At 38.1% G+C, this 72,089-nt stretch overlaps 2 protein-coding genes across 2 annotated transcripts; both read left to right on the forward strand.

The window, feature by feature from the left end:
• The first annotated feature begins 10,534 nt into the window (after nucleotides 1–10,534).
• On the forward strand, nucleotides 10,535–18,257 carry LSM8 (LSM8 homolog, U6 small nuclear RNA associated). The gene is made up of 4 exons (XM_006058836.3): nucleotides 10,535–10,667; nucleotides 11,842–11,882; nucleotides 15,220–15,347; nucleotides 17,999–18,257. The coding sequence occupies exons 1-4, from the start codon at nucleotides 10,637–10,639 to the stop codon at nucleotides 18,087–18,089; spliced, it is 291 nt and encodes a 96-aa protein (XP_006058898.2). The 5' UTR covers nucleotides 10,535–10,636; the 3' UTR covers nucleotides 18,090–18,257.
• A 150-nt stretch (nucleotides 18,258–18,407) lies between these two features.
• Nucleotides 18,408–38,545, forward strand: ANKRD7 (ankyrin repeat domain 7). Its single transcript, XM_044946825.2, is given in 8 exon segments — nucleotides 18,408–20,669; nucleotides 26,039–27,542; nucleotides 34,655–34,769; nucleotides 34,928–35,101; nucleotides 36,322–36,334; nucleotides 36,337–36,451; nucleotides 37,996–38,062; nucleotides 38,064–38,545. Coding segments are annotated over 7 exon segments (771 nt in total). The 5' UTR covers nucleotides 18,408–20,669; nucleotides 26,039–27,309; the 3' UTR covers nucleotides 38,118–38,545.
• The last annotated feature ends 33,544 nt before the right edge of the window (nucleotides 38,546–72,089 follow it).

Genomic DNA, 72,089 nt, shown 5'->3' on the forward strand with positions numbered 1-72,089 from the left:
CCAAGCAAGAGTACTGGAGTGGGGTGCCATTGCCTTCTCCATTGTATAATGAGGTTTTGGTTTAAATTTTTTTTTTAAGTGTTTGAAGATCATTGTAGCTCACTTCTAACACAACACTTCCAGAAGCTTTCTGGATTCAGAATTCCTAGTTGCCAACTTGACACCAGAAACCAACTTGAACTGATCCAAATAAGAAGGGAAATAACTGATAGATATGCAGGAACTCACATAATTGTGGGACAGGCTGGAGGACAAGATCCAGAAGCTACATAACCATGTAGCATATCCCAAACACATAGCAAAGCTGGGTTAGTACCTGTGGACAGAACTGAAAAACAATACAGACTCGGGCTTGCACATCAAAATACTGCGGGTGTGACCACATGTCCTGGATGCCACCAGGAACATCAACGGCATGGCTCCTTTATGAATTTGCTCTTGCTGAAGGTGTATGACCACAAGAGGGTGCTCTCCTTAGGTCAGGTAGTCATAAACCTGAGTCTAGGTCTCTCTTGCTATAAGAAACAGCAAAAAAAAAAAAGTACTGATATAATGAGTTATATGCCCCACTCAAACTCACAAAGAAGGAAATTCTCAAGAAATAAGAGAGCTCTGCTGTTGAACAGCTGGAAAACAAAGATAAATACCCCTTAAAAATGGTTGTTTTTCATTTGAATTACTACCTTCTGCTTTCCAAAACAACTGTCTGCTTAGAATTTCTTTTAATCCACTGTGCTATGACATGTCTGTGGTTTTTAATTGAATTTCTGATGCATATGTTAAAAAGCATATCATTATTTTCTATCATTATTTTTATGCATGAAAAAATCCCATTACAGGAGTTATTATCACATGGGGTAATGACTTGGAAAACATTTCTCCGATTCCAGAGTGACAATTTAACAATAGGAAGAAAGGGAGAGAGGGAGGAGACACCATAGACAATCTTCTGAAGTCTTATATCTGAGTTTTGGTTTGTTTGTTATTCGTGATGTGAATTGTTAAATTCAGAAAAATGGAGGGACCATATCTCAAAGCTGGTCAAAATGGGCATTAGGGTCATAACTGAGGCTGACCAGGATGATGAATTAGCTTACTTCCCTGGTGGGAGAATGAGTGTGCCAACTTTGTAGAGGACAATTTGGCAATATGGCTATAAATGGTAATATGGATATTTAGAAATCTCATTTGCTGAAATTAGAGAACAGAGGTGTGCAAATTTTCTGTTAAGAACCAGATACTCATTATTTTGTGGACCATATGGTTTCTGTCACAGCCACCCACTGTCAGCCCAAAGCAGCCAGCATACACAACACATACACTAACAAGTGTGACTGTGTTCCAATAAAACTTTCTAAAAAAATTTGGTCTGTGGGCTGGTTAGAGATGTTTAACATTAACAACGCAGATGCCTACTACTGAAGAAAAATAAATGTACCAGAGGCATTTATTACTGAATTAAATATTTAAAATTGTTGAATTTGTCTCTTTGTGATAGTCCTCAACAAGCATCTGAAGGAAAACTCACAGTGCCCACATCTGGGCCAGTAACTTCACATGACCTCTTGTTTACATCATGGTCTTCATTTTGTCATTCTATTGGGCATATCTCTGGGACAACAGTGTTAAGATTGCAGTGCAGTGCTTGACCACTTAGGTTCAAAAACTGGCTTTGTCATTTACTAACAAAATGACTTTGAAGAAGATAAAATCCAGAATAGAAACCAGCAGAACCACGGACACCTTCGTAAGTGAGATGGAGGCTAAGAAGAATACAACTGAGTAATTCATCAAGACTTAAGATTTCAGTGCAGGTTGAACACATACCACTCCTCCTTACCCTGGCAGTGGAGCCTAAACCTTATAACACCAGCATAATGAGTAAGAAACACACATGAAGTAAATGGCAATCTAGGCTGAAGAAACCAATGCTTACACCTAAAAATTCTGGGGAGAGGTTTAGAATTTAGAAGGACTCTGTGCCTCAGAGAAAGATGGTCATGAGCAATAGTACTTACATTGTTTATAAAGGGTCAAATATGCTCCAATTCACCTTCTATCTGATAGTACAGTTACTTTTCTCAATGAGTTTCTTTAGTCAAAATCCACAAAGATAATAAATTAAGTGGTTGTGCATCTCCATTAATTTTTTATTGCTGCCATAACAAATTATCTCAAATTTCATGGCTTCAACAAAAAAACTTTATCACTTTAAACACTGTAAGGTCAGAAGTCTGGTATGGGTCTGACTGGACTAAAATCCAAGGTGTTAGCAGAATGTCTTCCTTTCTGGAGGCTCTAAAGGAGAATGCATTTCCTGTTTACTTGTTTTTTGGGCAGAATCAGGTATGCTTCTCTTCCTGGGACCAAGATGCTTGTTTTCTTCCTGGCTGAACACTAAGGGCTGTTCTCAGCAAGAAACCAGCATAGTCCTTGGCTCCCGGCTGCCTCCTTCTTCTCCAATTTCAAAGCCACCAGCAGCAGAACCAGATCTCATGTAGGACTCTCAGACCCACTCTCTTGCCTCCCTCTTCCAGTTTTAAGGATTCAAGTGATTAGAGTCAGGCCCACTCAGATAATTCAGAATATTCTCTGCACCAAACATCCTTAATGATAACTACATTAGCAAAACCCATTTTTGCCATATAAGGTAGTAGTCACAGGTTCCAGGACATCCCTGGGTGGGTAGGGGGGCATGCATTATTCTGGCTACCACAATACATATCTGCTTCTCCTATTTTTCCCAGTGGGATTGATATCTGAAAAATGTTGAGCTGCCTTTGTTTATTCTTGGATATCAATTCCTTCTGATCTCTGAAAAAGTCTACCTTACAAGGGCACACAGTGATATATCCATGGATGTGCTGCTGATCATCTGTAGGAACAGACTCAAATTTTGTCTTGTGAGTAAAAGTTACTTTATTTCTAATTACTGTAAAGAGTACTGAACTAGAATCAAGAAGGTGTTCACTGTTGGCTCTGCTATGTGACCCTCAGAGACTCTCTCAGCTTCTCTGGGACTCAGTTTCCTATCTACCAAAAGAGAGAAGTGAACTTGGAAATTCCTAGATTTCCTTCTAGCTCTTAAAGTCTAAATGCATGGTTTTGGGGGGAAAAAGGCAGCAGAGGTGGGAGAGCAATTATATTATAGGTAAAAAATCAAACAACTACAGCAAAACTTTTAAAATGAAAAATTTTCCAGAAAAGCATCTTGCAGAAAAACCCAAATGAACTTTTTGACCAATCCAATAGTAAGGTAAAGCTTTGACTTTTTCACTCCATACATATTTTAATGTAATTTTAGGCATTTGCTTTCCATTAGTGACTCAAGGTAACTTGGTTTTGTCAAGACAATTCTTATATGCTTCCTGCTACCACTGCATTTTCAAGAGCTCTCCCTTGTGGCTCAGAGGGTAAAGAATCTGCCTACAATGTGGGAGACCCAGGCTCAATCCCTGGGTTGGGAAGATCCCCTGGAGAAGGGAATGGTAATCCACTCCAGTGTTTTTGCCTAGAGAATTCCATGGACAGATGAACCTGGTGGGCTACAGTCCATGGGGTCCCAAAGAGTTGAACACGACTCAGCAACTACACTTTCTTTCTTTTACCACTCCATTTATCTTTCTATACTTTCTCACATTATTCATACCTCATAGGCTAACCTCAGTATATCAATAAATTAGCTTTGATCTCTCTCACAACATTATGTCTGCAACAAATCTAAATCAATCTATGCTTTCAGTGTGGATTATAACATCAGAAGCAAGTTTAGGTTGAAGATCGTAGATGTAAGTCAAGTAGTTTCTGCCATCAACATCATTTTTCAAGTCCATCATGCTAAAATCACAGTGAAAAGATAGGATAATTTTATCTGTACTGCAATCCAAGCTGCTAAAGACAGTTATCTTTAAAAGACAAGCAAAAATTACAAAAAGCACTCAGCTTAAAAGAATGTTCCTTAATCTGCCTTGCAATAGTGATTACACAAAAACAGTTGTTTACACATGCAAACAAAGGATACTGAAAAAGTGCAAGTCTGGGTGCTCCATTTAGATTAGTCGCACTCTTGACTTGCTATTTAAATCAAGTTACCCCAAGCTGTATGAATCAAGCACCCTTTCAGGCCAAGGTCAGAGGAGGCATAAGACCAACCTGCCTGGTGGCTCAGTGGTAAAGAATCTGCCTGCAATATAGAACATGTGGGTTTGATCCCTGGATCGGGAAGATCCCCTGGAGAAGGAAATGGCAGCCCATTCCAGAATTTTTGCTTGGAAAATTCCACGGACAGAGGAGTGTGGCAGGCTATGGTCTAAAGAGTCAGACATGACTAAAGAGACTGAGCACACGGCCCCAGCCACAGGAGATAAGTAAAATAAGGGCAGGTTAACCAAAGTCAACGACCAGATATGCAGTGGAATAGTAGTAGTCTGCTGTGCTGGAACACTGTTTTGTGTGGTATAAATCAGCTCACATGAGATTGTTAAGTAGGGGAGTGATGTTAGAATAGTGCAGAAAGCAGGTTGGTATCCAGGTAATTTTTCCTAGCACTTTAATGTCCCGTGCTACCAAGAACCAACAGCTAAAAGTCACATGGCTGACTGATGGATTACTCCTGGCCTGGAAGAACATGGTACCCAAATAACACTTTTTCACCCTGTGGCATCCCGCTGTCCCCTCAGCTTAGCTCAGCCATGTACTCCATTTTGATAGTGCTTATTTTGCATTTCTCCTAGATCTGTACAAAAGCAACAACAGACAACAGGTCAGAGCCATCTGTCTCTGGCATCTCTAATTTTGTGCAAAGTCTGCAACTTCTGAGGGTGATACTCTTCTGCCCTTGCTTCCATCACTTAGCAGTGACCTCACCACTGGCTGGTGCACAGTGTGTGTCACACCTACACAGGTCTACAACTTGGCTCCCCTCTACTTTATTTACAAGCAGCCCTGTCTTTTCCTGGGTCTCCCTACTCTTGCCATTCTTCCAATTCACCAACACTATCATTATGCTGCTCTTGATTTGCTGGCTGCCTCTCCGCCTGTCTTAACCATTATCTTTTAATCACATGTTTTCGGCCTTTCTACTCCTGCTGCTACAAATCAGAAACTCATATCTGGAGTCTTGCTAGTCTTCTAATCCTCACTTTCTACCTCCACTAAATAATGAAAGTCAGGTTAATTTTCCTAAAGTGCATCTGTACTTTTCCTCAAGCTACAACTTAACTCTTGACTTTTTCATAAAATGGTCCAAGATTCTAACACATATCCACCTTCTTCTTCCTGAATCAATTAAAATGCATACTGCTTTATTTGTCCAATCAGAAAAAAAGAGACAGTGAGCAAAATACTTTAGTAGTACAAGCCCTGGGACTCAGTAAAAGGTTACCTGTGATATAATCTATGTCCATGAGCAGTAAGAACTGACATTAATAGAGTGCTTATTACATCTTAGGTTTTACAAGAATTACTTTTAATCCACCAACAATTTGATAAAGTAAGTACCATCATTTCTCCATTTTACAGATAAGAAAACTGAGGTAAGAAGGTTAAGTAATCCACTCAGAGCCTCACTGGATCCAAATCCAAACAGGCTAGCTCCTGAGGTAGTGTTCTTAATCAAAACCCTATACTGCTTCTCAAGTAGCAAGTTAGTTAAATGTAATTCTTCCCAAATCTTAAAAAATGGCATAAAAAATGCCTGCTCTAATACCTAAAAGGAAAAAACCCATAATATATGAAAAACACTTTGTAATTTACACTATTAAATGAACTAATGTTTTCACATCAATTATCTTTCTTTATAATTTGGGATATTTATTATTTTTCCATACACTAATTATTTCATGCTTATAATTAAAGCTCTGTACCTATTCGGGAATTTCTTTGTAAGGAGAAATCAGGGTTTATTTATGTCCTTTTCAGCCTTGGAAAATCCTAAAAAGATCTATTTAATACACATTGCTATTTGGTTGACACTTTCAGAACTTGTAGGAATACAAATTGATATAAATAAAAGCTACATAATATTAGATTAAAAGTAATATTTTAATTTTCTATTATTGTCATTTTTTTCCTATGAACCATTCAAATTCAGTTTCCTCAGAATCTACCATGAGTCTTATTCTTTGGGTTAACGAAGGAGAACAGGATACAAAGGGAAATGAGTTATGTCCTGCCTCTCAAGGGAATTAACCAGAGAGAGACTGATTTTATATACTTTGGTTTCTACTAATAGAAAGTAAGTTCAGGAAAGTCAGATATCTAGCAAACTCCTTTCTACCCTTTCCCCTTTCTTTTCTGCCCTATTCTTGATAAATCTTGATTGCAGTTCTAGATACATGTAGTTGGATTACTAGTGAGAGATTCATGAATGGGTTGGCAGAGATAAAATATTGAGCCAATCTTAACTGAACTAAATATAAAAGAAAAAGCTTTCTGATCAAAGTTTGAATTCAGACCTAATGGACTAAAACGAGTGCTCTTAGTAAAATAAAAGACATTCCAGCATACTTTGATGTTTTAACAGTGACAGAGTTTCATTCAAATGAGTAGCACTTTGAGATATTTAAGTTCAAAATTTCATTGTGCCCCTTGGTAAAGAAACCACCTGCCAAAACAGGAGATGTAAAAGACATGGGATTGACCCCTGGGTCAGGAAGATCCCCTGGAGAAGGGCATGGCAACGCACTCCAGTATCCTTGCCTGGAGAATCCCATGGACAGGGAGTCGGATACAACTTGGAGACTGAACTTGTAGTTTAGGTATGTAGTTTATGATGAAATTAGTTCTGTAAGTTACTATACAATGTTAATAAACATTGTCACATATAAATACACTCTAAGAGATGAAACACTACACGGGTTATCTATTTTAAATACTTAGTATAATTTGCTGCTGTTGTTCAGTCGCTCAGTCCTGAAGGACCCCATGGACTGCAGCATGCCAGGCTTCCCTGGCCTTCACTATCTCCAGGAGTTTGCTCAAACTTAGCACAATACTTTTTAAAAACTCCTTACTAATGATACTACATTTATCACTAGATAGTACTTTGGTTTTCTTTTAGTTCAGTATCTAACATCTGCACATCACATGATAGCTTCATTTTTCTTTTAATTTACGGAAGATATTGCACTTGCATTTACCACCACCACCACCACCACCATCCTCCCAAACAAACAAGAAACTGGGACATGCACCACCTAATTCCTGACTACATGTGGTTCAAACAGGTCAAAGTAAGTTTCAGTATATAAAATACTAAACATTTGGGAATGATCTGTAGGTAATTTTGTGAGTATGCTGTAATGAAAACAGATGCTTTTCAGAAGAAAATTGCTGACATTGCAAGAGTTTTTAAACCTTCTTCAGTTAAGAAACAGCACACCTGTGAAAATGACTATATACTACCAAACGCAATCTATAAATTCAATATGATCCCTATCAAATTACCAATGGCATTTTTCATAGAACTAGAACAAAAAATTTCACAATTCATATGGAAACACAAAAGACCCTGAATAGCTAAAGACAGCCTTGAGAAAAAAGAATGCAGCTGGAGGAATCAACCTTTCTGACTTCAGAGTATACTACAAAGCTACAGTCATCAAGACAGTATGGAACCAGCACAAAAACATAAATATAGACCAGTGGAACAAGACAGAAAGCCCAGAAATAAACCCATGCACCTATGGGTACCTTATTTTTGACAAAGGAAGCAAGAATATACAATGGGGCAAAGCAGCCTCTTCAATAAATAGTGCTGGGAAAATTGGACAACTACATGTAATAGAATGAAATTACACTTCCTAACACTACACAAAGACAAACTCAAAATGAATTAAAGACCTAAATGTAAGACCAGAAACTATAAATCTCTTAGAGGAAAACATGGCAGAACAATTGATGACATAGATCAAAGCAAGATCCTCTATGACCAACCTCCTAGAGTAATGGGAATAAAAACAAAAGTAACAAGTGGGACCTGATTAAAATTCAAAGCTTTTGCTCAGCGAAGGAAAATAGAAGCAAGGTAAAAAGACAACCCTCAGAATGGGAGAAAATAGCAAATGAAACAAATGACAAAGGATTAATTTCCAAAATATACAAGCAGCTCATACAACTCATTGCCAGAAAAACAATCAATCTAATCAGAAAGTGGGAAAAAGACCTAAACAGACATTTCTCCAAAGAAGACATACAGATGGCTAAAAAACACATGAAAAGATGCTCAACACTACTCATTATTATAGAAATACAAATCAAAACTACAATGAGCTATCCTCACACTGGTCAGAATGGCCATCATCAAAAAGTCAACAAACAATAAGTGCTGGAGAGGGTGTGGAGAAAAGGGAACACTCTTGCACTGTTTGTTAGTGGGAATGTAAATTGATATAGCCACTATGGAAGATAGTGGCCTTAAAAAACTAGGAATAAAACCACCATATGACCCAGCAATCCCACTCCTAGGCATATACCCCGAAGAAACCAAAATTGAAAAAGACACATATATACTATTGTTCATTGCAGCACTATTAACAATAGCTAGAACATGGAAGCAACCTAGATGTCCACTGACAGATGAATGCATAAAGTTGTGGTACATATACACTATGGAATATTATTCAGCCATAAAAGGAACACATTTGAGTCAGTGCTAATGAGGTAGATGAACCTAGACCCTATTACACAGAGTGAAGTAAGTCAGAAAAAGATACATATCATATACTAATGCACATATACAGAATCTAGAAACCAGGTACTGAAGAATTTATTTGCAGGGCAGCAATGGAAAAACAGACATAGAGAATAGACTTATGGACATGGGGAGAGGGGAGGAGAGGGTGAGATGTATGAAGAGAGTAACATGTAAACTTACATTACCATATGTAAAATAGATAGCCAACAAGGAATTTGCTGTATGTCTCAGGAAACTCAAACATGTGCTCTGTATCAACCTAGAGGGGTGGGATGGTGAGGGAGATGGGTGGGAGGAAAAAAAAGGAACAGCACCGTTAACTGACATCATAAGGCAATTTTGTACAAAGGAAAAATAACGCTGGTATTTTGTACATGCATTTTTTCCCCCTAACTTCAAGTCCTTTAAATCTAAATACCACAGTAAAATAAATACGTTTTGTAGTAACACACATAAATATCCAAAATGATAAATGGGGTAGAATTTAAGGAAACTGCGGCCCAGATGAGCTGATGTCATTTGTGCAAGGATACACAATTTCATTAGCACAGCAGGACTAGAATCCAGTCTGCTGCTTATTTAGCAAGCTCTTCCAGAATCAGTCCTTTCCAGGAATAAGCAGCGGACCTGCCAGACTTTTAAAAGTAACTGATTTTATATTTCTGGCTTACTTCACTCTGTATAATAGGCTCCAGTTTCAGAGGGATGGAATGGGGAGGGAGGAGGGAGGAGGGTTCAGGATGGGGAACACATGTATACCTGTGGCGGATTCATTTTGATATTTGGCAAAACTAATACAGTTATGTAAAGTTTAAAAATAAAATAAAATTAAAAAAATAAAATAAAATTAAAAAAAAATAATAATAAAAAAAAAATAAAAGTAACTGATTTTATAACCTGAGGGGAGGGAGACTTTGTGGTGGGGTAAAAGACTGTTTCCTAAGGGAGACTCACATTCTACCATTTGAATTCAGTCCCTGGTAGCTCAGATGGTCAAGCGTCTGACTACAACGTGGGAAACGCGGTTTTCATCCCTGGGTCCGGAAGATCCTCTGGAGAAGGAAACGGCAACCCATTCCAGAACTCTTGCCTGGAAAATCCCATGGACGGAGGAGCGTGGTAGGCTACAGTCCAGGGGGTCGCAAAGACTCGGACACGAACGAGCGACAAAATAAATGAGTGACAACGCGGCCGCGATGCAGCATTTTTTTTTTTTTTAAACAACAAAAACATTTGTATTGGGGTATAGCCCATTAACAATGATAAACAATGTTTGATAGTTGCAGGTGAACACGATGCAGCACTTTTAGAAGCAAATGCAAACTGCGAACATGCTTTTAACTACTGACTTCTCCAGATATGCATACCATACGGCTACAACTTGTGGAATTTTGTTCGGGGTCGTTTAGCTTCTAAAAGTTAATTTGCGGCCCCTGTAGCACAAAATTAGGGATTCCACCTCCCAGCGTCTACACTTCGTACCAAAACAGCACTCATCTCTCTACTTCACTTGTGACAAAAACACCTTATTCGGTTTTCTCCTGCCTTCCCCATCTTCTCTCAACATTTCCCCTTAGTAACTTCTGCCACTAAAGTCTTCCATTCAGCTTTGAAGCGCGCTCGCCCACCTTCTCCCCATCTTCAGGGAGCGTCTTTCTTTCTTCCACTGCCCACTCTCTTCAGCTCTCTCCGGCTTCCAAAACCACCCTCAAGAAACACTGCAGAAATATATTGCGCACGCGCATTAAGGTCGTCGTCGCTTTGCATCTCGGGAATGCTTGGCCGGGTTCTTTCAGTCTCTGATTCGTGGAGCCTCCCTGCGGTAGTTCTCGCGGTATTTGCTGCCGCCAGTCGGCGGGAGAGGCTGCTGTTTCCTGGCGGTCCTTTCTAGCTCATCTGGTGGCCGGGGCTGTTGTGTTTTCAGTCGCCAGGTCGCGTATCATGACGTCCGCCTTGGAGAACTACATCAACCGTATCCTTCAGCCGGCTCCCGCGGGCATTAGCCAAGGCCTTGGTGAGCCCACGTCTGCTCGGAGTGGACCAGTGCTGGAAAGGCCAGGGTTCGGGATCGGCGGGCGGTTGGGGTACCGGGCCACTGACGGGCTTGGAGCCCGGGGTGGGGATACAGAGGTTAAGGATCTGGGACCCATCAGGCTCACCCCTGGGACTGGAACTCTCAGCTCCTGCGGGCCCAAGGCGTCTTTTAACTTGAGAGAAAAACTGAGCAAAACCGACATGATTATTCTGAACTTTTCCGTGTCTCTAGAAATCAATTATTGATTCACCCTTTCCATTTCCCTCGGGCCTATACGTTCACGTTTGGGAATAAGATAAACAGTTTTACCAGTTGCGACGGTGAACTCGTAAATCTATGTGTTTGTTTTATTCATAGGCTTTGCTCAGTCTTCGAGGATAGCAAAAACTTTACAGATGATGCAAAAGTGGAATATCTGCCCTTTTACCAGTTGAAATCTCAACTTTATTGTTGATGGAATTAAACTAATGCTTACCGTTGTAATAGTTCGCCTTATGGGGCAAATAACTTTAAAAAGCCCCTGTAATTGTACCCTATGCACCATTTTAAAGTCTCGGGACAGAAACATTACGTTGTGCTCTCATGTACAAATTTGGGGCAAAAGTGGAACGTTAAAGGTTTTTCTTTTTAAATGATGCAAGCATATTGGTACTTCTGACATTGATTATAATTTCTTTTGAATTCCAGAAGGCAGGTCCTGGAAGACAGTGTCTTAACGTACATTAAATCATTTGACATTGAATAGTTTAGCACTGACCCAATTTTCGTTTCAGAGATGAAGAAACAGGATTAAGAAAAGGAAAAATATCTTCAGTTTTCATATTTGCAATATTCCCCCATTAAAAATGAGTACCAAACATCCCAGCTGTTTTAAGATAGAATACACTGATCTCATAAAAAGGATGTTCTTTTTCTATTTTTCCTTTTTTCGATTGTGTAGTTGTCACAGAGAGTTAAGAACATACAGTTTTATGTTGTAAATGTGGCTGTGTTAAATAGTTGTATCTTAATTCTGTCACTTTTTTCCCTAGTAATTTAAACCATTTCCTTGCCAGATTTAAGTTTTCAGTTTGCATTCCTTCAGAAATGCTTTCCTTGATTCGGTTATCAGGAACTGTTGCTGTCATTACTTCTGATGGGAGAATGATTGTGGTAAGTATTTGGTGTATTCATTCTCTGCTTTCTTTTAGGCTTTTCTGCCTGCAATGTTCAGTTTTCCCAGACTCTTTGTGACCTCATGCAGTGTAGCCTGCCAGGCTCCTCTGTCCATGAACTTTTCCAGGCAAGAATACTGGAGTGGGTTGCCATTTCCTACTCCAGAGGATTGTCCCAACTCAGAGATCAAACCCGGATCTCCTGCGTCTCTTGCATTGGCAGGTGGATTCTTTACTGTGGTGCCACCTGGGTAAGCCCACTCTTGTAGGCTTATTGGTTGTAAATTTTTATGTACAACCTCTGATCTCCAGTGCCTAGGCACCAGAATACACCTGCATTGCAGTTTTCTTGTGATTCAACTCTTTATCTCTTTGATAAATAGCTGCCAATTCGTTTTTTGTTTTGTTTTGTTTTTTTTCATTAATAAACATTGACTGTAAGTTACATACAAGGCTTCTTCTAGAAGCTGGGATGAATAACAGAATCTGCCCTCAGAGAACTTCTGGTCTAGTCTGCAGATATCTGTCTATATTTTGTATTTATCTTCCTTCATCTTTTATTTCCTTCCCCATTCAGTGCTCTGACATCTACTACATGAATCATACAGTTTGTTTGTTTTTTTTTAATTGTGTGTGTGTGCTTCTTGGAAACTTTTTTTAAAGATTTAGATACTACCTCTATAAAATGGACATTTAAGACATGTATGGTGTTAATCTTCAGATATTCTTAGGTTGTAGTATCTTGTGCTTCTGTAGAATAAATTATGATGAATATCTAAGTTTATTCATCTCATTTTTCCTTTTATCACTGTATCCCATTTTAATTCCAGAAAAGTCTTAGATTCTCTGAGGAATTTATTCCATGATTTTTGGCCACTTAATTTCATTTATAATTCATGATTGTTAACTTTCAAAAAAGTTTTAAAGCTGCTAAACTTTATTGTCTTATGTAATTCATAGAATTTGTTCTATCTTCCCACTCTGCAATTGCTGTTTTTGTTTTCTTTTTAATCCTTGGGATTTTTCTCAGTGGGTCCTTAAGTGGCAATTACCAAGTGTCAGACTTTGCCATTTATTAAACATATGTCATGTACCAGGCATGTCACGTGTGTTAGATCACTTAATCCTAGTACAACTCTGTGAAGAAGAACTAGCCCTGCATTATAAGCTAAGTACCTGGATCAGAAAAAGAGTCACTTTCTCAGAATCATGTGAATGTATGTGGCAGAACCAAACTGGGATTTAAACTGGATTTGACTCCAAAGCCTAAGGCCAGTGGCCTTGCTTCCTTCTTAATCAAGAGAGTAGTCATGGTTTTGTTTTAATTTTTTTAAGGTACCTCACATTGTATTTCGGAGAAGGCGACGGCACCCTACTCTAATACTCTTGCCTGGAAAATCCCATGGATGGAGGAGCCTGGTTGGCTGCAGTCCATGGGGTCTCGAAGAGTCGGACACGACTGAGCGACTTCACTTTCACTTTTCACTTTCATGCGCTGGAGAAGGAAATGGCAACCCACTCCAGTGTTCTTGCCTGGAGAATCCCAGGGATGGGGGAGCCTGGTGGGCTGCCGTCTATGGGGTCGCACAGGGTCAGACACGACTGAAGCGACTTAGCAGCAGCAGCAGCAGCACATTGTATTTTGTCAAATTAAGAGAGTTTGAAATATTTTAATCTCATCTTAACTTTGAAAAGCCTACTGCTATTAAGAAATATTTGCAAATAGTTTTTTAGTTTGTGGAAACCTCGAGTTTAAATTTTTTTTTAACAGGATAGATGATAAATTGGAAACTTGTTTTAACTTTATAGAAGGAAAGCCATTTAAAAAGAACATTTTGAGAACTAAAGTTCAGCAGTTCTGTATTCCTTTGACACATAGTTCACTTGATAGAATTTGTTGAGTCCCTAAGTTATGTCCGACTCTTTGTGACCCCATGGACTGTAGCCCACCAGGCTCCTCTGTCCATGGGATTTCCCAGGCAAGGATACTGGAGTGGGTTGCCATTTCCTTCTCCAGGGGATCTTCCCAACCCAGGAATTGAACCCACATATACTGCATTGGCAGGCAAATTCTTTGATGCTGAGCCACTGGGAGAGCCCACTTGATAGAATGTGTGTGTCTACTCAGTTGTGTCCAATTTTTTGCAACCCCGTGGATTGTAGTCTACCAGACTTCTCTGTCCATTGAAACTTGATTAAATAGTTACTTGTAAGATGAAGCCAAGAAGCTATGTATGAGTGTGGTAACAACTATTTTCTAACTAGTTTAGTATAGTAAATACTCCACATTTTGCTTCTTTTCCAAATTTTAAGTTAACATTTTCTCTTTATCTTGGTCTAGTTTTACATATTTTGAGTTTTAAAACATGAAACTGTAATAAGAGATTTAACCAACCAAAGCCATCAGTATAAGTTGATGTTCTTCAGAAACTGAAATAGCATCTGAGATACTGTGTTGTAATATGCCCATGTCTTCCTTTATTAGGAGCCATGATTCTTCTGTAAAACTCTGAATATTTCCTTCAAGTTGTAGAACTTTCCTTCAAGTTGTTGTGATCATATTTGTGTCTACTCTTACTGAGTTATTAGGGGGATTAAATAAGTAAATCCATATGCAGCCCATAGAACACTTTGGCAAGTACTAAGTACTCATCTAGCCTTAGCTATTACTACTACCAGTTGAAGCTTGTGTATATTTAGGGGATTGATTTGAGTCTCTGAAAAGTGGTAAATTATATTTGTTTGTTCATAGTAGTGTAACATAGAAGTTCAGTGGTCTGGCTTTGAAGCTAGCCTTTCATGGTTTGATTCTAGCTCTGCTAATTTCCACCCATGAAACCGTGAGAGATTACTTCTCTGTGCCTCAGTTTTTCTTCTCTGAAGTGGGAATACATATAATATCTACTACAAAGGGTAGAGATTGGTTGAGATAATGTGTGTAGCATGTTTACTGGCATGTAACATGTATGATACTGTTACATTACTATAGCTGCTGTGTATAGGAGTATTTCCCTTAAGTTTTCCTTGTTTTAGTTTGTATCTTTAGAATATTCGCTTCTGGACAGCCTGAAGTTTTATGCTACTTCCTTGGAAGTGAACTAGTACATGGGGTCCTTTGTAATTCTCAACAGCTCTGTGCACTAGCAGAAGCTTGGTGCCCCCCTCCCCCTTAAAAAACCAAGAGTACTCTTGGTCATAAAGAGATATTTTATAGTAAACTTGTATGTATATTTAAAATAGGTCCTCCTGTTGGAATACCTGGCAGCTAAAATGGTGTGGTTGAATTTACACATTTAGATAATTTGTCTTTTTTCTCTTGAATATTTTCTTTACAGGGAACACTGAAAGGTTTTGACCAGACCATTAATTTGATACTGGATGAAAGCCATGAACGAGTGTTCAGCTCTTCACAGGGAGTAGAACAAGTGGTACTAGGGTTATACATTGTAAGAGGCGACAATGTGTAAGTAAAATGTCTTTTTTAAGGCAAGTAGCTCAGACTGTAAAAGCATCCACCTGCAATGCAAGAGACCTGGGGTCAATCCCTGGGTCAGGAAGATCCCCTGGAGAAGGAAATGGGAACCCACTCCAGTATTCTTGCCATGGAGAATTCCATGGATAGAGGAGCTTGGTGGGCTATAGCCCATGGGGTCTCAAAGAAGTGGACATGACTAAGTGACTAACACACAGCAGTATACAATAGGTGCACTGCTTTGCTGAATGGAAAAGAGGTTTCTATTTACTGAGATTTGTCCATATTTCTCATAGTTAAATAGCCTGAATAGGGTCCAGAAAGAGCCCTGCCTAACACTGGATACTTCTCTGGAGGAGGTTCTTAAAATGTTCTCCCAAAATATCCCTAATTTCAGAGGAACATAAATACACTTCCGGGCTAGAGTTTGAAAATGTCTCTGGAATCTCTTGTGTGAACAGTTTTAAATAATGCTTTATAACATAGCTGAATTTATCCATTTTTTCTTTTAATTGTTAGTGTAATTGGCACACTTAAGCTGTCCCATGTTTATGTCGTGGCCTCAGTTAATTTGTGACACTGATACGGCAGTTTGAGAAGATATGTTTTAGTGGTAACAGTATAAGAAAAGTGTAACAGTGTAGAGCAGTACTGTCCAATACAGTTTTAGGGGATGATGGAGTGTTACATATCTGTTGTATATCTGCATTGTCCACTGTAGTAGGTACTAACCAATTGTGTGGCCACTGGGTACTTGAAAAGTAGCTGGTGTGACTGAAGAAATGAATTTTAGATTTTACTTATTGTACTTAATTTTAATAGTCACATGTGGCTAGAAGCTGCTGTATTTGTACAGTTATAGAGACTGGAAGATTGTTGAATCACTTTACTAGTGAGTACTGTTAAAAATTAAAACATGGCTGGAAGGCAGCGAAAGATATATTAGCATCTCAGATTACTTTGTTGGACAAGTAGAATATGGAAGAAAATCACCTCTGGATGGATAAATTATTTGATCTTTAATCAAAACCAGAGGTTTATAAAATATCCTATAGAGATAATATTTAGGTGACGTGAGCTGTAAAGAACGGCAGGTAGAGCCCAGATCTCCTGACCAGGACACACTGATTGTATTGGGACACTGCATAATAATTGAGTTTAAGACGATTTCTTCTACTTTAATTTAAAAAATTTTTCTCTTTTTTTGAACTTCATTTTAAAAAAATTTAAAACATTGCTGTAGACTCACATGGTATGCTGGAGCCATCTTATACTACTCACCAAAGTAGATTTTTATATTTTGGGAAATTTTGCAAGCTGATTGATTGACGTCTTGTTGGTAGCTTAAAATTGGCTGTAGTAGGATTATTTTGCACTATGGCTATCAGTCAACACTGCGAATCAGCCTACCCCTTTTCCTTGGAGAACTGGTTTTAAAACATTTTTCAGCACTCTACTCTCCATAAGGATTTTAAACGACACTAGATGTCACTTAAATGACATTTTAAATGACACTCTCCATAAGGATTTTAAATGACACTAGATGGAACTGAGGTCTTGATTTGTTTCATATTGAGGAAACTGAACATATTCTTCTACAGTTTGGTATTTCTCATTTATTAAAGAATTGAAGACTTTATATAGTTTAAAGCAAAATCAAGCAAATTCTGTGTAACATATTTATCTGTAGAATTTACTTTCAGTAAAGCCAGACAAATTTGAACAACCAGTCTCTTATGAAATAATGTTTCAAATATGTCCCATGGTCTGAATGTAATAATACCTATATCCAGCTAGAGATTTTGGTTACCTAGCATGGCATTAATGAAATTAATGTTATACGTATTATGTTAGTGTTGAATCAAGGAAAAAATTTGCTGACTTTTAACCCTAGTCAGTCACAAGTCATTCACATCAAAAATCATTTGTTAGATACCTGAATATCTGTTTTGTCATCTTTGTGTGAAAGAATTGCACTTCTTTTTGTTGTTGGGTTTACACTGAGTAAATTGAGAAACCATGAAAGGGAAACTAATAGATATATTGATGGATTTAGTTCATTGAAGTTACTCAAATAATAGATACTTTTATTTGCTTGTTTAATAGTGATTTTTTGATCCTGCCCCAACCCCACCGTACCTCGCCCATTCCCAGAATAGTCCTTCAGTTCAGTTCAGTCACTCAGTTGTGTCTGACTCTTTGCGACCACATGAACTGCAGCACGCCAGGCTTCCCTGTCCATCACCAACTCCTGGAGCTTGCTCAAACTCATGTCCATTGAGTCGGTGATGCCATCTAGCCATCTCATCCTCTGTCATCCCTTTCTCCAATAGTCCCTGGATTCAGTGAAAATCAGGATTGAAACTCTGGGGTTTTATACCATTATCTATCCGATATGTGTTTTTTTTTTCCTTTAAAGACTTGTGACTTTCCTTTAGAGAGTAGTCACACTATGCAGTTCATCCTTTAATGTTCGTTCCTGTAACAGTGTTGCCTTCAATTTGAGTTTTGTGACTTAAATGTACAATTCACTACCTTATGAAAATGATTTTCACTTAACTAGTAATTCTCTTTATTATCTCCTTTCAGTTTTAGTCAGAAATGAGATTGTTCTGATTTTTTTTTTTTTTCCCCCTTAACAGTGCAGTCATTGGAGAAATTGATGAAGAGACAGATTCTGCACTTGATTTGGGGAATATTCGAGCAGAACCTTTGAACTCTGTAGCACACTGAGGAAAAACTACATATATCACACATCTGTAAATCTTTGTACAGAAACTGATTATTCTGAGATTGATGGTCTGAATTTTTAGGAATGTGTAATTGTGGATTTTGACTCCATGTTGATTCATTGTAATATGATATGTAAATTAAAGTATTTCTACATTTTCTTGAAAAAAACCTTTTTTTTTGGCCTAAATAATATACTTGGTAGCTTGGTTTTATTTTTCTATTAAATATTAATAGTAAAGAAATCTAATGATTATTTTGAGAACTTTTAGAAAAGATATTCTACTATTTTAATATTTATGGAAAATTAGTTGAAAAGAGAAATTCATGTACTATATAAATTAAACATACAAATCAGTAGTGCAGGATACATTTTTTTTTTTCCCCCAGATTTTTTAAGTCATGGAAAGGTAAATCTTGTCTTGTGCAGCTATCTGAACCATCCCCATTTATCACACTGCCCTGCTGGTTGCTCAGTAGCACTTTAGAAATGTGGATAAAAGTGTATTTGGTTGAGAAAAGGAAAAATGCTAACACAGTTGTGTATATTACCTGACAAAAATTTATTCTATATAGTCTTAAAACCTATCTTACCTTTTAAGAATTGGGGAATTTCTAGTATTAAAGGAAATTTTTTGTTATTTTTAAATGTGAGTAAATATATTTTGAGGCAGTGCTTGCTATTATTGTCAACAGCTTTTCATGATTCCCTCGTTCCATAAACCTATTTAAAAAAGATGTAAACATGTTTTCTCCAAGCTTGTCAGGCCTATTCTTTGGTTGATTCTTGGAGTAAGTCAATTAAATAGATTAAATGTTCCTTCTTTGCTTGACTGGTTGTGTATACTTTTTAAAGGATCCCTAGAAGCAGAGCTATAAGCAGTGTTTAGATACCCAAGCTAGTCCACAAAAATTCTCAAGTCATATGTAGGCCAAAGTGCATAACTTTGTGGTAAGAATAGAAAAATATTTATTTTCTTGTAATTCAAAATTTCAGTAGTTTATTTTTAATGAAAGTATTTAAAGTAGACGTTGCCAAGCCTTTTTTGTTAAGATGCAGGTAATATTTTAAGCTTTGAGGGCCATATGGTCTCTGTCACAGTTACTTAAGTCTGTTGTTACAGCAATGAAGATAGCCAAAGATAATACCTAATAGATGATAGTTGCAGCTGTGTTCCAGTGTTTCAACAGAACTTTATTTACGATAACAGGTGGCAAGCTGGATTTGGCCTGTAGGCCACAGTTGTTGACCTTTGGCTCAAAATGAAAATTACAGGCTCAATAGGAAGAGATGATGACTGATTTGTATAAATTCTGGAAAGCGTTTCTGGAATGGATCCTTTCAGATTTCAGAGGTGGATTTTATTGTATTTTTTTTTTTTTTTTTTGTAATATTGAAATCCCTACTTGTTAAACATGGTAGTTCTTTTGGTTCACAAATAAAACATTTTCCAGAGGAAAATATCTTCACATTTTCACAAAACCAAGACCTGTAAGGAGGGACCTGTTAGATAGTTTTCTCCCTTGGTCATGAGGCACCAATACCCAGAATAACTTCGTTGATGTTCCGATGTTCAGGGCTGTCTCTGGGAGGATTAGAGGAAGGTTAGGTAGTATTGGCTATCCATAGATATTTGGCTTTTGTAGTATAAGGTTTTATAATCAATTTAGTTATAAAATGAAAACAATGCAAAGTGGGTAAAGCAAATAGGCCACTTTAATTAGGGATTGTAAACCAGATGTTCTGTTTAAATAAATAATGTATTTTAAATTGGTCAACTAATTCCAAAAGGAAGGAATACAGCTCATTCAATTGCTAAGTAAAATATATTCTAAGTATAAATGATGTCCAGAATCTGATGCTTTCTCCACAAACTTGACCTAACAAAAATAACACACATACCATAATCCCTTTCCCTCATAGTAACAATTTTCCTCTATATGTGTCCTGGGGGCAGCAGGGGATAAGATGGTTAGATAGCATCACCGACTCAACATGAATTTGAGCAAACTCTGGGAGATAGTGAAGTATAGAGGAGTCTGGTGTGCTGCAGTCTATGGGGTCACAAAGAGTCGGACACAGTGACTGAACAACAACCTTTTGAAATCTAGAATGCCTCATAAAGATGTATTTTCCTAATTGATGCCAGAATAATCATTCCCAAAATATAAATTGAATGTCTTTATTAATGGTTGGTAGGGGAAGTGAATGAAAACACAAAAGGGTAATTCTTCATTCCTGGGTGCACATGGTGGGCCTTTTATGCTCAACAAATTCAAGTTGGATTTCATATTGCATGAACATTGTAAGGGAGCCACAATTATGAGTGCCAACTTGATTAATATGCAGTGTCAAGTCTTATATTCTTAAATAAGACTTTATAATTTCTTTATAAAAAGGCTCAAATCAATTTAACCTGCAATTATCTCTGTGCTTTGATTCAGACTGTCTAAGCTGAGCTTAATGAAACAAGCAAGATATTCAGGCAAGATATTTTCACTGAAGTTTTTTGTAAAGGGCAATTAACTGCAAAAAGAACTTGTTTTTTAACTGAAAAGATACCAACAGTTTAAAGCATAAAGGTAATCTTTTAGTAATACTTGCTTTACTTAAACATGTGTTTAGTACCTTTATAAAATTCTGGATTTTTAATGTGAAGTAGAAGTATGACAAAAACAGCTTATAAGTAGTATTCACTATACAAATGTTGGCTGTCTTTGTCAACATTTTTCTCAGATGTGTAACATGGAATGTTCACCATGTAGATGAGAGAGTATAGTGTCCCTTTATAATGTGAATGTACTTGTAGTCACAGTTAAGAAGCAATCTGTAACTGGCAATATAGTGTATTCTGGGCCTTCACTTTTGAAAGTAGTAGGGAGCATTTACTGAGTGCATAGCATGGACTAGGCATGATACCAAGTGCTTACGGATCATTTTACATGTGGGGAAACAGACTCAACAGGGTTAAGTGTAATTGAAGCAGGTTTTTTGTATTCCTTATATAGCCTCTCAGCAGCAAGTATAATCTCAAAATCTCTGCTGTCTAGTATCTCTCAGAAGCCTGGAGGAAATAGAACTAAGGCAGTTCGCAGCACCATTTTCATTTGGTTACGTGAGATGCTTTAAGTACTCTTGGGTCCTACTCTTGCTGATTGTGGCTCAGTAGATCTGAAATGGGGCAAAAAGGAATACTTACTAAAAAATTAAATCATGAAATTGTGGTGGAATTAAAAGACCTAGCACTTGTCATATGCCAGGTGAATCCCCAGTTATACCTCAGAACCCTTACCTTGAAGACAGTGGTAATACCTATCTTCCAGGATTGTGACAAGTGAAATTAGACTGCATTTGAAACAATTGGTATGATTTGCTAGCCACAACAGTACACTATTCTAGGTATCCAAAGACCAATGTGGAAAAGTTATAAACATGGGTCATATCACCTTAGTTTTTCAGAGTCCCACTGGCTATCATTTCTATAAGAGTTCTCAGTATATAAATTAGGAGGATTTCAGGTTGAATAATAATAATGTATAATAAATTTACATTATTTTAACAAATATATAGGAAGATTGATTTGTTTTATGAGGAGCTCTATGCCAAAGGGCAAAGAAAACCTTTTCCATTTAATTGTATTTTTTGTTAGTTTGTTTTTCAAGCCCTTTAAAAAGCTATCCATTGATCTTTTATTATAGAATGTTGTAGCGTGACTTAACAGCCTTGAAAATTTAACAGAGGTTAAAGTAAGACAATACAGACATTACTCCCAAAGTAGAAGCATATGAAAATACAGAACACAATTTTAAATGTATATTTAGGTAAGAAAAAGACTTTTTAAATACTCCAATATTAGAGCATATCAGTACACCTAAAAGGCACAAGAATTATTTGTTGAGTGAATAAGTTAGCAAATGAAAACTATGTTTTTCTTAGGAAAGGATTTTTGAGGAACCACAGAAATTAACTCTATAGTGAGTACCTTGATGACTAAAACTACATTTATTCCATGCTTCTATTTTTGAAATCTAATAAAATGCTTCATTTATGTAAGGGCATTTTATAAATTTATAAATTTTTAACTACTATAAATTTTAAACTAATGGTGGCCTCATAGTCGTTCAGGTCATGCACTACACAAGTTATCACCTTTAAGGGGAACCGTTTTCATTGCAGCATTTTTGCTTTTGTGACATATTTTTCTACTTCTATCAAAACTCTGAATTAGGTTCAGAGATGGGCTATTTATAAACTATTATACAAACATAATTCCTCTGCTTGATGGCAATTAAGTGTCTTGTTCTAACAAAATTAGTAAACATTGTGGACTGGATCAGACATGACTGAGTGACTGAACCACCACCATGGACCAAATGGTGTGTCCCTCCAAAATTCATGTGTTGAAACCCTAATTTCAATGTGATGGTATTTGGAGGTGGGAACTTTGGGAAGTAATTAAATCATAGGAGCCCTCATGAATGGGTTTAGTGCTCTTATATGAAAAGGCCAGAGATAGCTTCCTCTTTGAGCCACATACGGACACAGAGAGTAAACCAGAAAGGGCTCTCACCAAGAACTCGCTCATGCAGGTGCTCTGATCTTAGACTTCCAGTCTCTGGAATTGTTCTAACAAATGTTTGTTGTTTGAGCTACCTAGTCTATAGTAGTTTGTTACAGCAGTCTAAACTGATTAAGTAAATCATGATGATTAGCCAACAAACAGAAGAAAAGTATTTTCTTCTAAGAGGAGCAAAACATTCTCTTCAAATTATGAAAGATCGATAATAGATTGTTAATACAACCACATATAAAATAACTTGTGATTCTCAATAAAGAATTGCTTTAATAACATCTATACTGATTTGCAAAAGTAAATTAAAATGTAATATCTTATTAGTATACACCATCTAAACCTGACATTTCTTTTGCAGTTCATATAATTTTGTTGAAAGTCCCAGTTTAAAGAGGTGTTTTTCTTACAAATAAATCACTCTGTAAATTATTATAAATGATTATCATATAATAATCATTTATTAGAAATAATGTTATAAAAATAGTGAACTCATTTTATAATAAATCCAAATTGTAATTATAGAGAAACAAATGACATACTTCCTAATTTGTACAAAGGAACCATATGGGTTTAATGAACTTAGTGAACTTTTGAAACTAAATATAACTCTCTCTTCAGACATTATTATTTCACAATTTCAGTTACCTTCTTAAAGAATCATAAATTGTAGAATTTCAAGAAAGAAATGCTAATGACAAAATTTATATATTGATCTTTAGACAGGTCTTTTGTTATCAAAACTTTCATAAGCCCATTCTCTGTATCTTTGGCAGGACCACCAAAAGAAAATCCACTATGAAAAGTCTTTAACTTGATAGGTGCATTTGAGATCAAGGATATTTGGATGTCTTTTATTATTTTTCCTAGGAAATTACATGGGGGTTGTTATGTAGAAAATATGATAAATAACATTGCTATTTTAATACTGATATAGGTACCAACCATGTTACATAATACTCATGTGTCTGATAATAGAAGAGACAGCAGCTCATAACCTATTGATAAAAATTATATAAAATTAGCATACAATTATCCATACACTTCAAATTTCTGAGCTCTATTAGCTTTATCTTAGCATTTAAGGGAAAAATTGTTCTTAAGTCATCCTGAATTCAAGGGGACTCAGCTCATTAAATTAACCAGAGATAGCGTGATATGAGAAGTGTACTGAAGCTTATCAGTTCCTATCCCAGTTCTAACACAAAGCTTTTTCCCTTGGTCAAGTAATGAAAATGAGAGAGACGATGTTGGCCTGGACTACAGTGATAGCTGTGGTCAAATTCTGCATGTATTTGGAAGCACTTCATACAGGTTTTGCTAACTGATCATATGTAGCCTTTGAAAAAGAAGGAAGTCAAGGATGATAGTAAAATTTTTGACCTGAGCAACATGGAGAATGGAATTCAGTTCAGTTCAGTTCAGTCGCTCAGTCGTGTCTGACTCTTTGCGACCCCATGAATCGCAGCATGCCAGGCCTCCCTGTCCATCACCAACTCCTGGAGTTCACTCAGACTCACGTCCATCGAGTCAGTGATGCCATCCAGCCATCTCATCCTCTGTCGTCCCCTTTTCCTCCTGCTCCCAATCCCTCCCAGCATCAGGGTCTTTTCCAATGAGTCAGCTCTTCGCATGAGGTGGCCAAAGTTTCAGCTTTAGCATCATTCCTTCAATGGAATCCCAGGGCTGATCTCCTTCAGAATGGACTGGTTGGATCTCCTTGCAGTCCAAGGGACTCTCAAGAGTCTTCTCCAACACCACAGTTCAAAAGCATCAATTCTTCGGTGCTCAGCTTTCTTCACAGTCCAACTCTCACATCCATACATGACCACTGGAAAAACCATAGCCTTGACTAGATGGACCTTTGTTGGCAAAGTAATGTCTGCTTTTGAATATGCTATCTAGGTTGGTCATAACTTTCCTTCCAAGGAGTAAGAGTCTTTTAATTTCATGGCTGCAGTCACCATCTGCAGTGATTTTGGAGCCCAGAAAAATAAAGTCTGACACTGTTTCCACTGTTTCCCCATCTATTTCCCATGAAGTGATGGGACCGGATGCCATGATCTTCATTTTCTGAATGTTGAGCTTTAAGCCAACTTTTTTACTCTCCTCTTTCACTTTCATCAAGAGGCTTTTGCCTGCCCTTAAGTAAGAAAGACAGTGACAGATTGGAATGAGAGGAGAACACTTGAAACATGTTAAGTTTGAGATGCCTATAGAAGCTATAGACAACTGGATATACCAGTCTGGAGTTTAGCAGAGGGAACCAGACTAGAACTCCCAAATTTGGCATTGACAGTGTATAGATATGTTAAAGTTTTGGAACTGAATGAGATCAACCCAGAAGGGCATATAGCTGATGGAAGAAATCAAATGGATTCTGGACATATTGTATAGTTAGACTTGACAGAATTTGTTGTTAGTTAAATGTAGGTGTAAAAGGTAAGATTCAAGAATGGCTCCAAGGGTTTGGAGGAAAAAAATGAAGCTATGGATTGACTGATCCTGAGACTCCATTATTGGCAATAAAGAGGAATCAGGGAACTAAACAGTAGGACTGGTTAGAAAGGAAGGAATGAAACCAGAGAAGGAAAATGTCTTGGAAACCAAGTGAAGTGTGTTTTGAGGAATAAGCAGCGAATTGACTTGGATTTACATGAAAAGTGAGAAATGACCTTTGGGTTTCATGTGATGGAGATCACAGTCAATCATATTTAAAGTAGTGCGGATTGAGCAAAATTGGAAAACAGGGTAACTATGGCAATTGCCTTTAAGTGAGAACAGAGGAAGAAAAATTACAGACAGAGATTACAAGATTATAGATAATTCTAAGGCTTTTGCTGTAAATGAGAGAAATGAGGCAATGATTGCAGGAGGAGGTGTGGTCAGTTTTTTGTTTTTAGGATAGATACTAGCATGTATTTATGTCAATAATGTCATCAGAGACAGAAACTAAAGACATGAGAAAGCAGGGGAAAGGTTGATGAAGCAATACAGAGGATGGGGTTCTAGAAAATAAGAGAAGTGCTGGCCTTTGCTAGAAACATGGACATATTATATGAATAGAAGAGAAGGTAAAATATTTGTTTGGCAAGGTGTAGATAAGTGGACGGGCTTCCCAGGTGACTCAGTGCGAAAAGAATCTGCCTGCCAATGCAGGAACCCCAGGAGACACGGGTTTGATCCCTGAGTCAGGAAGATCCCCTGGAGTAGGAAATGGCAACCCACTCCAGTGTTCTTGCCAGGATAATTCCATGGACAAAAGAGCTTGGTGGACCACAGTTCACAGCATCACAAAGAGTCAGACATGACTGAGCAACACAGCACAGTGGAGAGATGTCTTGGTAGCCTATAGAATTGCTTTTCTGATTCTTTTCTCAGTGAATCAAGAAGCCACGTCATCAACCAAGAAGTTTGAAGACAGAGAAGATATGAAATATTCAAGGAGAGTGTAAGTATGAATGGATGAAGAAAACACCTAAGAATTGCTGGGAAGTATAATCCATTTCAAGTGAAATCCATTTCAGGGTTTTCATGAACTGAAAATGAGAAAAGACATCACAAATGTGTATTTTCCTTTAGTCACATAGGAACTCAGGGCTAGACAAATTTAGATAAGAATTTTATTATTTATTTATGCATGTATTTATGTATTTGACATTAAATTTATGTATTTATTTATGTATGTATTTATGTATTTATTTATTGTTGCAGCATGTGGGATCTTTAGTTGCAGCATGCAGGATTTAATTACATAACCAGGTGTCCAGCCTCAGCTGCTTTCATTGGGAATGCAGAGTCTTAGCCACTGAACCACCAAAGAAGTCCCTAGATGGGAGTTTTAAATGTAACTAAGTCTATGGTTTAGGCAGACAAGTAAGAAAAGGAATAGGGGCCAACTTATTGTAGGTGTATGCATGGGAGTGATAATCATTAACTGTGGAATTTAATCTAGTTATGTAGGGAAGTGAGAACACAGAGTGGGGTGGTCAATGTCACTGAAAGGTGGCAGAATTAATGGACTGTAGGTGTAAAGAATTAGAAGGATTTTTGGAGTTTTGTGATGAATAAGTTAAAATATGAGAGATGGTGTTCAAAAGTATGTTTGAAATTGATATTAGGAAGGGATTTCAGTTATTATTAAAGGCTAGTTGTATCATGTGAATCATGTTGGTGAGAGGCAGGATGTAGGCTGGAGGCAAGGTCACTGGAGGAGGTTCATCTCCACCAGGAAGAAAATAAATCTTGGTTTGTAAGAGTTGAAACCATTAAGTCTATCTTTGAAGGAAAAGGGATTATTTGTAAGGAAGTTGGTAGATTTCTACCCAAAGGCTCTCGATCTAATAGGAAGACTGAGAGTGTTTCAGTTAATCTAAGATCTTGGGGGAAGAATCTGGATTTGGGCAACACTGGTGCCAAGGCCCTGCGTGTTGCTGGGCAACTGAGAAAAGCTGCCCAGCCTAGTTCTGGTCTTTGGCTCACTTCCTGTCTGCGACCCACTTCGGGTCTCTGGTCGCTTTGACTCCAGCGTTGTGGGGGAGGATCTGGCCAGAGGGGTCTGTGAGCCAGAGCCTCAGGGCCCAGAGGTAGGTGGGGCAGTTAGGAGTTCCAGGACTTCCTGGTCACACTTAAGGGCTGCCTCCTGCACCGCCATGAAGAAGCTTTTCACCTTACCGAGAAGGAAGGATAAGCCCCGCTGTTCCTGCTCACCCCTGCTTGTAGGCAGATGGGCCAGTATTGGTCTCCTCGCCCAATCAGGCTACACCCTTCGAGATAAGAATTTAAAGAAACTTCACAGAGCTGCCTCAGTCCGGGATTTAGAGACGGTGAAGGAGTATCTTCAGCTCAAGAAGCATGATGTGAACATATGGGACAGAGAACTCAGGTGACCAGAGTGACTGAAGGGCAGCACAGTGGGGAAGCTGGGGCCACTGGGTCCTCTAACCAGAATCATGACTTGTCTGGGCCCACCTCTGCTTGTCACTCCATGTTTCCCACAGCAGAGAGGTCTGGTAACCATTGGCAGAGGGTCACACCTCCAACTTTCAGCTTCTTCCCTTTAGAAAGGCTCTTCTGGATATCTGAGGGCATTTGCCTTAATCTCCACTGCTTACTCCACCCTCTTCCCGATCTACAGTTTGTCCCTGTGGCAAATCTTGTCCCTAGCCACTAAGATTTTCCATGTTCCTAACGTACTGATAGAAAAAGAGTAGAGGCAACTTTTCAGAAGAGTAGTTGTTAAGATTTTAAGACTCTAAAAGAGCAAAACTTTTTAATGTAGATATCCTATGAAAAAACTTTTTTTTTTTTTTGAGTTATAGAGGATCTTCAAAAAGCTCATCAGCAACCACTTACTGCAAAAACAAAACTAATTTTATAAAGAAATGAAAAAGTTATGTATTTGGCATTAATAACAGAAAATGTGTTCTATATGTGCCTCCCTTAAATCTTGTGGGGAGTTTTCAGGTCATTGAGTGTGTAAAATGTCATGTTTCATCACTATGGTTAGAGGATTTGTGTTAACTTATGGATAGGTTTATCTCCTCTTTTAATAAAATCAGAGTTATCTAATTTATCTGACTTTTATCCTGTACCACTGCTTTGAATTTCTTTACAAGGTCATGAATAACCTCAGCATGACTTTATTCAGTGGTCAATTCTCAGTCTTATCTGGTAGGCATCTCAGCCAAGTCTCCTACTTCCTTATCAATAGTATTTAAAATACTGTATTGTCTTGCGGGACAACTGGTTCACCTGGCATTTGTCCTACTTTTGTGTACAGTTCTTTTTAGACTCTTTTTCTGGTTTCACTTCATCTTCCTGACTGGTAAATATTTGAAGCCTCAGACCTTGAAATGATTCTGTTTCTCTTAATCTTCACTTGACTGGTGAAGAGAGATCGTCTGTATCTGATTTCCACTGCTTCCCAACTTTTTAATCTCCAGCTAGACTTCTCCCTGAACTCTAGACTCACATATACAAATGCCTACAGTATCACTTGGATATCTAATAGACTGTGGTGTGCTTGTAAATGTTAAATAACAGGGTTTTGAGTTGGGGTAGGGGTGAGGAGAAGGGAAGAGAAGCCCTGATTTCAAGCTACAAATGTGATATCAATTGGCTTGAGTAATTCCTGAGAATTTAACAATCAGCTTGTGAGAGCCACTAGCTCCACTCCATCACTGCTTTGGGATCTCACATATCCCCATACTGCACTCCTGTTACTTCTCAGATCTGCTCTGCTCTTCCTATAAATGCCAAATCCTTTCTTTAAGTTGTTTAGACCAGAACGCCTAGAGTCATTCTTGACTAATCTCATTCTTTCACATCCTCCATTTCTTTCAACAGGAAATCTTGGTTTTACCTTCAAAATAGATCTAAAATCTAGCCGTTTCTTGCCACCTTCACAGTTACCACCCTAATCAAAGCCACTGTCATACTTTAATGAGACTTACCACAGTGGCCTCCCAGGTAGTTTTCTGTCTTCTAACATTTTCAGTTTATTCTCCACACATTAGCCAGAATGATCCTCTAAAGTGTAAGTGAAGTGATGCTTACCTTGCCTAAACAACATCCATTGGCTTTTCTTCTCATTAGGGGTTAAAGCCAAAGTCCTTCCAAGGCTCATAAGCCCTACACAACAGTCACCCCCACTTCTTGGTATCTCTGTGATCTTGCCTCCCACAACTCTCCCTTTCATTCATCTCCAGTTCCCACTTGCCTTTTTAGTGTTCCACAGAAATGCCAGACATGTAGTTAGAGCCTTTGGACTTGCTGGTTCCTTTACCTGGGGTACTTTTCCCTCCCAGATAGTCACATGGCTTGGTCTCACTTCCTTCGGGTTGTCACCATATCAGTGAAGGCTTCCTGGGCTACACTACCTGCAATTGAACCCCCTCTCCATGCTGACATTTTCTGTTCCTCTTCCCTGCCTGATTTTTCCCTTTAGCACTTAATACTGTCTGTTGTACCTTGTATTTTTTTTTTGTTGACCTCTTCCGCTAGCCAGGTATGATTCATAAGGTCAGGTATTTTTGTTTTGTTTGCTGCTGTGTCTTCATCACCTACAACCTTGCCTAAGCCATAGTAAGTATTTAATAAATATTTTTGATGAATGAATACATACATATATATATCTATGCAGATAAATATAATTTAAAGATATTACTCAGCAATGAAATGATATCTCATTAATATAAGAAATGAAATTACTGATACATGCAGCAACATGGATGAATCTCAAAAGTGTCATGCTAAGTCAAAGAAATCAGATAATAAAGACTATATATCAAGTGACTCCTTTTCTATGAAATTCTCAAAAGGCAAAAGTATAGCCAAGGAAAGCAAATCAGTAGTTACCAGGTGCTTCATACAGGGACTGGAGGAATGAGATTGATTATAAAGGGATATGAGTGATAAAAATGTTCTTTATCATGTTTATGGTGGCAGTTATATGACTATATATTGGTCAAAACTCATAAAATTGTACATTTAAACTTTTTGTATATTATACCTGAATAAAGCTGAATAAAAAAGTTTCAAACTATATATTCTATTTGAATATTTGTGTGTGTGTAGAAAGACTGAGAATGGGATAAAGTATGAGTGGATACATGCTAAACTTAAAATCACTATTTCTGAAGAGTAGATGAGATTTGGATAGGGGAAGTAGAGAGAGTAAGAATGGTTATGGGAGACATGCCTTGTGCTGTTTAATTTTTTTAAGTGATTTATAGATATTTATATAATGCTGCATGAACTCATTTTAGAAGCATTATTCTAAAGGTCTCTGATGCCTCATGTAGGTATATGTACATATAAATAATGGCCTTAGGAAGTAATATTCTATATATGTTTTATAGTAAACATAATGATACTAAAAGTGGAAGTTTCTGGTTAGGAGAGAACAAGAGAAACACCATGACAGTTAATGAGCAGGTTGTTCTGAAGGCCATAGTAACCCAGTAGGAAGAACATTGTTTTGGGAATAAAATTCTGAATTTGCAGCCTGTCCTGCATTTGTATGACCTTGACCCTAAATCTCATATTGTCAAATCAGAATTATTACTAGATAAGACTGATCTCTGATCTGAAGTGTTTTTTAAACCAAGATCTGCAAGCCCTGTTGCAAACTATTTCTTATTAAACCAGAAGAGCTCCTTATTAATGTCCTTTGTTTATTTGGCTTATATTTATGTTTTTATTTTAAAAGCAATGTACCTAATAAGTATAAAAATGAATGGAAGATGTCTAATAACTCTACCAGCAATAAAATTAAATTACCTTCTGTGTGTGTGTGTGTTTTTTTTTTTTAATAAAAAGTCCCTCAGATCTGTAGATAGCCCAGTCAGTGCAGGCTCAATTCCAAATGAACACTTTCTACCATACTACTCAAACCCAGATTAGATCTAAAGTGCTGGTTTACAGTTGAAAGTAGTGATCTAGTGTGAGGTAGCTTCCTTGGTTACTTCTTCACTCACCCTGAATTCTAAGTTATCATCAAGAGCCCAAGTCAGTTGATAAGGGGGGTGTTCTCACGATGACCTAATTTAAGAGGGCAGCTGTGTTCTGGTCTTGCACCCTGTGCAGCAGGTAGCACTTCTCTTCAGTTTCCGGAATAGTGACTCTTCATATCCACCTGAGTCACTCCTTTTGCTAAACTTCAGTTAAAGATTTCTGGGATCTGATAATTCTTCATTTGGCCACAATCTCTGCTGACAGTTCTTTCACTGGTATATGAGAGATGAGAGACTGGGAGGAAACAAAACTTGAATCAAACAGTAGGATACCAGCTTGCCTAAAACCCTAGAAACCAGCACTAGGCCTTGCAGGGATTTAAGTTTCTTGTAAGTACCATGAGTTAAAAGGTAACAATATAAATCAGAGTCTTCACTTTGCAATATGGTACACTAATAAAAGTTGTGTATTTTTGAGAAATGGAATAATACACTTGGTTTTAAACTGTGTTGCTAAGATATTTGTAAATACATGTTTTGCATTCAGCTATTTAAAAAAATAGGATGGTTTTTGACATTAGGTGAAAAAGCATTGATATTGTAGAAGCTCTTGTATGTGTACACATTTGGTAAATGATTATAACAAAGGCATTACTTGCTGCATATTTCAATATTCCATATTCTTAATTCTCTGAAATTAAGACTAGTTAATCTAAAACTTGAAATGGAGGCAATCTGTATATTCTTGAGACTTTTTGTCTTTTCAAGCCAGGATGACTCATTTGAAAGGATGCCAAATATTCTGAGAAAAAAATCTTTTTAAGACTATTTTGAAGGTTGATGAATATTATAACCTTTGTAAGGTTTCATGCCTACTCAGGATAGATTAGTCTTGTTTTCAAATTTTGTGTAAAAGACCATAGGACTATATATCGCTCAATGCTTCCTTAAGAAACTGAAGCTTTCATAGCTATTTTATTTTATTGACTCTGTGGTTGATTTCCTGTGTTCCTTGGGGCATATAGATGTGCTCTGTGATCTTTATAAAAGTTTCATTGTCATGTAGGGTTTAGACTTAAATTGGAAGAGTGAAATATTCAGCAGGCATGCATCAGCTACTTTTGGAAAACCTCCTGGGAATTACCCAAATGCCATTTACTTTCTCTCAGAGAAAGAGAAATTGGCATTGTTTTTGCTTGTTTTCATGGAAAAAGGAAATTAGAGCTGGAGAGAGAGGTAGATCTAAAGACTGAGTAAAAACCACCTAAGTTCCTTGAGACTAAATTTTTGAGATAGGTGTAACAGTAGGTGAAAGAGACAGATCAATATATCTGTTAAGATTTGCTATGCTATCACAAGGAGTTATTTTAGGTCAGCTTAAAGCCTTTTGGCCCTATATATTTGGGTTGAAGACTGGAGAAATTTCCTATTACATAAGAAAGTTTACCTTTAAGCCAAATTATGGATGTCAACAAAAAGGCTGATCAGTGCTTTTCCTGTTTTGTAATTTCTGAGAAATCAAATTAGTTATCAGAAGTTTGTTTGGTAAGGATGGAATCACAGCAAACAAGGAAGATCATTTTGAGGGATATTTTCATCTAGATCACGATGTCTGAGGAATCATTTTTGTTCTACACAAAAATAAAGTAATCCTTTCCAATGACTGGGAAATGTGTGTTCCTTAAATTCACATTTTCTTTACCATGGAGGATGTTAATCACGAATAACTTCTGGTTTCAGTCTATTACCTAGCTGACTATCCTCTTTCTGATTATAGTCTTTCTTCAGATAGGATAATATAATTGGTTAGGTTTCTGTTCTTTTGTATTATACTTAGTCTTGTCTTCCAGAGATTATATTCAGATAACTTTGATTGGAGTTTGTGTATTTCCAAATTGTTCAAAATTATTTTTACATTTTTTAATTTTCTCCCATAAATGGTAAATTATAACATCATCTATAGATTTTATGTCTAACTCTTTGGAAGTTACCTTATTTGAAAGTCCTTATGGGCTACCTTTTGCTCCTCTTAGTATAAATACCAGTACTGTTTAGGTACGTACCCATAAAGTACTTTTGAGAATCTAAAATAAAATGGAAAATGGCATCTAAAATCTTTTGTTTAGGACCTGAGCTATCTATATATAGATTTTATATTATAAAATTATCTTTGCTGCTTCTGCTGCCAAGTCGCTTCAGTTGTGTCAGACTCTGTGCGACCCCATAGACGGCAGCCCACCAGGCTCCCCGATCCCTGGGATTCTCCAGGCAAGAACACGAGTGGGTTGCCATTTCCTTCTCCAATGCATGAAAGTGGAAAGTGAAGTCGCTCAGTCATGTTTGACTCTTGGCGACCCCATGGACTATAGCCTACCAGGCTCCTCTGTCCATGGGATTTTCCAGGCAAGAGTACTGGAGTGGGGTGCCATTGCCTTCTCCGAAAGGTACCTTTAGTAAGAATATAATGATATCACCTTCACAAATAAATAAAAGATTATTGAGGTCCAGTTCAGGCTAAAAACTACAAATTTTAAAAGGAGTCATTAGTACCTGTTATGTTATACTTCATGAATATGTGCTTGATTTCTTGGAGGCCACATAGAATATGGCTCTTTGAGAAGAAAAAAATATTTTAATAATTAAAAATTAGGCTGAGGTCTACAACTGAAAGAGAGCCCTTAGGCTTTTCACCTTTGTGTTCACTTCTTAGAGCAAATATCAACTTTAATAGCTAAGCAAAGAGAAATACACACAACTTAGGTGTAGCATGCTGTGGAACAGGGGTTCCAAGCATAGGCAATGTCCCTTCTTTCTATTAGCTGGAACAAATATCTTAGGTTTTGGAGATCATTTCTAGATTTTTTTTTGGATATCTAATTTTATCATTCATTCCAAGGCTTAGACTCACTTTGGTGTTTGAAAAAAGCTATTTTTTTTTAACATAAATAAATTCTCTTGGAAGTGAAACCAGTTAAATAAGTATCTTCAGGGCATTTACATAGGCCTTTTAATTCAGTAAAAATTAATTATAATTAATATGAATTTTATGTAAATATAAGTAAGCATATGAAACAAATACCTTAACAATATATGATCCAGCATGTTCTTGGGCATAGTAGGTAACTTATCAAACTAAGACTTATCTCTATTTCTGTAAAAAGTAATTATAATTAATATGAATTTGGTGTAAATATAAGTAAGCATATGAAGCAAATCAGTCAGCTCAATTGCTAAGTCATGTCCAATTCTTTGCGACCTCATGGACCTCTCACTAGGCCTCCTTGTCAATCACCAACTCCTGGAGCTTGCCCAAGCTCATGTCCATCAAGTTGGTGATGCCATTGAACCACCTCATTCTCTGTAGTTCCCTTCTTCTCCTGCCTTCAGTCTTTCCCAGCATCAGGGTATTTTCTAGTGAGTCATCTGAACGTATATGAAGCAAATACCTTAACGATATATGATACGGCATGTTCTTTGGCATAGTAGGTAACTTCTCAGACTAAGCCTTATCTTTAACTTGTGCTTCATTATGTCGATACAGAACACCTTTGCACCTGGTCTGTGCTAATGGATATTCAAATATTGTCTCTCTTTTAACTGAGAAACAGTGCAAAATAAATGCCTGGGATGGTGAAAACAGATCTCCATTGACTAGGGTGTGTTGATTTTTCCTTTTTGATTGAATTGCATTTGAGTTCTTCTCCTAGTTAACCTTTGTTATATGTCATATTTTAAAACAGTATTAAATATTAGTTTAATATATCAGATCCTAAGTAGTAAATTGGTTGGCCATCTATTGCTTTTGTGTTGACAGGCAGTACCATGTGACAAGGAGAGTTGTGCTACTGTTCTTCTAGAACACAGTGCAGACCCCAATCTGGTGGATTTAGATGGTACCACTGCTCTTCATTATGCTGCCTGTTGTCAAAGTGTCTCATTAGCTGCAAAACTGCTGAAACACAAAGCTAACCTTAAGGCTCAACATAAGGTAGCCTTCTATTAAAAATGATACCTGGTATTTTAGGAAGCAGTGAAAGAAGATATTCATTGCAGATAATTTATATCGGTTGAGACATATGTTATATAAAGCATGAGTTTTACAAAATGAATTTAGGGAGAAGGAGAGGAGATTATCAAATACTGATAAGTTTTCTTTTTATAAAAAACTTTCTCTATTTCATTTTATATTATAATCCTGACCTCCAAAGCAACATAATGTTTAACAATTAAAATTGTTCAAAGGACCACATCAAATGAGAAATACTTGATTTCACTATAAATGAACATTGATTAGAAATCATTAAGACTGTATATTTTTCTATTTTATTTATATACTCATGAATAATTATAAGAATAGAGTAAAATTAGAAAGGCACCTGTTATACTAAAAGTAATCCAAGTCCCCTATTAAGATATTATGCATAATTGATAAGCATACCTTTTTAAGCTTCCTAATACTTTAGTTCACTGATATTTTATCCTCATGACAGGCCAAAATAAGTGCCAGCCTTGGAAGTTTAAATGAAACCCTAGGAAACCAACTGTGTATTGTGAATTAATGTTTTGTAATATTTGTATATATTCTAGGTGCTCATTAATTAAATGTTCCATACTGCTCTTGCCCACAATTTGAATTAAGCCTGAAGTAGAAACTTTAATTTTATTTTTTAACTGGTTAGCCATATTTTATGTTTTTATTATTTTATTTATTTGTGTGTGTATGTGTTAGTAGCTCAGTTGTGTCTGACTCTTTGCGACCCCATAGACTGTAGCCCACCAGGCTCCTCTGTCCATGGAATTCTCCAGGCAAGAATACTAGAGTGGGTTGCCATGCCCTCTTCCAGGGGATCTTTCCAACCCAGGGATCAAACCCACATATTTTACATCTCCTGCATTGGCAGGCAGGTTTTTTAGTACTAGTGCTTCTTGAGAAGCCCTGGCATATATATTTATAAATATATACAAGTATGTGTGTGTTATTCCCTCAGTTGTTTCTGACTCTTTGCAACCCATACACTGTAGCCCACCAGACTCCTCTGTCCATGTATATATTCTTTTCTAGATTCTTTTTCATTTTAAGCTTTTCATTATAAGATATGACAGAGGTTTCTTATAAGCACACTAATTTTTTAAAATTGAACTTAAATCTAAAAAGCATGTAATCTTGGTATAGTATTTAAAGTAATCATTTTGAAATATTTTTCCCAGGATGGGTTTACTCCACTCTACTTGCTGTTACTGAAAATAATGCAGAAATGGTAGAATTTCTTTTGAAGAGTGGGGCAGATGTGAATGCTTCAGATAAGAATCGAAGGTATCAGATCAGATCAGTCGCTCAGTTGTGTCCGACTCTTTGCGACCCCATGAATCGCAGCACACCAGGCCTCCCTGTCCATCACCAACTCCCGGAGTTCACCCAGACTCACGTCCATCGAGTCAGTGATGCCATCCAGTCATCTCATCCTCTGTCGTCCCCTTCTCCTCCTGCCCCCAATCCCTCCCAGCATCAGAGTCTTTTCCAATGAGTCAGCTCTTCGCATGAGGTGGCCAAAGTACTGGAGTTTCAGCTTTAGCATCATTCCTTCCAAAGAAATCCCAGGGCTGATCTCCTTCAGAATGGACTGGTTGGATCTCCTTGCAGTCCAAGGGACCCTCAAGAGTCTTCTCCAACACCACATTTCAAAAGCATCAATTCTTCGGCATTCAGCCTTCTTCACAGTCCAACTCTCACATCCATACATGACCACAGGAAAAACCATAGCCTTGACTAGACGAACCTTTGTTGGCAAAGTAATGTCTCTGCTTTTCAATATGCTATCTAGGTTGGTCATAACTTTCCTTCCAAGGAGTAAACATCTTTTAATTTCATGGCTACAGTCACCATCTGCAGTGATTTTGGAGCCCAGAAAAATAAAGTCTGACACTGTTTCCCCATCTATTTCCCATGAAGTGATGGGACCAGATGCCATGATCTTCGTTTTCTGAATGTTGAGCTTTAAGCCAACTTTTTCACTCTCCACTTTCACCTTCATCAAGAGGCTTTTGAGTTCCTCTTCACTTTCTGCCATAAGGGTGGTGTCATCTCCATATCTGAGGTTATTGATATTTCTCCTGGCAATCTTGATTCCAGCTTGTGTTTCTTCCAGTCCAGCGTTTCTCATGATGTACTCTGCATATAAATAAACAGGGTGACAATATACTATTATCTAATAGGAATACACACACACACACACACACGTGTGTGTGTGTTAAATGCTAGGTGTTCATTTCTTAAATATACCAGGCTGCTCTTGCCCACAATTTGAATTAAGCCTATATATATATACACACACACACATATATATGACATATATCTGATATTGAAAAAATTTGGCCATATGATTTTGGACAAATTATCTAGATTCTAGGATCTATCTTTCCATCTGTAAAATCAAACAGTTGGGCCAGATTTTTAGGTTATTGTTACTCTTTTAAAAAAAAAATAATGTTAGAATCTTCTACAGAAACCCAATCTATAAATCCCATATGCTGTAGTTAAATGTAGATGGGGACTCAGAGTCCCAGACACTCCTCTCCATAGAATTTTTGACACATTTCCTGGAAAACATTATGGTTCTCTGGAGCAGGGATTGAAAACCACTAAACTAGTTGCTTCTAGGGACTCTTATTTTCAGACTCCATAATATATATGATCTGTGATTACTGCACCTTTTTGAGAAGATTTGCCCCACATTTTACATTCTTGCCTTCTTTTCCTGATCATACATTTGAACAGGAAATTCAGAAGACTAACTTTTTAAAAAATAAAAGATATTGTTAAGATTCATAAATGGACATATATTTCTATCTCTTGCTCCAGAACAACCCTTATGATAGCTCCAGTGATGAACCCACAAGTTTAGTTACTCTTCTTCTTCAGCAAGAAGTGGACCTATCTTGCTAAGATATTTATGGATTCACAGCTGAGGAATATGTGTCTTTCAATGGTTTTACTATGTAAGTGATATTGTGTATCTTTTAACAATTGTGTGGAATTTGAGCATAAGGAAAGAAACAGTAGCCCCAAAGTACAAAGCCCACAGTAGGGGTAAACACATGATGAACTCTGGACACAAGCATCCAGAGAAGCTTGATTTCCCCATCAGTATAAGAACCACAGGTTCTTCTACTGAGGGGAATAGAGACTTCTCTCTTAAAGGGCACACACAAAATCTCACACTCTCCAGGACCCAGGGCAGAAGCCGTAACTTGAAAAGAAGCTTAAGTCAGACCAACTGCTGTTCTTGGAGAACCTCCAGGAGAGGCAGGAGGCAATCAGAGGTCACCTTGGGGACACAGACACTGGGGCAACCATTTTGGGGAGCTCATTCTATCACCTGGACACTGGTGCTGGCAAGCACCATTTTGGAATTCTCCCTCTGGCTTATTAGCCCCCAGGACCAGCCCTGGCCCAGTGGTCTGCAGGCACCAGTGCTGGATGCCTCAGGTCAAGCAACTAACTGGGCTGGGACACAGCCCCACCCACGCCAGACAAGCTACTTTAAGGCCTCCAGATATATAGAGGCAGATATACCATATCTTATACAGTGTATAAGCAAACTCTTCTTTCTTGAGATTTTAACAAAATAATTTATTCATATATTCCTTATGGAATAAATAATTAAAATGAACAAGAAAAAAAAAAAAAAAAAAACAGACACCCCTGAGCCCACAGCTGCCCCTAGACAGGGCCATGCCCACAGAAAGCACAGACTCAGACCCACACTCCAGTGCATAGGTACTAGACCTGGGATTCTCCAGAGCCCTCCAGCCAGAGATCCTGGGACCCAGCTCCACCCACCAGTGGGTAGACACCAGCTGCAAGACAGCACCAGCCCTGCAGCCTGCAGCCCAGGTCCACCTACTAGCCAGCATGCTCTAGCTTCGGGACAGACCTCACCCATCAGCATGCAGACAACAGCCATAAGACAACCTCAGCCCTGCAGCCTGTCAATCTGGCCCCTCTATCTGCAGGTTAACAGAAGCCTGAGGACAACCTGGGCCCTGTGGCCAACTATGTCAGGAAGTGGCCCCACCCACCACCCATCATGAGCCGAGTGATTTAATACCAGCTCTGGGACTCCTGGACCCTGCAACCAGGCCCCAGGATCCAACTCTGCCCACCAGTAGACTGGCACTTGCCCCAGGATCTGGCTTTACCCACCAGCAGGCAGGCAAGAGCCCTGGGGTCTTCTGAACCCTGACTTTACCCACAGGGCCCCCAGAGTTCATTAGTCAGCTACCTCATAGCATGGCCCTGCCAACTAATGAGGCAGGGCCTGGCGACTAACCAGGCCAGGAGCCAACCAAGCCCACCAGACTGCCCATAGTAATCAGTCTGCCACAATAGAAGGACCCATACACTCCACATTGGGGGAGGGGCTACCCCTAGAGCATAAGCACCTCTGGTGCTAAGAGGGGAGTGCACTGCTGGGGTGCACAGGCCTACGAAAGGCCACTTATCAAAAGAAATGTAACCAAGCTACCAAATACATAAAAATAAAAACAGCAAGTTATGCAAAATGAGGTAAAGAAACATATTCCAAGTGAAGGAACAGGATAAAACCTCAGAAGAGGAACTACGTGAAGTAGACGAGGAATCTACCTGAGAAAGAGTTCAGGGTAGTGATCATAACAGTGATCCAAGAACCTAGGAGAAGGATGCATGGACTAGGCAGTTAGAAGTTTTTAACAAGGAGTTAGAAAATACAGAACAACCAAACAGAGCTGAAGAATACAGTGACTAAATTTAAAAATCCAGTAGAAGGAAATAATAGTAGACTAAATTTTGCAGGTTGGTGAGCTGGAAAATAGAGTTGAAGAAATCACTGATTCTGAACAGGAAAAAAGAGAGAGAGAGAGAAAAGGAATGACAATTTTAAGAGATCTCTGGGAGAATATTAAGCACACTAATATTCACACTAAAGGGGTGCCAGAAAGAGAAGAGAGAGAGACCAAGAGGCTGAGAACATATTTGAAGATATAATAGCTTAAAACTTACCTAACCTGCGAAGGGAAACAGCATCCAAGTCAAGGAAGGGCAGAGTGTCCCATACAGGATTAACCCAAAGAGGAACATACCGAAACAGCTTAGTGAAAGTTGTTTAGTTGTGTCTGATTCTTTGCAACCCCATGGACTATACAGTCCATGGAATTCTCCAGGCCAGAATACTGGAGTGGGTAGCCTTTCCCTTCTTCAGGGGATCTTCCCAACGCATGGATCGAACCCAGATCTTCCACATTGCAGGCGGATTCTTTACCAGCTGAGCCACAAGGGAAGCTCCAAGACAGACTATAATTAAAATGGCAAAAACTAAAGATAAAGGATAGTGGTGGTTGTTTAGTTGCTAAGTCGTGACTGACTTTTGTGAACCCATAGACTGTAGCCTGCCAGGCTCCTCTGTCCATGGGATTCTCCAGGCAAGAACACTGGAGTGGAACCCAGGGATTGAACCTGCATCTCCTGCATTGCAGGTAGACTCTACCTCTGAGCCACCAGGGAAGCCCAAAGATAAAGAATATTTAAAAAACAGCAAGGGAATAGCAACAAATTATATACCAGGGAACTCCCATAAGGTTATCAAATGACTATTCAGCAGAAACTCTGCAGGCCAGAAGGGAGTGGCACAATATATTTAAAGTGATGAAAGGGAAAAATCTACAACCAAGATTACATGATAAGGCTCTCATTCAGATTTGATGGAGAGATCAAAAGTTTTATAAACAAGCAAAAGGTAGAAGACTTCAGCACCACTAAACAGTTTTACAAGAAATGTTAAAGGAGCTTCTCTAAACGAAAAAGAAGAGGCTGCAACTAGAAACATGAAAACTATGAAAGGAAAAAGAACATCAGTAATTTAAGTGTAAATAAATGACTATGGAATTTTTATCATCTCAATATTACTTTAATATTTTTAGTGTTGAAAATTATAAGAGCATTATATTATTGTTCTTTTTCCAAAAAGGTAAGAGGGGAGAGAGAGAACTTCCTAATGACTAAGCAGTTACCTTTAGGATATGAGAACTATCAAAATTTATTAAAAAATGCAAATAACTTTAAACTTCAATCTAATGCCTCTATCCCTCTTTTTTGTTTATGCCTTTCTTTTGTGATGGGAACTAAGCTTTTTGTAATTGTGACTTCTGCTGGGTAACAGCTATTGCCTGTCTACAGTCTCTGCTTTTTATTATCATTTGTTAGCTCGCTTTCCTGGTATATCAGTTCAGTTCAGTCACTCAGTCGTGTCCAACTCTGTGCGACCCCATAGATGGCAGCCCATCAGGCTCCCCCGTCCCTGGGATTCTCCAGGCAAGAACACTGGAGTGGGTTGCCATTTCCTTCTCCAATGCATGAAGGTGAAAAGTGAAAGTGAAGTCGCTTAGTCGTGTCCGACTCTAGGCGACCCCATGGACCACAGCCTACCAGTCTCCTCCATCCATGGGATTTTCCAGGCAAGAGTACTGGAGTGGGGTGCCACCAACTCCTGGGGTCCACCCAAATCCATGTCCATCGAGTTGGTGATGCCATCCAACCATCTCATCCTCTGTCATCCCCTTCTCCGGCCTTCAATCTTTCCTGGTACATAGGGTCTATTATTTGGTAAGAGTGGAAGCCTAGAATAGGCTTTTAAAAAAATAAAGGAAACCATCTCAAATGAGGGAATTATATTTAGGTATTTGTTTTACAGTTAGCTTTAACCCATACATTGCCTCATTCCTTTCACTGAAATTCTGAAATCATATGCCTATTAATAAGTGGCTAGAATGGGCTCTTTTCAGGCATGGAGACAAGGTTTCTTCTTTGCTAGATATGGTTCATTGGGGTGGGCCCTAGTCCTATCTGACTGGTGTCTTTATAGAAGAAGATTAGGAATGCAGAGACACACAGAGGACAGTTATCTACTAGCCAAGGAGAGAGGCCTGTAACCGTTACAGCCTTCCTGTATGGCCCTCAGGAAACCAACCCTGCTGACACCTTAATCTTGGACTTCCAGTCTCCAGAATTGTGAGAAAATAAATTTCTGTTGTTTAAGCTACCCAGTCTGTGGTATTTTGTTACAACAGCCCTAAAATCTATATACCAATCTATATACCAAGTATAACCTAAAGCCCCTTTTTCTACCTTGTGAGTGGTTTTTTGTGGTTACAGGAAGAAAAGAAGTGCCAAGAATGGGAATATCTAAAACAAAAATGGTGTCTATTGATGCAGTTGACTTGAGAGGAGGTTGTGGTCAGCAGTTGAGTGTGTGATGTAATTGGGAAGGCATTATTAGCTAACATCCATGGTTTTCACTTGAGAATTATGTATTATGAATTGAACTGAATATTTATGAATGTTGGAATTCATATATTTAATATATTTTCTCTCTATGGATAGATATCATCAATTAATTGTTAATAATGAAAAGGAAAAAAAAAGTAAAACAGATATCTAACTCTATGAACACAACTTTGGGCACTATATTTGATACAGAAGAACTGCAGGAAGGTAAGAATATACAAATTGAACAAGTAGTTTTCCTTGTTGATTTTTATTTGTTTGGTTTTTAGGAAGGGACACTGCTTTTGCAAATAATATATAAATTTGAAATTTTCTCCTATTTTGAAATGCTAAATACCTTAAACACTATCCTTAAGAATATTAGTGATTAAAACATTCTGACACTGTTGAGTGAAATGTAATATAAAAACATACTGAATGATGAAGACATTTTTATTCATTGTCTTGAATAGTTAAAAAAAAACACATTTTTGCAGGCAATGGCAACCCACTCCGGTACTCTTGCCTAGAAAATCCCATGGACGGAAGAGCCTGGTAGGCTGTAGTCCATGGGGTCGCTAAGAGTCGGACACGACTGAGTGACTTCACTTTCACTTTTCACTTTCATGCATTGGAGAAGGAAATGGCAACCCACTCCAGTGTTCTTGCCTGGAGAATCCCAGGGATGGGGGAGTCTGGTGGGCTGCCGTCTATGGATAGCAGAGTCGGACACCACTGAAGTGACTTAGCAGCAGCAGAGATTTCCAAAGATAAAAAACTATTAGTATATTTTTTATTTTATTCTAAAATTACTTCACATAAATACATTTGCTATCAATTAATGAGATTGCAAGGAGTTTGTCACGACTCAGTGACTAAACTACTACTAATATAACATATCATGAACTCCTTATTGCCAAATTCAGACTGAAATTGAAGAAAGTAGGGAAAACCACTAGACCATTCAGGTATGACCTAAATCAAATCCCTTATGATTATACAGTGGAAGTGAAAAATAGATTTAAGGGACTAGATCTGATAGATAGAGTGCCTGATGAACTATGGACGGCAGTTCGTGACATTGTATAGGAGACAGGGATCAAGACCATCCCCATGGAAAAGAAATGCAAAAAAGCAAAATGGCTGTCTGGGGAGGCCTTACAAATAGCTGTGAAAAGAAGAGAAGAGAAAAGCAAAGGAGAAAAGGAAAGATATAAGCATCTGAATGCAGAGTTCCAAAGAATAACAAAAAGAAATAAGAAAGCCTTCTTCAGCGATCAATGCAAAGAAATAGAGGAAAACAACAGAATGGGAGAAGAGAGATCTCTTCAAGAAAATTAGCGATACCAAGGGAACATTTCATGCAAAGATGGGCTCGATAAAGGACAGAAATTGTATGGACCTAACAGAAGCAGAAGATATTAAGAAGAGGTGGCAAGAATACACAGACAAACTGTACAAAAAAGATTTTCATGACCAAGATAATCATGATGGTGTGATCACTCACCTAGAACCGGACATCCTGGAATGTGAAGTCAAGTGGGCCTTAGAAAGCGTCACTATGAACAAAGCTAGTGGAGGTGATGGAATTCCAGTTGAGCTCTTTCAAATCCTGAAAGATGATGCTGTGAAAGTGCTGCACTCAATATGCCAGCAAATTTGGAAACCTCAGCAGTGGCCACAGGACTGGAAAAGGTCAGTTTTCATTCCAATCCCAAAGAAAAGCAATGCCAAAGAATGCTCAAACTACCACACAATTGCACTCATCTCACACACTAGTAAAGTAATGCTCAAAATTCTCCAAGCCAGGCTTCAGCAATAGGTGAACTGTGAACTTCCAGATGTTCAAGCTGGTTTTAGAAAACACAGAGGAACCAGAGATCAAATTGCCAACATCTGCTGGATCATGGAAAAAGCAAGAGAGTTCCTCAAAAACATCTATTTCTGCTTTATTGACTATGTCAAAGCCTTTGACTGTGTGGATCACAATAAACTGTGGAAAATTCTGAAAGAGATAGAAATACCAGACCACCTGACCTGCCTTTTGAGAAACCTATATGCAGGTCAGGAAGCAACGGTTAGAACTGGACATGGACCAACAGACTGGTTCCAAATAGGAAAAGGAGTACGTCAAGGCTGTATATTGTCACCCTGCTTATTTAACTTCTATGCAGGGTACATCATGAAAAATGCTGGACTGGAAGAAGCACAAGCTGGAATCAAGATTGCTGGGAGAAATATCAATAACCTCAAATATGCAGATGACACCACCCTATGGCAGAAAGTGAAGAGGAACTCAAAAGCCTCTTGATGAAAGTGAAAGAGGAGAGTAAAAAAGTTGGCTTAAAGCTCAGCATTCAGAAAACAAAGATCATGGCATCTGGTCCCATCACTTCATGGCAAATAGATGGGGAAACAGTGGAAACAGTGTCAGACTTTATTTTTTGGGGCTCCAGAATCACTGCAGATGGTGAGTACAGCCATGAAATTAAAAGATGCTTACTCCTTGGAAGGAAAGTTATGACCAACATAGATAGCATATTCAAAAGCAGAGACATTACTTTGCCAACAAATGTCCATCTAGTCAAGGCTATGGTTTTTTCAGTAGTCATGTATGGATGTGAGAGTTGGACTGTGAAGAAAGCTGAGCACCAAAGAATTGATGCTTTTGAACTGTGGTATTGGAGACGACTCTTGAGAGTCCCTTAGACTGCAAGGAGATCCAACCAGTCCATTCTGAAGGAGATCAGCCCTGGGATTTCTTTGGAAGGAATGATGCTGAAGCTGAAACTCCAGTAGTTTGGCCACCTCATGCGAAGAGTTGACTCATTGGAAAAGACTGTGATGCTGGGAGGGATTGTAGGCAGGAGGAGAAGGGGACGACAGAGGATGAGATGGCTGGATGGCATCACTGACTCGATGGACGTGAGTCTGAACTCTGGGAGTTGGTGATGGACAGGCAGGCCTGGCGTGCTGCGATTCATGGGGTCACAAAGAGTCGGACACGACTGAGCGCCTGAACTGAACGAACTGAATCATCTTTTTGTGTTTTGTCTAGTCTTCTATTGTTAAAAGAGTCACTTCCTATGCTCATTGATTCCACTCTTAGCCCCTCTGCTCCTTAGTGTTTCAACTTTTCTTAATACTACATTCCTGAATTACCATCACGGAACACAAACTATAGGAACTTTTGTAAGAATCTTAATCTTAACATTTCTGAACTTGTTTCCTCATCTGAAAAACTTACTGTGCAAGTAAATGAGACACAGTAGCTGATAAAGAGTTGTTGCTGATAAAAATGTTAGTTTACTTTCCTTTTACTTTGGGTTGAATAAATAAAGCTGTAACCGCTTTTTTTTTTTCCTCCTGCTGCTGGTTTTCATATTTTCCTGGACTTACTTTTCAGTTCTGTGCAGACCTTAATATAAAACTCACTATACACTCTGGCTTTTACCAAATTTCATGTGATATCAGATTTTTCATTATTTTCTTACTTCGACTATAGTTCTATAGCATATTATGTAGTAGATTGTAGAGCTTCCCTGGTGGCTCAGTGGTAAAGATTCCCCCTGCCAATGCAGGAGACTCACATTTGATTCCGGGTCAGGATCCCTAGAGAAGGGAATGACAACCTACTTCAGTATTCTTGCTTGGGAAATTCCATGGACAGAGGAGCCTGGTGGCATATAGTTCATGGGGCTGCAAAAAGAGTTGGACACAATTTAGCAACTAAATAAGCAATAGTAGATTGTAATATTGTTCAGCAAATATCTACTCTTTCTCCCTGACCCTATTTCCTTTCAAACTGACTTGGTTTGACCATGTGACTTCCATGGATGGGAATGACAGGTTGCCCTTTTCTTGCAGAAGCCCATCACCTTCTTTCAGTCTTATCATCCTCCATCAGAACATCATGATTAGATAGCAGTTACCTCTTCAGCCTGGGTCCCAGCATGAGACACAGTGCGGATCTGCACTAAAGCCTAGGTGATGCCAGGAACCCAGGTAGGCCCAGTAGGGCCACAGCCAACATTCAGAAGTGAGAAATAATTGTTCATTTTTCAGTCCACTGGGACTTTGGGATTGTTTATTATCCCAGAAAAAAGTTGACTAATAAACCATAGGGAGAGGGTCATAACATGTAGCTCCTGGCATTTAATTCACACAGGCCCCAGGACATGTACTCTGTGTCCTATTTCCGGATTCCACATCCCGTCTCCCCCAGTTGTCCCATAGAGGCTCAGTCTTGCATCCCCTCATTGATCTCTTTTATTATGCAGGATTATTTTTTTCTTGCCAGTTTAACTTGGAAAAGACTTGTTACTTCCACAGTATATATCCCTAGGAAAGACTGAAGGCACAAGGAGAAGGGGGTGGCAGAGGATGAGATGGTTGGATGGTATCATCAACTTAATGGGCATGAATTTGGGCAAACTCTGGGAGATAGTGGAGGACAGAGGAGCCTGGTGTGCGGCAGTCCATGGGGTCGCACAGAGTCGGACATGACTTAGTGACTGAACTACAATAGCAATGTGCTTATCCAACTAGGTGTGTGTTGTGTGCTAAGTTGCTTCAGTCGTGTTTGACTCTGTGTAACCATTGGACTGCAGCCTGCCAGGCTCCTCTGTCCATGGGATTCTCCAGGCTAGAGTACTGGAGTGGGTTGTCATGCCCTCCTCTTTCAAGGGATCGTGTCAACCCAGGGATCAAACCTGTGTCTTTTACGTCTCCTGCATTGGCAGGCAGGTTCTTTACCACTAGTTGTCCAGGCCTTTCTCCACAAGCAATTATTTTACCAGTTATAAGGAATTTTCACTATGTGTAACATCAGATGAATGCTTTTATCTTGCAATCTTTTCTGAGATACAAGTGAATCTTACTCAGGTTTAGGTAATTACCATCTCGCTTTAAAATAAATACCTGACATTTCTTTTCTAAGGAGTTGTATTAATTTCTTATTGTTGCAGCAAATTACCACAAATACAGTGGCTTAAAACACAACAGATTTTTTTTTTATCCTACAGTTCTGGAGGTCCAAAGTCCAAATGGATTTCATGAGGCTAAAATCAAGATAACAGAATGTATTCCTTTCTGGAGGTTCGAGCGGAGAATCTGTTCCCTTGTCTTTTCTGCCTTCCAGGTACTGCCCACGTTTCTCGGTTCCTGACTGCCAGAAATCGAATTAATCTGTCCTCTGCTTATATCTCACATCTGACTCTCCTGCCTCCCTATAGAACCTGTGTATTTGCTTTGGGTCCAATCTTGTGGAGAACTACTTTTTGATGATAGCCATTCTAACAGTTGTGAAGTGATATCTCATTTTGATCTGCATTTTCCTGATGCTTAATGATATAAAGCCTCTCTTCATGTACCTGATGGCCATTGATATGTTCTTTGAAAAACTGTCTATTCAGTTCCTGTGCCCATTTTTTACTCAGGTTGTTAGCTTTTTTACTCTTGAGTTGGATAAGTTTTTCATCTGTTAACTCATCAGATATATGATTTATAAATATATTGTCTCATTCATTTTGTTGATCATTTCTTTTGCTGTGCAGAAGATTTTTTTTTGATGCATTCCCACTTGTTTATTGATTTGCATGAATATCTGAAATATGAAGCCCACTGACGGATTATTTGTCACTTTATTGCATACATGCAGAGTAGGCAGAGATACTTTTAATTTGTTTCAATGTATCTTATGTCAGTGATTCTTTATAGTAATTGACTCTACCCCTAATAATATATTAATCCTTCACTAAAGTATTGTTATTTGAATATTTTCTCTTATGATCATTGATATTTCCCCTTATGATCATTGATATTTCCCCTGTATGCAAAGTTTTTACTTATAAAGTAATTCTAATGTTTTAAAATCTAGACAATTTTACTCATAGCGGGGCTCATTTCTATTTTATTTATTACTACTTCAATGATTAATAATTATGAACTTATTGCTTAGTCCCCATGACTGGGAAACATTTCCTTTATATAACCATTCTATTTATTTTTGTTCGTTTCTGATTCATAAATAATTATAGGGAATAGGAATTTGGAAGGATTTTTTTCCTGGATAAAAATTTTAGGTGGTTTTAGGATATTTTATTTTGTACTTACTTCATTTTTAAGACACAAAAACTCTGTCTTTTGTTTATAATAAGATATATAATTTTAAAGGAAATCAATCCTGAATATTCATTGAAAGGACTGATGCTGAAGCTAAAGCTCCAACACTTTGGCCAGGTGATGCAAAGAGCCAACTCACTGGAAAAGACCTTGATGCTGGGAAACACTGAAAGCAAAAGGAGAAGGCGGCAGGAGAGGATGAGATGGTTAAATAGCATAATCAACACGATGGACATGAATCTGAGCAAACACCAGGAGATAGTGAAGGACAGGGGAGCCTGGTGCGCTGCAGTCCATGGGTTCACAAAGAGTCCGACAAGACAGTGACTGAACAACAGCAATAAAGATAATTTTATAAAATCTGTTTTCTGTTGTCAATCTCTTCATAAAACTGTTTGCCATCTAGTGGACAATCTAAATACTGCTTAGTTTTGTAAGACAGGGTTCTATGTAGAGTATCGAGAGAGAGAGAAGGAAATTAATCAGAGGTATTCTGTGGCAAAATCTCAATAAATGAAAAGATGTAATATGTTTATAGATAGAAAGACTCAACATAGTAAAAATGAAAGTTCTCTTGAAGTAGATGCAGGTTTAGTGCAATCTAATCAATATCCAAACAAGGTTTTTTTATAGGTATTGACAAGATTCTAAAATTTATATGGAAAGGCAAAGGAAGTAGAATAGCTAAAACAATTTTTCCAGAAGAATAAAGTATGAAGAATCATTCCACCTGATTTAAGGACTTTTTATGTAGCTACAGTAATCAAGAATCTGTGGTACTGATGGAGAGAGAGAAATACAGAGCAATGGAAGAGAAGAGAGAACAGAGATATAGACCCACACGAATATGGTTGACTTGACAAAGTTGTAAAAGCAATGCAATGGATAACCTTTTAAAAAAAGGGTCCTGGAGCAACTGGACATCCATAGGCAAAAAAATAAATACTGCCTTAAGTTTCACACTTTATATGAAAATAAACTAAAAAATAGGTAATGGATTAAATATAAGATGTAAAGCATAAACATTTTAGGAGAAAAAAAAAAAGAGGAGAAAAACTTTGTTCTCTAGGACTAGATAGAATTCTTAGACCTGACACCAAAAGCATGGTATATAAAAGGAAAAATTGATAAATTAGACTTCATAAAAGTTTCAAACTTTTGCTCTGTGTAAGACTCTTCTTTAATCTCTGTTTAGGACTAAAGTAAGCTACAATCTGGAGGAAAATACTTACAAACTTCATATCTGACAAAACACTATTGTATCTAGAATTTATATAGAACTCCTATATCTCTACAGTTTTTTTTTAGAAAAGCAATTCAGTCAGAAAAAGGATGAAATACATGAAAAAAATTTTCACTAAAGAGGAGATACAGAATGGAAGTAAACACATGAAAATATTTTCAACATTGTTGCTGCTGCTGCTGCTAAGTCACTTCAGTCGTGTCTGACTCTGTGTGACCCCATAAATGGCAGCCCACCCGGCTCCCCCGTCCCTGGGATTCTCCAGGCAAGATCACTGGAGTGGGTTGCCATTTCCTTCTCCAATGCATGAAAGTGAAAAGTGTTAGGGGAATGCAAATTTAAACTACAATGAGATACCATTACACATGTATCCGAATGGCTAAAATAAAAAACAGTCAATGTCAAGCGCTGGTTAGGATACAGAGAAACTGGATCACTCATACATTGCTACTGGGAATGTAGAATGGAAGAGCCACTCTGGAAAATAACTTAGTTTCCTTAAATACTAAACATGTAACTACTATACAAACCAGCAATAGCACTCCTGGGCATTTATCCCAGAGAAGTTGAAACTTATGTTCACACCAAAATCCATACACAAATGTTCATACGGCTTTATTTGTGATAGCTCCAAACTGGGAACAACCTAGGTGTCCTTCAAGGGGTAGGGTGAATGGTTAAATAAATTGTGATACATCCACATCAAGGGATATTATTCAGTGGTAAAACAGAATGAACTGTTGACATATGTATATACTACAATCTGAGTGAATTTCCAGAGAATTATGCTGACTGAAAAAGCCAGTCCTCCAAGATTGCATACTGTATGATTCCATTTATATAACATTCTTTAAATGTAAATTTATACAAATAAAGAACAGGTTGCAAGAGGTTAAGGAAATACTGGGGGCATGTGAAGAAAGTGGGTGTGGACTTTTATAGCCACATTTTTATATGCTACATAAGGTATCTGTGATGATGAAAATGTTTTATACCTTGCTGATATCAATATCTTGGTTATTAAAGTATAGTTTTGCATGTGGGAAACCAGAGTACAGGATAAATAAGACCTCTCTATTATTTTTTACAACTGCATTATTTTTTATGAACGATGATGATCTGCAAATTAAAAAAGTTTAATTAAAATATATACATATAAAAATAATTCCTAGGGCAAAATGCACTATTTTGAAGGTATGAATACTTAAGGAATCAGTTTATTTCCTAAGGAATAAAGATTTCTTCTTATCGCATATAAATTTGATTCACTGAAGTTTTTATGTCCTTGAAACCTCTAACTATTCTATACACTTGAAGAGTTGGGCTCTGTTCAATATGGACAATATTCACATTTCTCCACAGACATGCAATTGTTACTAACATAATATCCTTAGTCAGAATAGAATTCTGACAAAGATGTATTTATTTTTCTAAACAATAGGTGGCATATGAGTTTTGCAAATAAAACTGATGATTCATCCTCTTGTAGCAGGAAATGTAATTGTATCTTTCAAACTAATTTAAGTTTAATTTACACACAGGTACACCTCAGAGATATTGGGGATTCAGTTCCAGACCACCTCAACAAAGCAAATATTGCAATTAAGCAAATCACACAACTTAATTTCCCAGTATAGAAAAAATTAAATTTATACTTTACTCTATGAAGAGTACAATAGCATTATGTCTAAAAAAATGTATGTACCTTAATTTAAAAAATAATTTATTGCTTAAAAAAAATGCTAACCATCATCTGAGCCTTCAATACATCAAAGACCACTGATCACAGGTCACCATAATGAGTAAAATGATAATGAAAAAGCTTGAAATATTGTGAGAATTACCTAAATGTGATGCAGAGACATGAAGTGAGCAAATGTTGTTGGAAAAATGGTTCCAATAGATTTGACAGAGGGTTGACATAAACCTTTCATTTAAAAAATGAATCATCTGCAAAGTATAAGAAAAGAGGTATCCCCCAAATATGCTAAAAAATCACTAATTATTAGAGAAATACAAATCAAAACTACAATGAGGTATCACCTCACACTGGTCAGAATCAGTATAGTTCAGTTGACTCTTTGCAACCCCATGGACTGCAGCATGCCAGGCTTTCCTGTCCATCACCAACTCCTGGAGCTTGTTCAAACTAATGTCCATTGAGTGCATGATGCCACCCAACCATCTAGTCCTCTGTTGTCCCCTTTTCCTCCTGCCTTCAATCTTTCCCAGCCTCAGGGTCTTTTCTAATGAGCCTTTCACATCAGGTGGCAAAAATATTGGAGCTTCAGCCTCAGTCCTTCCAATGAATATTCAGGACTGATTTCCTTTAGGATTGACTGGTTTGATCTCCTTGCTGTCCAGAGGACTCTCAAGAGTCTTCTCCAACACCACACTTCAAAAGCATCAATTCTTCGGTGCTCAGCTTTCTTTATGATCCACCTCTCATGTCCAAACATGACTACTGGAAAAAACATAACTTTGACTAGATGGAACTTTGTCAGCAAAGTAATGTCTCTGCTTTTTAATATGCATCTAGGTCATAGCTTTTCTTTCAAGGAGCAAGTGTCTTTTAAATTCATGGCTGCAGTCACCATATGAAGTAATTTTGGAGACCAAGAAAAAGTCTGTCACTGTTTCCATTGTTTCCCCATCTATTTGCCATGAAGTGATGGGACCAGATGCCATGATCTTTGTTTTTTGAATGTTGAGTTTTAATCCAGCTTTTTCTCTCTCCTCTTTCACTTTCATCAAGAGGCTCTTTAGTTCTTCTTTGTTTTCTGTCATAAGGATGGTGTCATCTGCATATCTGAGGTTATTGATATTTCTCCTGGCAATCTTGATTGCAGCTTGTGGTTCATCCACTCCAGAATTTCACATGATGTAATCTGCATATAAGTTAAATAAGCAGGGTGACAATATACAGCTTTGGCGTACTCCTTTCCTAGGTTGGAACCAGTTTATTGTTCCATGTCCGGTTCTAACTGTGCTTCTTGACCTGCATACAGATTTCTCAGGAGGCAGGTAAGGTGGTCTGGCATTCCCATCTCTTTAGGAATTTTCCACAGTTTGTTGTGATCCACACAGTCAAAGGCTTTAGTGTAGTCAGTGAAACAGATGTTTTTCTGGAATGCTCTTGCTGTTTCTATGATCTAAATAGTCAGAATGGCCATCATCAAAATCTACAAACAATAAATACTGGATAGGGTAGAAGAAAAGGGAACCCTCCTATGCCTATTGGTTGGAATGCTAACTGGCACAGTCACTATGGAGAACATAGTGGAGGTTCCTTAAACAACTAAGAATAGAGGTACCATATTATCCAGCAATTCCATTTATGAGCATATACCTGGAGAAAAGCATAATTAAAAAGGATACATGCACCCAATATTCTTGCAGCACTATTTACAATAGCCAGGACATGAAAGCAATCTAAATGTCCACTGATAGATGATTGACTAAAGAAGAAGTGGTACATATATACAGTGAAATATTATTCAGCCATAAAAAGAAGGAAATAATACCTTTTGCAGCAACATGAATGGATATGGAGATTACCATACTGAGTGAAGTAAGTCAGACGAAGGCAAATATCATATGATATCACTTATATGTGGAATCCAATAAAAGGGTACAAATGACCTTATCTATAAAGCAGAAATAGCTACAGATGTAGAAAATCACAAACATGGGGGTAAGCAGGCGGAGGGGGGAAGGGATAAATTGGAACATTGGGATTGACATATATCAGAGATCAGATCAGTTGCTCAGTCGTGTCTGACTCTTTGTGATCCCATGAATCGCAGCATGCCAGGCCTCCCTGTCCATCAGCAACTCCCGGAGTTCACTCAGACTCACGTCCATCGAGTCAGTGATGCCATCCAGTCATCTCATCCTCTGTCTTCCCCTTCTCCTCCTGCCCCCAATCCCTCCCAGCATCAGAGTCTTTTCCAATGAGTCAACTCTTCGCATGAGGTGGCCAAAGTACTGGAGTTTCAGCTTTTGCATCATTCCTTCCAAAGAAATCCCAGGGCTGATATCCTTCAGAATGGACTGGTTGGATCTCCTTGCAGTCCAAGGGACTCTCAAGAGGCTTCTCCAACACCACAGTTCTAAAGCATCAATTCTTCTGCACTCAGCCTTCTTCACAGTCCAACTCTCACATCCATACATGACCACAGGAAAAACCATAGCCTTGACTAGATGGACCTTTGTTGGCAAAGTAATGTCTCTGCTTTTGAATATACTATCTAGGTTGGTCATAACTTTCCTTCCAAGGAGTAAGCGTCTTTTAATTTCATGGCTGCAGTCACCATCTGTAGTGATTTTGGAGCCCAGAAAAATAAAGTCTGACACTGTTTCCACTGTTTCCCCATCTATTTCCCATGAAGTGGTGGGACCGGATGCCATGATCTTTGTTTTCTGAATGTTGAGCTTTAAGCCAACTTTTTCACTCTCCACTTTCACCTTCATCAAGAGGCTTTTGAGTTTCTCTTCACTTTCTGCCATAAGGGTGGTGTCATCTGCATATCTGAGGTTATTGATATTTCTCCCGGAAATCTTGATTCCAGCTTGTGTTTCTTCCAGTCCAGCGTTTCTCATGATGTACTCTGCATATAAGTTAAATAAACAGGGTGACAATATACAGCCTTGACGTACTGCTTTTCCTATTTGGAACCAGTCTGTTGTTCCATGTCCAGTTCTAACTGTTGCTTCCTGACCTGCATACAAATTTCTCAAGAGGCAGATCAGGTGGTCTGGTATTCCCATCTCTTGAAGAATTTTCAACAGTTAATTGTGATCCACACAGTCAAAGGCTTTGGCATAGTCAATAAAGCAGAAATAGATGTTTTTCTGGAACTATAGTTGATTTACAATGTAGTGTTAGTTTCAGGTGTATAGCAAAGTTAATCAGCTATACATATACATATATCCACTCTTTTTTTAAGATTCTTTCCCCATAGACATCATTACAGAGTATTGAGTAGATTCCCTGTGCTATACAGTAGATCATTATTAGTTATTAATTTTATATATAATAGTGTTGACCTACTGTATAGCACAGGGAATCTACTCAATACTCTGTAATGGTGTCTATGGGAAAAGAATCTTTAAAAAAGAGTGGATATATGTATATGCATAGCTGATTAACTTTGCTATACACCTGAAACTAACACTACATTGTAAATCAACTATACGCCAATAAATTTTTTTTTAGATTGCTAAAAGCACAATAAAAAAGGGGTATGCTAGTACATAGTTCTCCTCATAGCTTATAATACACTTAAAAATATCAGTTAACTGACTGAAAGAAGACACCTATTTTTTCCAAAATTAATTCTGGGAATTTTGCTACTTCTTTGGGGAAAAATATGAAAATAACCTCTAGACTTCATAATGCAATATTCTGTTCCTTTGAATATATTATAGTTTATACATTGTATGAGAATACTCTTTTTCTCTCAAAATCATACTGGAAGTTTAACTGAAGTCTAGTAAATTCTAATGCATATCAAATGTTAATTTTTCTAATTGTAGTTAATATTATTCAGATATATAGAAAAATTTCAAGCAAGTATTCAATATATGAATAATACATCAATTTATTTTTAAATAAAATTTACATTATGAACTTTGACTACTTTGTTATATCGTAGGCAGCAAATGTTTTCTTCCCTTAGGAGTTGAAACTTACTTGGGGGCTATTTTAAGCCTGAGGAACCACTGGCAGGTGAGATTAATCATTTCCTACTGCCTTCAGGTGTTCAGTATTCGGCTACTTATACCCCAGTTTAAAAAAAAGCCTAGCGGCCTCTTTGTTATTTGTTAGCTGTAAACTCACAGATGTATTGACAGCTGTTGACTTTATTCTTTCCTAAGAACCCCAGCCTATATTGTTTTAAATATATTTGTATTTTATGTTGTCATTCTTTCATGGTACCTGCTTGAACATAACCATTCATGGGAGACCACGGAGAAAGTCACCTTCCAGCCTCACCACGAGTATTTGGGTCCTGGCCTTCAGCATAACAGGATAAAAGCCTAAACCCTGACAATGAGAGGTAGAAGCAATCTGAGGTTTTCCACTGAGAAACTGGGTTTGAATGCATGTCCTTCCATTTTTGAGCTCTGAAACCAAGATTAGGTCTCTAAAGCTAAGCCTCAATTTCATCTACAACAAGATCTGTTGTAAGAATTAAAGTTAAATAACATATATGTAAGCTATTCTATAACAGGAGCCTTATTTTTTGATGTTCATTAGAAAATAAAAAAATTTTAAATGAATTCAACTTATAAACTCAAGCTATTTTTAGAGAGGTATTAACTATAAGTTTATAGTAATATGTAGCTAGCAGTTGTCAATTACAGGAAATTTGAAAAGAAAGGCACAAAAAAGGTGGAAGAAAAAAATTTTTTTTCCCACTTTAGAAGTTAGTGATCAGGGTAGAACATGTTCTGTATTGTCACCCTGCCTGATCCAAATATTGCTGTAAGATCTCTGAGTTGGGAAAAGCAGAAGCTGTCATGAAGAGGGCTTATTTTCCCAAGAGAAGGTGGAGACAGACTTCAGGAGAGATAAGCAGTGGTGGAAGGGCTTTGGCACTCTGGGCAGTGTGTTGTGGGAGAGGGCCTATCAATACTGCATCAAGGATGTGAATGCATGACTTAAAAAGTTAAACTGAGACATCATCTCACAGCAATACACTATCATACCATAGTCAAATATTGTCAGTTATTTAATCATTTTTGAGGGTTTATATGAATACATCTTATCTCTGGAAGGACAGCTTTTTGAATAGTGGTGCTTTATATTTTACTGTCTCATAGAGTCTCTAGTACTATAACATAAAATATGATTCTATAATAGGTAATAAATAATGACTGAAATTAGCCTTTTCATTTGTAAAAATAAATTCTTAAACTATGCATCTAGAATAAATAAATGGTTTTAGTTAACCATCTTAAATAAAATGGTTTTTATTTAACTCTGAAGTTCTATTTTATTTCAGGTTTTACTTTTATGTTCTTCAAGAATTTATTGTCACTAAAACTTTTATTGAGTTATTTATTTTCTATAAATTCAATGCAGTATAATACAAAGATAGGGAGACCCCTAACTGTATTTTCTACTTGAGGTGGCTGTTATCTTTAAGATGCATTTGTAGAGGGGGTGGTCCCGAGATGGAGGAGTAATAGGATGGGGAGACCACTTTCTCCCCTACAAATTCATCAAAAGATCATTTGAATGCTAAGCAACTTCCACAAAACAACTTCTGAACACTGGCAGAGGACACTAGGCACCCAGTACTGCAGCCCATTCTCTTTGAAAGGAGGTAGGACAAAATATAAAAGACAAAAAGAGAGACAAAAGAATTAGGGATGGAGTCCCATCCTGGGAAGGGAGTCATGAAGGAGGAGAAGTTTCTAAACAGCAGGAAACCCTCTCAGTGGCAGGTCTGTGGGGAGTTTTGGAATCTCAGAGGGCAACATAACCGGGGGTGGGGGTGTGGGGGTGTGGTGTGGAAACCCACAGAATACGTGTCTAACTGCAACTCCTAGTGGAGAAGTAGCCCAGACACTCATGTCCGCCACCAGGGGATGGACAGGGAGGCGCGAGAGAACTTTCCTGCAAAAGGTTCTAACCTAACGTGTAGCCTGGCCTGCTCACAGAACAAAGGATTGAAAGAAAACCAAAGGAAAGCTAGCTGGCGGCATACAGGGCCCTCCCCTGCACTGGAGGCAGAGAGGCATGCATGCGACAGCCAGAGATGGCAGGCAAGGGGCAATCTCAGCCCCAGAGACTGGCATCCTCCACCAAACTGTGAGCAGGCTCCCAGTTGCTAACCACATCTTCCTGGGATCCTGGATGGCTGACATCTGCCAGGAGGGTCGCAGCTTGAGATCAGCTCCTTCGAAGAGACACAAGGCACACCTGAGATGGTGTTCTTGTGGCCTCCTGGGAAACTGAACAGCCAGGATTGGGGAGGTGATTAAGACACACGGTCCACCTGGGACTGTGTGCTTGCCAAGCACCTGGTCGCCTGAGCTGGGAAGGGCACAAAACACACGCCCCACTTAGTCTGTGCCCTTGAGGAGTACCCGAGAACATGAACGTGAGCATCTTAGAACCGGGAAGTGCACAAAATGCAGGGCCCACTTTGGACAGTACCCCTGCAGAGCAACCTGGAGTCTGAGAAGTGTAGTTATGGAAAGCACATGCTGCTGTGAGCTGGGGCAAACCCAGTGTGGACCATACACTGTGAGCACTGCCCACACACGCCAGTGATATTTGTTTGCAGTATTCCTTCTGCCCCACAACATAACTGAACAAGTGAGTCTAAATAAGTGACCACGTTTGCCCCCTTTTGTCAGGGCAGAAATTAGACACTAAAAAGACTTGCAAACAGAGGAAGCCAAAATTAACAAAGAAGAGGAAATGCTCTGGAAGTGACAAGTGCAACAGATTAAAACCCTATAGTTAACATTGACTAAGCATTTGAAGGGGCTTATAGACCTTGAGAAGAAGTACAAGCTGGAACAAGGAACTATCTGAAACTAAACTGACCCCACACTGCCCACAACAGCTCCAGAGAAATTCCTAGATATATCTTTAGTATTATTATTTTAACTTTTTAAAAGTTCTTTATTACTCCTTTAATTTTCATTTTTATAACCTATTATTACCTTGTAAAAAAAAGACCCTATTTTTTAAAGCAAATTTCACATATATACTTTTTATAATTTTTGTGATTGATTTTGTTTTGTACTTTTAATATTGTATTTTTGAGAGTCAAACCTCTACTCTAGATTTTTAATCTTTGCTTTTTGGTATTTTGTTATCAATTTTGTACCTTTAAGAATCTAATCTTCAGTATCCATGTTCACTTAGGTATGTGATTACTGGCTTGATTGCTCTCTCCCCTTTTGACTCCCCCTCTTCTCTTTCTGGTAACCTCTATCGCCCTCCTCCCTCTTTTCTTCTCCATGTAACTCTGTGAACCTCTCTGGGTGTCCCACACTGTAGAGAATCTTTTCACCATTAACCTAGATGTTTTATCATCTGTTCTGTATGGAGAGAGAAGTCTTGAGGCTACTGTAAGGACAAGACTGAAAGCCAGAGGCAGGAAGCTTAAATCCAAAACTTGAGAACACTAGAGAACTCCTGATTCCCGGGAACATTAGTAGACAAGAACTCATCCAAAAGCCTCCATACCTACACGAAACTAAGCTCCATCCAAGAGCCAACAAGTTCCAGAGCAAGACATACCATGCTAATTCTCCAGCAATGCAGGAACACAGCCCTGAGCATTAAAATACAGGCTGCCCAAAGCCATAGAAAACTCATAGACACCTTAAAACTCACTACTGGACACTTCATTGCACTGCAGAGAGAAGAGATCCAGCTCCACCCACCAGAACACAAATGCAATCTCTCCTAACCAGGAAACCTTGACAAGACACTAGTCCAATCCCACCCACAGGAAGCAAGCTCCACAATAAAGAGGATTCACAAACTTCCAGCCTACAGAAAGGCCACCCCAAACACAGCAATCAAAAAAAAAAAAAAAAAAAAAGGGCAGAGAAATATTCAGCAGGTAAAGGAACATGATAAATGCCCATCAAACCAAACAAAAGATGAGGATATAGGGAGTCTACCTGAAAGATAATTCAGAATAATGATAGTAAAGATGATCCAAAATCTTGAAAACAAAATGGAGTTACAGATAAATAAACTAGAAACAAGGATTGAGAAGATGCAAGAAATGTTTAACAAGGACCTAGAAGAAATAAAAAGGAGTCAATCAATAATGAATAATGCAATAAATGAGATCAAAAACACTCTGGAGGGAACCAACAGTAGAATAACTGAGGCAGAAGATAGGATAAGTGAGGTGGGAGATAGAATGGTGGAAATAAATGAAGCAGAGAGGGAAAAAGAAACACGAATGAAAGGAAATGAGGACAACATCAGAGACCTTTGGGACATTGTTAAATGCCTCCAACATTCGGATCATAGGAGTCCCAGAAGAAGACAAAAGAAAGGGCATGAGAACATACTTGAGGAGATAATAGTTAAAAACTTCCCTATAATGGGGAAGAAAATAGCCACCCAAGTCCAAGAAACCCAGAGAATCCCAAACAGGATAAACCCAATGTGAAACTCCCCAAGACACATGTTAATCAAATTAATGAAGATCAAACACAAATGACAAATATTAAAAACAGCACGGGAAAAACAACAAATAACACACAAGGGGATTCCCATAAGGATAACAGCTGATCTTTCAATAGAAACTCTTCAGGCCAGAAGGGAATGGCAGGACATACTTAAAGTGATGAAAGAAAATAACCTACAACCCAGGTTACTATATCCAGCAAGGATCTCATTCAAATATGAAGGAGAAATCAAAAGCTTTATAGACAAGCAAAAGCTGAGAGAATTCAGCACCACCAAACCAGTTCTTCAACAAATGCTAAAGGATCTTCTCTAGACAGGAAACACAGGAAATGTTTATAAACTCAAACCCAAAACAACAAAGTAAAGGGCAATGGGACCATACTTATTAATAATTACCTTAAATGTAAATGGGTTGAATGCCCCAACCAAAAGACATAGACTGGGTGAATAGATACAAAAACAAGACCCCTATATATGCTGTCTACAAGAGACCCATCTCAAACACAGCAATCAATGTTTAACCAGTGTGGACCATACACTGTGAGCACTCTCTGCACACACCAGTGATATTTGTTTGCAGTGTTCCTTCTGCCCCACAACATAACTGAACAAGTGAGTCTAAATAAGTGACCACCTTTGCCCCCTTTTGTCAGGGAAGAAATTAGACACTGAAGAGACTTGCAAACAGAGGAAGCCAAAATTAACAAAGAAGAGGAAATGCAGACTGTAAGTGATGGGCTGGAAAAAGATATTTCATGCAAATGGAGACCAAAAGAAAGCAGGAGTAGCAATACTCATATCAGATAAAATAGACTTTGAAATAAAGGCTGTGAAAAGAGACAAGAAGGACACTACATAATGATCAAAGGATCAATTTAAGAAGATATAACAATTTTAAATGTATTTGCACCCAACATAGGAGCACCTCAATACATAAGGCAAATGCTAACAAGTATGAAAGGGGAAATTAACAGTAACACAATAATAGTGGGAGACTTTAATACCCTACTCACACCTATGGATAAATCAACCAAACAGAAAATTAGCAAGGAAACACAAACTTTAAATGATACAATGGACCAGTTAGACCTAATTGATATCTATAGGACATTTCACCCCCAAACAATGAATTTCACCTTTTTCTCAAGTGCACACAGAACATTCTCCAGGATAGATCACATCCTGGGCCATAAATCTAACCTTGGTAAATTAAAAAAAAAAAAATTGAAATCATTTCAAGCATCTTTTCTGATCACAATGTGGTAAGGTTAGATGTCAACTACTGGAAAAAAAACTATTAAAAATAAAAACATATGGAGGCTAAACAACATGCTTCTGAATAACCAACAAATCACAGAAGAAATAAAAAAGGAAATCAAACTGTGCATAGAAACAAATGAAAATGAAAACACGACAACCCAAAGCCTATGGGATTCAGTAAAAGCAATGCTAAGGGGAAGGTTCATAGCAATACAAGCTTACCTCAAGAAACAAGAGAAAAATCAAATAAATAACTTTACACCTAAAGCAACTAGAAAAAGGAGAAATGAACCCCAGTGTTAGTAGAAGGAAAGAAATCATAAAAACTAGGGCACAAATACATGAAAAAGAAACAAAGGAGACTATAGCAAAAATCAACAAAACTAAAACGTCGTTCTTTGAGAAGATAAATAAAATAGACAAACCACTATCAAGACTCATCAAGAAAAAAATTAATGAAAATGGAGAAATCACAACAGATGACACAGAAATACAAAGGATCATAAGAGACTACTATCAGCAACTATATGACAATAAAACGGACAAAGTGGAAGAAATGGACGAATTCTTAGAAAAGTATAACCTTCCAAAACTGAACTAGGAAGAAATGTAAAATCTTAACAGACCCATCACAAGCACAGAAATCAAACTGTAATCAAAAATTTCCAACAAACAAAAGCCCAGGACCAGATGGCTTCACAGGTGAATTCTACCAAAAATTTAGAGAAGAGCTAAAGCCTATCCTACTCAAACTCTTCCAGAAAATTGCAGAGGAAGGTAAACTACCAAACTCATTCTATGAGGCCACCATCACCTTAATACCAAAACCAAATACCTAATACCAAAAGATGCCACACACACAAAAAAGAAAATTACAGGCCAATATCACTGATGTGGGGGTGAACATAGATGCAAAAATCCTCAATGAAATTCTAGCAAACGGAATCCAACAACATATTAAAAAGACCATACATAATGACCAAGTGAGCTTTATCCCAGGAATGCAGGGATTCTTCAGTATCCACAAATCAATCAATGTGATACACCTCAAGAAACAAGGTTAACAAATTGAAAGATAAAACTAAAAAAAGATATGATTATCTCAATAGATGCAGAGAAAACCTTTGACAAAATTCAACATCCATTCATGATAAAAACCTCCAGAAAGCAGCCATAGGAGGAACATACCTCAACAGAATCAAAGCCTTATATGATAAACCCACAGTAAACATTATCCTCAATGGTGAAAATGGAAAGCATTTCCCCTAAAGTCAGGAACAAGACAAGGGTGCCCACTCTCACCTCTACTATTCAACATAGTTTTGAAGTAATCAGAGAAGACAAAGAAATAAAAGGAATGCAGATTGGAAAAGAAGACGTAAAAGTTTCACTGTTTGCATATGACATGATCCTTTACATAGAAAACCCTAAAGACTCCACCAGAAAATTACTAGAGCTAATCAATGAATATAGTAAAGTTGCAAGATACAAAATTAATACACGGAAATCCCTTGCATTCCTATATACTGACAATGAGAAAACAAAGAGAAATTAAGGAAACAATTCCATTCACCATTGCAACGAAAAGAATAAAACACTTAGGAATAAATCTACCTAAAGAAACAAAAGACCTATTTTTTAGTTCAGTTCAGTCACTCAGTTGTGTCCGACTCTTTGCAACCCCATGAATCACAGCACGCCAGGCCTCCTTGTCCATCACCAACTCCTGGAGTTCACTCAAACTCATGTCCATCGACTCAGTGATGCCATCCAGCCATCTCATCCTCTGTCATCCCCTTCTCATCCTGCCCCCAATCCCTCCCAGCATCAGGGTCTTTTCCAATGAGTCAACTCTTTGCATGAGGTGGCCAAAGTATCGGAGTTTCAGCTTCAGCATCAATCCTTCCAAAGAACACCCAGGACTGATCTTCTTTAGGATGGACTGGTTGGATCTCCTTGAAGTCCAAGGGACTCTCAAGAGTCTTCTCCAACACCACAGTTCAAAAGCATCAATTCTTTGGTGCTCCACTTTCTTCACAGTCCAACTCTCACATCCATACCTATATATAGAAAACTATAAAACACTGATGAAAGAAATCAAAGATGACACAAATAGTTGGAGAAATATACTGTGTTCATGGATCAGAAGAATCAATATAGTGAAAATGAGTATATTACCCAAAGAAATATATAGATTCAACGCAATCCCTTTCAAGCTACTAACGGTATTTTTCATAGAACTAGAACAAATAATTTCACAATTTGTATAGAAATTAAAAAAACCTCGAATAGCCAAAGCAATCTTGAGAAAGAAGAATGGAACTGGAGGAATCAACCTGCTTGACTTCAGACTATACTACAAAGCCACAGTCATCAAGACAGTATGGTACTGGCACAAAGACAGAAATATAGATCAATGAAACAAAATAGAAAGCCCAGAGAAAACTACATGCACCTATAGACACCTTACCTTTGACAAAGGAAGCAAGAATATACAATGGAGAAAAGATAATCTCTTTAACAAGTGGTGCTGGGAAAACTGGTCAACCACGAGTAAAAGAATGAAACTAGAACACTTCCTAACACCATACACAAAAATAAACTCAAAATGGATTAAAGATCTAAACGTAAGACCAGAAACTATAAAACTCCCAGAGGAAAACATAGGCAAAACACTCTCTGATATAAATCACAGCAGGATCCTCTATGACCCACCTCCCAGAGTAATGGAAATAAAAGCAAAATAGGACCTAATTAAACTTAAAAGCTTTTGCACAATGAAGGAAACTATAAGCAAGGTGAAAAGACAGCCTTCAGAATGGGAGAAAATACTAGCAAATGAAACAACTGACAAAGAATTAATCTCAAAAATATACAAGCAGCTCATGAAGCTCAATACCAGAAAAATAAATGACCCAATCAAAAAAATGGGCTAAAGAACTAAACAGACAGTTCTCCAAAGTAGATATACAGATGGCTGACAAACATGAAAAGATGCTCAGCATCACTCATTATCAGAGAAATGCAAATCAAAACCACAATGATGTACCATCTCATGCCAGTCAGAATGGCTGCTTATCAAAAAGTCTACAAACAATAAATGCTGGAGAAGGTGTGGAGAAAAGGGAACCCTCTTATACTGTTGGTGGGAATGCAAACTAGTACAGCTACCTTGGAGAACAGTGTGGAGATTCCTTAAAAAACTGGAAATAGAACCGCCATATGACCCAGTAATCCCACTGCTGGGCATATACACTGAGGAAACCAGAATTGAAAGAGATATCACAATGTTCATTGCAGCACTATTTACAATAGCTAGGACATGGAAGCAACCTAGATGTCCATCAGCAGATGAATGGATAAGAAAGTTGTAGTACATATACACAATGGAATATTACTCAGCTATTAAAAAGAACTCATTTGAATCATTTCTAATGAGGTGGATGAAACTGGAGCCTATTATACAGAGTGAAGTAAGTCAGAAAGAAAAACACCAATACAGTATATTAACGCATATATATGGAATTTAGAAAGATGGTAACGATGACCCTATATGTGAGACAGCAAAAGAGACACAGACTTTTGGACTCGGTGGGAGAAGGTGAGGGTGGGATGATTTGAGAGAATAGCATTGAAACATGTATATTACCATATGTGAAATAGATCGCCAGTCCAGGCTCAATGCATGAGACAGAGAGCTCAGGCCTGGTGCACTGGGATGACCCAGAGAGATGTGATGGGGAGGGAGGTGGGAGAGGGGTTCAGGATGGGGGACACATGTACACCCATGGCTGATTCATATCAACATATGGCAAAAACCACTACAATATTATAAATTAATTAGCTTCCAATTAAAATAAATAAGTTAATAAAAATAAAAAATATATTTGTAGATGCCAGATCTAGATAATGAAGTGAATATTTTGTCTAAGACCTTGCACATAATTAGCATATAAGTGAAAAAAATCCTTAAAGCAGTGGAGGTAATACAATTACTTTTTTGAGCAGTCTCTCAGAATTTACTATGAATTTGACTTATGTAAGATAAATTTAAAGTTCCATAAGGAATCATGTCTCAAGAATTTTAAATTTTACTCTGAAAGTATGTATCTATATTATCAATAGATACTTACAAAAGATAATAAATAGTATGCAGACTTTTAAAAAAGTAAGCCATATTAACTTGTTTAAAATTTGGATTTCATACCAAAGGGGTTGTGTAAGTCTTTTTTGCCCTAAGGTGGTGACAGAACTCCACACTGGAGAGAACATGGTTGAAACTTAAATATATGGATTGCTTATAATATGATTCTTTTTTCTTGACTTACTTTTGCAAGCACTATATTTGTAATTAACCAAATCAGATTAAACCTACTGAATTTAGAGCAAAGATGACCTTTGTGCTCAGAGCTGAAAGGTTCATTCACCAACTGTCAGCAAATTCTACAAATATTCAATTCCTCTGCCATGTGGGTAGCAGAACCTTTCTCCACTGCGCGGATGTTCAGGAGGAGAGGAGTCACAGAGGTGGGCACTGTCATGGTCTGTCACTTTTTATTTATAGCAACACGGTTCCCATCTCATCTGCAGTGTGTAGGAATGCAGTAGCACGTTGCAAACGCATTTACTGTTCACTTATCTGTGCAAAATTGTTTACATGAGCAAATTTAAATAAGTAAGAAATATGCTTAGATTTTTTTTCTGTAGAACAAATGCTGCCCTCATACAATATTTCTTTCTGCTTGCTAACACTGCTGAGATCAGCATAACCTGTGGGTGCAGTAAACTGTCTAATAAATCTTCATCTCTGCTATATATTGAAAATACCACAGTGATATGACAGACACATCAGGAGTGGAAATGACTGTTCAAATGAAGTGATCTAGTGCTAAGATTAGTTTAATTCTATTGGCATTAGTGAACGTTCTATATTACAGAAAGTTTTAAGGAGATTTTGTTTTTCATGTTTCCTATTAATCTTCGTGATATGGAAGGTAATCCTTTAACTGCTAAATTGTAGCTGCGTTAGTGTTTTTGAGGTGGGTGGCCGTGAGTTATCTCCTTTATTGGTCCTTTTCTGATAAGCACTGTTTATGCAGAATTTCATCTACTATCATAACTTGAAAAGAATGATTGGAGTGATTAAAAAAACACATGTAATATGTGTAATGTGTAGAACATTCATTGTAACAATCAAGGTTCCAGAAAGATCAAACTCAGATGATGTAAGAGACTTTAATGAATAAAGAATTTAAGGCATTATTAAATTCCAAGATTAAGGAAAGATTAAGAAAATCAGCAGAATTAAGGAAATCAACAAATTTAGAAGTTTAGGGATTAGCAATATAGAAATGCCATTGCTACACCAATGAAACTGGAGTTTGTAGACAAGGAGTACAAAAAAGAAACTATAGTTGTGGAGGAATTCAAAACACTGTCAGAAACACATCTTAGAGAATTTGGGAATGGGTAATACACAAACCTCTTTATCCTTGCAGCTTCTAATTTCCCCATGTCTCCAACTGGCTGAATACAAATGGGAACCAGTTGGCAATGTGCAGCCCATGGGGCTGGGCATCTTGGAATACAGAGCAGGGTACAAAGAAAGGCTAAGAATGAATCTAGGGCAAGGTCGGTGGACAAAAGGTGAATAACTGACAAAAATGTTAAAATAACCTTCTGTAGTGGCTACAGTCCCAGTGATTGCAAACGTGGTGCTGCTTTTGTCCACTTTTTAAAAAGTGGAGTATAATTGCTTTACAGTGTTGTGTTAGTTTTTGCTATACAACAAAGTGAATCAGCTATATGTACACTTTGATTTAGTGGATTTCCAGCTTCACTAGGCAACAGTTTCTGAAGTGCAGCAGCAAAGAAAATGATGGTGGAGTTCCAGAGCTTGGTTATCACTATTTTGCGACGGTGAAATCAGTTCTGACTTGTTAACACGGCCACACACATAATTGGAGTTCTTTGACCAAGACTGACTGTCCCATAGCCTCTCAGGTGGTTAATTCCAACACTGAGATTTGAATGTTGATATGACTATATCTTCATTTACCACTTGGTGGCGCTTTTACACTGAAGTTATAGCTCTTACTGATAAAATAAACTATGTATAAAAAGATACCTGGTTACATAGATAACATCACTGACACAATGACATGAACCCAGACGTAGTGGAGGACAGAGGAGCCTGGTGTGCTGCAGTCCATGGGCTCACAAAGAGTCAGACACAACTTAGCGGGACTGCAGAACAATGTATTAAAAAAAATCTACTAAAATGTGTTCTCCCTATAGTTTTCCTTTCTTCTTAGTGTAAGCAGGTTACTAAGCTTGATCATATCCTGCCTTAGAAACTGCAGAAGTTGGAAAGCAGAAGAGTCTGAATGCAAAGCCTATTCTCTCTTTGACAACAGCCCAAGTTGTTTGAAGAGGAAACTTTTAGAGGGAGAAGGCTACTGAACACAGAGAGATGGGAATATTTCTCAGAAATTGGGAGGGGCAGATGTCTGTGGGTTTGGGAATGGTTCATTTTTCCATGTGGGGATTGCAGAGAGGCATCAGGTCCTTATGACTAGGGTTCCCATCATCCCTGAAGGTTCCCAAATCCCAAATGTGGTATGGATGAAGCAGAGGCCAGAGGAGTAGGCTAACTGGAAGAATAATTATCAATACAGGTTAATTGATAAATGACCAATGGCCTATGTGCACCTCTGTACAACCTTGCAGTGAGGAAGGAGCACCACTATAATTGGGTTGAATTTCTTATCAGCAAGGTCAACAGGTTTCCAGAGTTGAATTAGCTTACATAAAATGTTGAAATAGTTTTTGCAGTGTTGAGTGTGTGGACTGAGATTCCTTAACCTTACCAATGATTCCTATTACAAGGGCTTTTTCCTATCAGTTTTTCACAAATCTTTTTGATTAGAATCTGGTTAAAAGTTTTAGCCATGTGGCAAGGGAGTCAGTCTTCTTTGTTCTTGTCCAAGTTGGATTCCTCTTTTTTTCTACCGCGGGTCATAGGATTCTTCATGTCATTGTTTAGGACCTTTGCTCTCAGTTTCCACATGTTCACCTACAAAAACATGTCTCTAATCAAAGCCTTTATCTAGTGATTCTTATGAAACCTTGCCTACTTAGTATATTCTGGAAAAATGCTGGGTATCCGCTCTACCTGTTTACTTGAGGTCCAATCCCAATCTATATCTGAAAGTTTTCAATAAATATCTCCTCCTGTGGCTACTGAACTATGGGAAAACTCACTAAAGCCACCTTTTCTTTGGCTCAATGGAATCCTCATTCTACCCTGTACTCCACAACTCTCCTCCCATTGCTGCCTAACCTTTCCATGATTCTTAACTATGTTTGCTTTGCATCTTCTTTGAATTTCTCATTGTTCACTTATTTGAATTTGGAAGTACAATTCTAGACTTCTTTTTCTGAGATGCAAGACATAATGGGACTCAATATCACACTGCAATTCAAGGCTATAGTAGACAAAACAGTATGGTATTGGCATGCTGCTGCTGCTGCTAAGTCGCTTCAGTTGTGTCCAACTCTGTGCAACCTCATAGACGGCAGCCCACCAGGCTCTGCTATCCCTGGGATTCTCCAGGCAAGAACACTGGAGTGGGTTACCATTTCCTTCTCCAATGCATGAAAGTGAAAAGTGAAAGTGGAGTCGCTCAGTCGTGTCCGACTCTTCGCGACCCCATGGACTGCAGCCTACCAGGCTCCTCCAGGGATTTTCCAGGCAGGAGTACTGGAGTGGGTTGCCATTGCCTTCTCTGTAGTATTGGCATAAGACACAGATATCAATGGAACAGAATAGAGAGCTTACAAATAAACAATAAACCCATGTATATAAGGTCATTTACAATAAAGGCACCAATAATATGCAGTAGGTAAAGGATAGTATCTTCAATAAATAGTGTTGGGAAAACTGGATATTCACATGCAAAGAATGAAACTTGACCCATATCTTGCAGCATACACAAAACCAACTCAAAAGGGAATAAAGATTTGAATCTAAGAGTTGAAGCTATAAAACTCCTAGAAGAAAACAGTGTGGATTAGCTCCTGATATTGGTCTTGGCAATGATGTTTTGGATTTGGCATCAAAAGCACAAAAGTAAAAATAAACAAGCAGAATTACCTTAGGCTAAAAATGTTCAGCACAGCAAAAGAAACCATCAACAAAAAGGTAAGCTTTAGAACTGGAGAAAATATTTGCAAACCATGTGCTTGATAAGGGGTTAAAATCCAAAATATATAAGGAACTCATATAAATCAATACCAAAAAAAAAAAAAAAAACCCAATTTAAAAATGGGAAAAAGAATTGAATAGAAATTTTTCCAAAGAAGACATACAAATGGCCAAATGATGAAATGGTACATGAAAAGATGCTCAACATTACTAATCATCAGGGAAATGTAAATCAAATTCACAATGATCAAAAATGTTAGTATGCTGCTGCTGCTGCTAAGTTGCTTCAGTTGTGTCCGACCCTGTGCGACCCCATAGACAGCAGCCCACCAGGCTCCCCCGTCCCTGGGATTCTCCAGGCAAGAACACTGGAGTGGGTTGCCATTTCCTTCTCCAATACATTAAAGTGAAAGGTGAAAGTGAAGTCGCTCAGTCATGACCGACTCTTAGCGACCCCATGGACTGCAGCCTACCAGGCTCCTCCGTCCATGGGATTCTCCAGGCAAGAGTACTGGAGTGGGGTGCCATTGCCTTCTCCAAAATGTTAGTATGGTTATTATCAAAAAGACAAGAGATAAATGCTGGCAAGGATATGTTAACTGGAGAAGTCATTATGAAAAATAGTATGGAGGTTCCTCAAGAAATTAAAAATAGAACTCACCATATGATCCAGGAGTCCCACTTCTGTAGATACATACATATATCTCAAGAAAATGAAGTCATTGTCTCAAAGAGATGTCTGTATATACCTATATTCATTGAAGCATTATTCACAATAGACAAGGTATGGAAACAACCTAAATGTCTGCCAACAGATGAATGGATAAAGTGTGAGGTATAACTCATAGATATAATGCATTTTTGAATACTATTTTACCCTAACAAGGAAAAAAATCCTGCCATTTACAACAACATGAATAAGTCTGGAGGACATATTCCTAAGTGAACTAAGTTAGAGAAAGACAAATACTGCTTGGTGTCACTTATACGTGTGAAATATTAAAAAGAAAAAATACAGTTTAGCTCATTAAACGGGAGAGTAGAATGATGGTTGGGAAATACTGAGTGAGGAATAGTGGGTAATGGTTGGCTGAAGAAATAGGGTATAGTGCATGGTGAAAATGGATAATGGTTGGTCGAAAAGTACAACACAAACTTTCTGTCAGATGAATAATTTCTGAGGATATAATGTATGCTGCTAAGTCTCTTCAGTCGTGTCCGACTCTGTGCGACCCCATAGACGGCAGCCCACCAGGCCCTGCCGTCCCTGGGATTCTCCAGGCAAGAACACTGGAGTGGGTTGCCATTTCCTCCTCTAATGCATGAAAGTGAAAAGTGAAAGTGAAGTCGCTCAGTCGTGTCTGACTCTTAGCGACCCCATGGACTGCAGCCTACCAGGCTCCTCTGTCCATGGGATTTTCCAGGCAAGAGTACTGGAGTGGGGTGCCATTGCCTTCTCCAATATAATGTATAGCATAATGCTAAAGTTAATCATACTGTACTGTATAATTGAAATTTGCTAAAAGAATAGATTTTATGCATTCCCATTCTCCCCCGCAAAAAGGGTAATTAAGTTATGAATGTGTCAACTTGAATCCTTTCACAATGTATATATATGTTAAATCACATAGTACATTTAAGTAATTACTCAAAATTCTATTTGTTAATTATGCCACAATGAAGCTGGGGAAAAAATGATATAAATGAAATTGTCTTAGGCTTCATAACAAAGTGCTTGATCCAACACAGCACTTTGATACCATTTTCATCTGTCTATTCTCCCCTAGTACCTCAGTTCAGTTCAGTTCAGTTCAGTCACTCAGTCATGTCCAACTCTTTGCGACCCCATGAATTGCAGCACGCCAGGCCTCCCTGTCCATCAACAACTCCCGGAGTTCACTCAAATTCACGTACATCAAGTCGGTGATGCCGTCCAGCCATCTCATCCTCTGTCATCCCCTTTTCCTCCTGCCCCTAATCCCTCCCAGCATCAGAGTCTTTTCCAATGAGTCAACTCTTTGCATGAGGTGGCCAAAGTACTGGGGTTTCAGCTTTAGCATCATTCCTTCCAAAGATCACCCAGGGCTGATCTCCTTTAGGATGGACTGGTTGGATCTTCTTGCAGTCCAAGGGACTCTCAAGAGTCTTCTCCAACACCACAGTTCAAAAGCATCAATTCTTCGGCACTCAGCTTTCTTCACAGTCCAACTCTCACATCCATACATGACCACAGGAAAAACCACAGCCTTGACTAGATGGACCTTTGTTGGCAAAGTAATGTCTCTGCTGTTCAATATGCTATCTAGGTTGGTCATAACTTTCTCAAGAAGTAAGCGTCTTTTAATTTCATGGCGGCAGTCACCATCTGCAGTGATTTTGGAGCCCAGAAAAATAAAGTCTGACACTGTTTCCACTGTTTTCCCATCTATTTCCCATGAAGTGATCAGACCAGATGCCATGATCTTCGTTCTTTGAATGCTGAGCTAATTTAAGCCAACTTTTTCACTCTCCTCTTTCACTTTCATCAAGAGGCTTTTGAGTTCCTCTTCACTTTCTGCCATAAGGGTGCTGTCATCTGCATATCTGAGGTTATTGATATGTCTCCCAGCAATCTTGATTCCAGCTTGTGCTTCCTCTAGCCCAGTGTTTCTCATGATGTACTCTG

This window comes from Bubalus bubalis, chromosome 8 (assembly GCF_019923935.1).
Source record: "Bubalus bubalis isolate 160015118507 breed Murrah chromosome 8, NDDB_SH_1, whole genome shotgun sequence".
NCBI lineage: Eukaryota > Metazoa > Chordata > Mammalia > Artiodactyla > Bovidae > Bubalus > Bubalus bubalis.

What these genes read in the sequence shown, in the direction of transcription:
- LSM8 (XM_006058836.3), top strand. Translation starts at nt 10,637, where the DNA reads ATGACGTCCGCCTTGGAGAACTACATCAACC. An exon ending in CTTGGAGAACTACATCAACC is followed by an intron (nt 10,668 to 11,841) that starts GTATCCTTCAGC and finishes TTCGGTTATCAG; the next exon opens with GAACTGTTGCTGTCATTACT. An exon ending in CTGATGGGAGAATGATTGTG is followed by an intron (nt 11,883 to 15,219) that starts GTAAGTATTTGG and finishes TTTTCTTTACAG; the next exon opens with GGAACACTGAAAGGTTTTGA.